Here is a 62,526-nt window from a genome sequence, read left to right on the forward strand (position 1 = left end):
CCTACATATTTTGCCATATGCAGGGCAAGCATAACCATTGTCCGCAGGCGGTCGATTTAGATTTTCTTTTCGCCGTCTGCGTTTGTCCTCGGCAGAAGATTTTCTTTCGGTCTCAAATGTGTATCTCACGGCCTTCGTGAGTGACCTCCAGCTGCCTCGTTCTGAGGCCGCATGCAACCAGCTGCCCTCTTCTATGTCAGCCAAGGGAAGTTGACGCCTAAGCTGGTCTTTGAAGCGTTTTCGTGGGTCGCCTCTGTTACGTCGACCAGCTTTTAGCTCACCAAAAAAGACTGCCTTTGGCATACGTTCGTCTCCCATACGGGATACGTGCCCTACCCAGCGCAAATGTCGGAATATAAATCAATCTTTTTTTCTTTCGTCATTTCCCGTTGTTCCCTCTCACTATCAGAATAAAGTTGGTTAATGACATTAATGACGAACTATTGCAAAGAAAACTGACCTATATAAATATATTAAATTTACAATGTTTTTTTAGCTCCAGAGTATACAAATTCACACATGCGCAAAATACAAAATAAGAATTTTTTTGTCTCATTTTAACTTAATATACATAAAAAAAAAAAAAGATTAATACTTTCTTTCTTTTCGGCTAGTTTGTTAAAGATTGTATGTTGTACATTTCTTTAATTTCTTCAAGGACAAAACCAGAAATGTGGATAATCAGCAAGATGTCAGTGTTTAAAGTTCACAGACTAGATGGTCCTCATTGCATTGTTTTGTCTAAACAGGTTACCATGCAGCACAATGACCTGCTCAGGTGTCTCTTGTCTGTCTTTAATCTTCCCACATAGAATTAATTCATGGACCTGTAGGTTTCGTTCATTCATTGTGTTGGAGTGCAGGCGGCGACTTTTGGTTTTAGCAGCTAGTCCTGCTTCCTGTTTGATATGGTCCGAGCTGTTAGCGGTTACCCAAGTCAATGCCACTATGAAGTCGATCTAGATCTAGATTAGATTAGATGTAGAAATATATATCTCATTTGTCGTCTCTGACAAACTCATTTGTATACCAGGTACACAGCAGCTTCCTGTGGCATTTACTCTGAATGGCTTCGGCAAATAGTAAAAAGATCAGACTGTTAAATGTATATCTAATCTGTGTGTCTGTCTCTCTGTGTCTGTCTCTCTGTGTCTGTCCCTCTGTGTCTGTCTCTCTGTGTCTGTCTCTCTGTGTCTGTCTCTCTGTGTCTGTCTCTGTGTTTTTGTATTTGTTTATGTGTACGTCTTCATCTTTGTGTGTCTGTCTTTGTCCATGTGTGTCTGTCTGTTTCTGTTGTTTTTTTTCAGTCTTTTTCTCTGTGTCTGTCTTTGTCTTTCTATGTCTGTCTTTCGTTCTATGTGTCTGGCTTGTCCTCTTTGTGTTTGTCTGCCTTTGTGTCTGTGTTCCTGTCTTTGTCTCTGTGTGTCTGTTTTTGTTTATGTTTGTGTGTCTTTATCTCTGTGTTTGTGTCTGTCTTTATATCTTTGTGTGTCTGTCTTTTTTTTTCTCTTGGTGATTGTCTGCCTTTGTCGCTTTATTTTGTCTGTGTGTGTGTATTTATTTATGCATTTATGTCTTAATCTTTGTGTGTCTGTCTTTTTAAAGTGTGTCTTTGCCTCTTGTGTCTGTCTTTTATCTTATTGTCTCCGTCTTTATCTCTGTGTATAGGTCTTTGACTTTATGTATTTCTGTCTGTCTCCTTGTGTCTGTCTGTGTTTCTGTTTGTAAGTCTTTCTCTCTGTGTCTGTCTTTGCATTAGTATGTCTGTCTTTATTTCTGTGTATCTGCCTTTGTCTGTGTGTGACTTTGCCTCTTTGAGTCTGTGTGTTCTGTTCAGTGTAAGACTTTGCAGGAGAAAGACATGCGTGTGTGTGTGTGTGTGAGAGAGAGAGAAAGAGAGAGAGAGATGAAGAGTATGAGCTAGAGAGAGTGAGGAAGAAAGAGAGAAGTGGCGGTTAGAAAGAAAGAAATGGAAGACATTAGAAGAAGAAAAAAAAGTGAAAAAGGTCATCTCCCAGAATGAAGAACGGTAAGATTACCTTTCAGTTGGAGATTGCCTGGCGTTAGAAATGTACATATGTCAGTGACAAGGAAACATGCGCTGCCTTTGGAAATGTATTGTCAAGTTCTGAACGAGATCAAACTGCTACCCATTCGATAAAGTAACAAGAAAAAAGATTTCTTTTGACAATCTAAATATTGCTAACTTTAATCTGAATAATCTAATAATCTAAAAATCAATGAATTGACAAGAAACAAAAGCTTTAGACTACATTCCTTATCTCCTGAAAGACTGAACACCTTCTTATCTTCTGAAATACTGAATTCTTTATCTCCTCAAGGTTTAAATTCTATATCTCTTGAAAGAATATATTATTTATCCCCTGAAAGATTTAATTCTTTATCTCCTGAAAGACTACATATTTATATGTACTGAAAGACTACATTCTTTATCTACTGAAAGACTACATTCTTAATGTACTGAAAGACTAAATTCTTTATCTCCTGAAAGACTACATATTTATATGTACTGAAAGACTACATTCTTTATCTCCTGAAAGACTACATATTTTATTTATATGTACTGAAAGACTACATTCTTTATCTACTGAAAGACTAAATTCTTTATCTACTGAAAGACTAAATTCTTTATCTCCTGAAAGACTACATATTTATATGTACTGAAAGACTAAATTCTTTATCTCCTGAAAGACTACATATTTATATGTACTGAAAGACTACATTCTTTATCTACTGAAAGATTACATTCTTAATGTACTGAAAGACTAAATTCTTTATCTCCTGAAAGACTACATATTTATATGTACTGAAAGACTACATTCTTTATCTACTGAAAGACTACATTCTTAATGTACTGAAAGACTAAATTCTTTATCTCCTGAAAGACTACATATTTATATGTACTGAAAGACTACATTCTTTATCTCCTGAAAGACTACATATTTTATTTATATGTACTGAAAGACTACATTCTTTATCTACTGAAAGACTAAATTCTTTATCTACTGAAAGACTAAATTATGTATCTCCTGAAAGACTAAATTCTTTATCTACTCAAAGATTATATTCTTTATCTACTCAAAGACTAAATTCTTTTTCTCCTGAAAGACTAAATTCTTTTTCTCCTGAAAAACTAAATTCTTTTTCTCCTGAAAGATTACATTTTTTTTTTATCTCCTGAAAGGTACTGCAGAAGAAAAGTGCGAACTGCAGTGTAGCCACAGAGAATATCTTATTATTGAAGCCTCGGACTATCTTAATATATGTGAATTCTCGGAGAGTACTGAGTATCCCATATGTCTAGTCTCATGAGAGCAATCTCAGATAGTATCTGTTAGAGAGAGTATCCGTTAGAGAGGGAGTATCTGAGAGATAGAGTTATTCAAAATGCGCTCACAGAAATTATTTCATAAGAATAGTCTTAGAGAATATGTTACAGAGAGTATCTGTTAGAGAGAATATCTGTTAGAGAGAGTATTTGAGAGATACATTTATCTCACAATGCGGTCACAGAGATTATTATACAAGTCTCTCTTAAACGTATTTTTTCCTGTGAAAATATCACATACAACTTTTTAAATTATTTATGAGTCAATTAAAATTATTATTATTTTCTTTTTGATCTGGACTTTTTGTTTACAAGTTTGGACGAACCAAAAAAAAAAAAAAAACTCAAACCCCCAAAAAAAAGATGTCTCTGCAACCGATTTCTATTCAATCCTCTCCAAATGTATTAGTTACAGTTACACTTGAGATGCAGTGACACTTTTCTATTTTTAAAACAATCAACAATTTGTTTTGAAAGCACACACAGGGATTACGATGTTGTTAAGCCGGCCTCGTGACGTGATCTGTTAGTCAACCAACGTGTCTGCAATAGAGATGATCCCCCACGTGATTCCGTAATCACATGATTGGCAGCTGATGTCTCAAGGTGTCATGTGATAGAGAACGCAGAAACGAAATTATGCATTTAGGCTATTTGTTGTTGTTGTTTATTGACATTATTATATCATATTATTATCTATGGATGTAGTCAGTAGGGGGAATGCGGGTTTATTTTTTTTCAAACCCCAATCCCTGAAATAAAATATTCCCCCTCCCCCCCACAATATATTACACACTGCTCTGTTCTCCGACCAATCCCAGGGGTTCACTAACAAAATAAAACTATTGAGAATTCAAGCAAAAGCAGGAGAACAACTAAAGCCAACTATAGAGACACATTAGCCTGGGGTCGTAGCGGGGAGGTTCATATAGTGACCTGGTTCCGTACCAGCTGCTGGGTGTCGTTAATCAACTGAACAAACAAAATACAAAAAAAAAATATTTTTTTTAAAGTTTATATTAAGTGTAGTTGTATCAATTAGTTTGGATCAGAAATGTCATTAAATTTGTAATAGATCTAGAATCGAGACTAACAAAAATACATCTGTGCGATTAGAAATATTTGTTACCAATTGCTTTTGTTTAGCGCCAATGTATGCTTTGAGCTTTCTCACTACGTCATGATCCAATGACCAGAAAGAAACTGTTCCAGGATACAGGAGACTTCTGAATCACAACCAATGAAACGTGTCTTGCTGTAATGAACATTTATTGTGGCAAGGTTGAAGTGGCGCCTGAGTTGATAATTATAGCGGGCCACCTCTGTTACCTAGGCCATATACATATATATATATATATATATATATATATATATATATATATATATATATATATATATATATATATATATATCATGGGCGTTGACATGGGTTTCTAGGGTTCAAATCCACCCCGGAATTAAATTCCCCCCCCCATTTCCTAAAAGGGGTGTGGTGTGGAATTTCGTGACTTATTTTTTGTTTTCATTTTGTTTTATTTTAGGTGAGATTTTAATGTTAAACTATCACAAACTCTATGAGCGAAGCCAAGAGGGGTTACACATTTCTACTAGTCGCTGAGCTCCATTAATAAAATGCAGGGAATAGCAGATTTAGTTTTTGAACTCAATTTGTTTAAAACCATGATAATGCACTGTAGATACCACAGAAGAGGCATTTTTTTGTGTTTTAAATACCGGGTATAGTGCTGGCGGCGGTGAGCTCAGAGCGCTGCCCCAGAAACCCTGGCTGACAAGGATGGGGTGTCTACAGTCTTTCCACTAACTTCAGGAGGAACCTATTCTAGGCTACAATAAACGTCTTCCAATAGGATGGGGTGTGGGGGGGGGGGTAATCCCCTCTTTCCCGAAAAAAAATATATATGTATGTATGCATTTGTGTGACTGTGTTTGCGTATGTAAAGGGTTACATTGAAGTATTTACTTGTCCTTTACCCCTAATTTTGTTTTTACTAAAAAGTTTTGCTTTTTAAAATGCATATGTCAACTAACGAAGAAAAATAGATAAATTGTTTGAACACCTGTTTTGTATTCCATGATAAAAACAGTTATAAAAATAATTATAGCCTATTTTATTTATGTATAATATAAGACACTCAATAGTAGGAGAATACTTATACAGGTGAATCTCTTTTATCTCCTCTTTTCCACCACGTGCAACAGCCCACGTGATCACCCATTTGGTAACTACTAATGTTCTGTGATAAACTTTCCGAAAAAAAACCTTGTGGACTCTCTGGTTGGTAGTATAGAAATTAAATTAGCACTTTTATAAGAAAGTAAACGTCATAGTAACCTTCGTCTGTCACAAAGGCTGGCAAATCGTCACGTGTCACGTGTTCCATGTTGACCAGTCACTATCCTTCCAAAAGATGGACTGATTGTAGACCACAGTGAACTCCATCCTTAGTCCTAATAGTTCTAAACTCTCTGACCCAAACGTCTGTTCGACCTGGTCTCTGTGTTACTTCAATTACTGGTGAATCTTGTAGACACCTGAGGGTGCACAGGTAGAGAACAAATAAATACTTCGGGAGTGGAGAGTGATACCAGGAGGAGGGCAATGAATACCTGAGTAAGGGGGGGGGGGGTGATTTCTTTTAAGACCGCGATTATAGAGATGATGGCATAGCGAAGATATTTACTCACAGAAACCTGTTTCGAGTTTCGATTTATTAGTATAGGCCTGTACATGTTGTCAACTATAGGATTTATGATACCATGGGATTTATAAAAAGAAAACGTGGGATTTATTATGACATGGTTATGACATGGTTATGACATGGTTATGACATGGTTATGACATGTTATGACATGGTTATGACATGGTTATGACATGGTTATGACATGGTTATTACATGGTTATTTGGGTCTCGACTAGAACATGTTTGTGTTTCGACCAGGGGCGGGCTGGATGTCCAACATCGTGTCATATAATATTGACGGGCATCCGTTGGTATCTGTCCTCAGCATATGTCCAGTTTGATAATGAGAAATATTATAGTAGGGTTAGAATGTTTCTGTCTCAGAATATAGAGACAAGAAAGATCTGTTTTTCTCTCGGAGTGCAAACAAAAAATCATTGTCAATGTTTTCCACCTGAAATGTTTTGAGTTTCAACATTTCTGCCTGGTTTGGTCATTGGAACACTACAAATAAAAATGAAATAATCCACAAGCTAAAGGCTGTGAAACAAAACATGGTACCCCTCTTCCCCCTCGTACTTGTCGTGGAAGAAAACATGCTAGAAAAAAACTTTGTTAACATCTACAAAAATAGAAAACTCATAAAGCCTTTTTTTACTATTACAAAGAGAGAAGAAAACAACAATGACAAAAACAGACTGTCATTCGGACTCTCGATGGTCCCGGGTTCATGCCGGAGGTTTGAATTTGGAAGTAAATTATCTTCAACTCTGAAGGAACATCCCAAACGTGTCAAACATTTTACAAACAAACAAACGTCTAAACTTAGACAAACGTATTCTAGTCTAGATGTAAATGTCTATACACGTTGAATTCTATAATGACTAGACCTATATGACCACGAGGGTTCCCGGTCATTTCATCCCCGTTCACTTCATCCCCGGTCATTTCATCCCCGGTCACTTCATCCCCGGTCACTTCATCCCCGGTCATTTCATCCCCTGGTCACTTCATCCCCTGGTCACTTCATCCCCCGGTCACTTCATCCCCGGTCATTTCATCCCCTGGTCACTTCATCCCCGGTCATTTCATCCCCTGATATTTTCATCATCTGATCATTTTTATCTAACAAATTGTAATTTTAAAAATCATGAAATGAGCAATATTTAATGTATTCATTTTTTATTTAAATGACAAAATTGTAACATGTTAATGTTTAAAATGAATTAAAGCAAAACTTATACAGGCGACAAGATATCACGAGGATGGGTGAACTCAGCCTTTATGACCGGGAACCCTCGTGGTCATATAGGTCTAGTCATTATAGAATTCAACGTGTATAGACATTTACATCTAGACTAGAATACGTTTGTCTAAGTTTAGACGTTTGTTTGTTTGTAAAATGTTTGACACGTTTGGGATGTTCCTTCAGAGTTGAAGATAATTTACTTCCAAATTCAAACCTCCCTCAGGACGAAGGGGGTGGCAGCCGGAAGGGCATGAACCCGGGACCATCGAGAGTCCGAATGACAGTCTGTTTTTGTCATTGTTGTTTTCTTCTCTCTTTGTGATAGTAAAAAAAGGCTCGGTTCCCGGACATTTCATCCCCAGTCACTTCATCCCCGGTCATTTCATCCCTGGTCACTTCATCCCCGGTCACTTCATCCCCGGTCATTTCATCCCCTGGTCACTTCATCCCCTGGTCACTTCATCCCCCGGTCACTTCATCCCCGGTCATTTCATCCCCTGGTCACTTCATCCCCGGTCATTTCATCCCCTGATATTTTCATCATCTGATCATTTTTATCTAACAAATTGTAATTTTAAAAATCATGAAATGAGCAATATTTAATGTATTCATTTTTTATTTAAATGACAAAATTGTAACATGTTAATGTTTAAAAGGAATTAAAGCAAAACTTATACAGGCGACATGATATCACGAGGATGGGTGAGCTCAGCCTTTATTAGAAAAAAATAAAACTTTATTTCAAGGCTAAAAATGACTAGCCCATTTTCAAGAAAGAGCGATTGAAAAATAAAATAAAGTGAAACATGGTCGTTCTTTCACCACACCTTGGCCTTTGATGATAAGTTATCAGCGGCACGGTCATAATTATTCTAATCGCACTCAAATGATTTTTTACTACTTCCACCAAACCTTGGCCTTCGATCCGGATACTATTATGATATTACAACCCCCATATCCAATAGAAGCGCTATAGCTAAGTACACACCCAGATTTACAATATAATATAAGATTTCTCTTTAAGAAAACAAAGTGGAAGAGGAAACACTATAAACGCATTAGTAACAAGTCATAAAATGTCAAAAAGCATTCTACATAATCATGTTTATATACAAAATATTTAATTGGGGATGAAATGACCGGGGATGAAGTGACCGGGGATGAAGTGACCAAGGGGTTGAAGTGACCAGGGGTTGAAATGACCGGGGATGAAGTGACCGGGGATGAAGTGACCGGGGATGAAATGACCGGAGATGAAGTGACCGGGGATGAAATGACCGGTCACCGACCACGAGTATTAGAGCTAGTCAAATCTAGTGAATAGAGGTAATAGTGTATATTATGCTGTTCAAGTCCGATCCGCTTCTTAAAGGGATCCTAGATCTAGTCTAGATTTGTAAAGTAGATGTAAATCTAGAATTCTAGTCTCTAGATGTAGTGCAAGTCTAAAAGATCCAGATCTAACAGTAGAAGATGGATTGATGAATACTGATAGTAAGAGTATCCTATTCTAAATGAATAATAGTGTTGCCTCTAAGTCTAGATCTAGGCCTAAACTTAATTATAGTCATAGGGCATAGAATCTAGATGTCCTGAATTATTTTCAAAAATTTTTTTGATCTAAATCTTCTCCTGTCTGAATTTAAGCTCGAGCCCCCACGATGGAGGCCGACGTGTTCGCCACTGAGCTATTCAAGTACTTATAAAAATAGAAATGTATTGTTACTTTACAATTTTTAGCTAAGACATGTTTCTCCTTAGCTTAGTCATTTTTTTATATAAAATAAACTGAATTACAACAAATGGATGGTTAATTTTGTTATCGATTCATGCGTTGTGATCAAAACTTAAGTATTGTGCAAAATTGCAGCTTGATTCGAGAATGGGAAGTGGGAGAAATAACATAAACTATTCCTTCCTGACAGACAGACGGAGTAAAAACTCTCTAAAGCTACTGTTCTAAAGACATTGTTGCCAACTATTAATTGTAGAAGTGCATGAACGTTAAAAATGTATAAAATAGACTGTATGTGTATTGTATTTACCTTTGATTGAATGTTTTTATTCTAGAAAAGGAGAACATAAAATATAAAGCAAAGTAAATAAAATTCTTTTATTAAAAAAAAAAAACAAATAAAGTTTTTATCCAAAGGGGAAAAACAAAGTCCTTACAATTATAACTATAATCTACAAGATATTTCCATGATTCTATATCAAATAAAATAATTAATTACTAATAATTAATTGACTAATTGAGCATTTTTAGTTTATAGATTTGTGTTTTGTTAGGTACAATAAATAATTGTTTAAAGTATCAACTTGATCGAAGAAAGCGTTACGGAGAAATAGCGTTAACAATTATTTAAGGGAACTAAACCCAACAAATTTAGCCGTATCTGTGAATACTGAAGTATTAGTTTCTCTTGTATCTATTAAACAAAATAATGAATTACCAGTAATTAATTGATTCATGTCTTGTCAATGTCAATGAATAATTGCGCGAAGTTTCAGCTTGATCCGAGAACAGGTGTGGGAGAAATAACGTGTACATACTTTTTACCAGACGGACAGACGCTTTGTCATAAAAAAGAGGTGGGGGTAACTGACTTGTGGCTTTAATAATTCTGATCTGCTATAACCCTAAATGTAGCTAAGTTTAAACTCTGTATTGTATTCTTTCTGAGAAAATATTTTTGGGGGAGATCATTTAAAAATAGATTTTATGTTTTCCCGCACTTCCTGACACCACCAAGCGTACCACCAGGTGGAGCTCAGAGTCAACAATCGTCATTGAGTAAAGAACGCTGAGAAATTGATGCAATGCGAATTCGTGACCTAACGACAGAACATTAGTTAGTAGTTTCTAAGACTAGCGACCTAACGACAGAACATTAGTTAGTAGTTTCAAAGACTAGTGACCTAACGACAGAACATTAGTTAGTAGTTTCAAAGACTAGTGACATAACGACAGAACATTAGTTAGTAGTTTCAAAGACTAGTGACCTAACGACAGAACATTAGTTAGTAGTTTCAAAGACTAGTGACCTAACGACAGAACATTAGTTAGTAGTTTCAAAGACTAGTGACCTAACGACAGAACATTAGTTAGTAGTTTCAAAGACTAGTGACTTAACGACAGAAAATTAGTTAGTAGTTTCAAAGACGTGACATCATTTCTTTCGGGTTATGAGTTTTTGAAACAGGTTGGAAAAAAAAATCACCCAGACGTTAAAATGTGACAGAAATGCATCTCTGGATTATTCCAACAGTAGAGGGGAAGTCAATAGTGCGCGAAATAAAACAAAGTTAATGATCCATGACGTTTCTATGTTTATCGGTTCAGATTTATGATGCGCACTTTTACGAAGATGATGTGGGTTTGGTTCAGTTACGCTACTCACTTCACACAGGTGTTGGCTTAATGAGATGCAAACATGTAACTCACACAGCTAGAGAGAAATAATCATCAATCAAATCTCAGATTCTGAGATAATGTTCCTGCCTGTGTTTTGTTTTAATCAATGATTACGGTAAATATGGTGGTTGATATCATCAGCACATTCTCATTTTGACATGGTGCATTTAAATGTTTTTCTTTTCTTTTTCTTTTTAGCCGCCCTCAAAAGGGGAAAAGACGTTATTAGTTTTGTGTGGCCTGTCTGTCCGTCCGTCCGTTAGATCTCAGAAACAAGAAGAGAAAATGAAAATCGGACATCATGATATTTTAGATCATTTAAAGTTCTGATGCAACGGCTACTTTTTTCTTTTCCGAAAGTGAGCCATCTAATTTTTTAAATTACATATGCAAGCAGATTTTTCAATTTGGTTGTATGTGTGTGTGTGTGTTATATAGATTAAAAACCTATCTATCTATCTATCTATCTATCTATCTATCTATCTATCTATCTATCTATCTATCTATCTATCTATCTATCTATCTATCTATCTATCTGGGAAGAGAGGCCAAGTGCGCTTGAACTTGGCTTGGCTTGGCTACCTAGAAGGGGGCTCGAGGTTCGACACCCGATTCGGGCAGAGTTGTGTTTACTGAGCGCCTAAAGGCAGCACGGAAAACAAACTCCTAGATACCCCCTCCCCCCACTGATCCACAAATGAGATTGGACCAAAAGCGCTCTGAGCATGCTGAAGTAGCGCTATATAAAAGCTATAATAATAATAATCTATCTATCTATCTAATCTATCTATCAAACTGTGCTATTGATGATAATAAACTACGGATATACGAAATACATAGACCTCTATCCTGAGTAGTGCAATTTTCTAGGCACTCAATAAGCAGCCAAAATAGGTCAATTGTCAGACAATTAAAAATTTCCTATAGCCACTAAAAATAAAGATCAACTCATCTACGAAGACTGAAAAAAAAAAACACTATTTGATTAATTGAATGTTTAAATACATTATTTCATTCCACTCAATGTTCAATATTCATACTTTAGTTCTAGTTTGACTTCAAGAGAACTGCAATGAATAACTCTTGTGTGAAGCGTCAGTTTCTTACTTGTTTCATTACGTAGTAATTACGTACGTCGATTGACATCAATTACAAAACGAGATTCTTCACACACACACACTCACACACAGCTGATAAAGTCTCTACCACACACACACACACACTCACACACAGCTGATAAAGTCTCTACCACACACACACACACTCACACAGCTGATAAAGTCTCTACCACACACACACACACTCACACACAGCTGATAAAGTCTATACCACACACATACACACTCACACAGCTGATAAAGTCTCTACCACACACACACACACTCACACACAGCTGATAAAGTCTCTACCACACACATACACACTTACACAGCTGATAAAGCCTCTACCACACACATACACTCACACAGCTGATAAAGTCTCTACCACACACACACACACACTCACACACAGCTGATAAAGTCTCTACCACACACATACACACTCACACAGCTTATAAAGTCTCTACCACACACATACACACTCACACAGCTGATAAAGTCTCTACCACACACATACACACTCACACAGCTGATAAAGTCTCTACCACACACACACACACACACAAACTCACACACAGCTGATAAAGTCTCTACCACACACACACACACACACACACTCACACACAGCTGATAAAGTCTCTACCACACACACACACACTCACACACAGCTGATAAAGTCTCTACCACACACACACTCACACAGCTGATAAAGTCTCTACCACACACACACACACTCACACACAGCTGATAAAGTCTCTACCACACACATACACACTCACACAGCTGATAAAGTCTCTACCACACACACACACACACTCACACACAGCTGATAAAGTCTCTACCACACACACACACACACTCACACACAGCTGATAAAGTCTCTACCACACACATACACACTCACACAGCTGATAAAGTCTCTACCACACACACACACTCACACAGCTGATAAAGTCTCTACCACACACACACACACACTCACACACAGCTGATAAAGTCTCTACCACACACACACATACACACTCACACAGCTGATAAAGTCTCTACCACACACACACACACTCACACAGCTGATAAAGTCTCTACCACACACACACACACACACACTCACACACAGCTGATAAAGTCACTACCAACAAGCAAAGAAACAAAAAGTTTGTTTTTTAAACTGCCTTCACCTTTGTAGTCCTCACATTTTCTCTGAGCGTGTTTGATAGACACCTAGAATACTTCCAGCAGGTGTCTGTTCCGTTTGAACTTCAGGGGAAATAATGCAAAAAACAAAATGTTATTACCCACTCTTTTAAGTCGAATAACTTTATTTTCTTTGGAACTTTATATTAACTTTTTTTCTTCAAAATCTTTAACCGACTTTCTTGGCTATGACAATGCAAAACTCCATGAATTCTATTTTTATAAGTAAACAAATATTGTAGAATGTCACTGGGTCCTGGAAATTACTGAACGATGACATCATTGGTCATTGTGTACATTTGACTCTCGGATTTGTCCAACTGGGCGACCCATGTTTATACAGTAATGTTTGTAAAGTCAAAAGATAAATAAAGATGTCAAGCTTTATCGGCCCGGAAGCTAAAGAAATTTTTCACGTCTGTCTCTGGTCATATCACTACATAGCCAATAGAACCGAGGCTGTGGTCTGATTGTGGGCAGCTGTTTCAAGGTTTTGTGGTCTAATTGTGGGCAGTTGTTGCGAGATTCTGTGCTCTAAGTGTTGGCAGATGTTGCGAGGTTCTGTGCTCTAATTGAGGGCAGATGTTGCGAGGTTCTGTGCTCTAATTGTGGGCAGATGTTTCAAGGCTCTGTGCTCTATTTGTGGGCAGTTGTTGCGAGGTTCTGTGCTCTAATTGTGGGCAGATGTTTCAAGGCTCTGTGCTCTAATTGTGGGCAGTTGTTGCGAGGTTCTGTGCTCTAATTGTGGACAAATGTTTCAAGGCTCTGTGCTCTAATTGTGGGCAGTTGTTGCGAGGTTCTGTGCTCTAATTTTGGGCAGATGTTGCGAGGTTCTGTAGGTGCGGGGTAATGGACCGGATGTGTCCCCGTTAAAGTTGGTTGGGCATTCGTGGGTTAGGACAAACAAGATATCTTTAAAGGTTAATGAAAATACTACATGATATGACGTGATTAGCCAGTAGGGAAAGGGGGTAGGAAGGGATTGAATTATCAATCAGTTATATCGATGTCTACTGTTCTATTTGATTTGTTGTTAGTGTAAGACATTGGAGAAGGCGATATAAAATGTCAGACATAATTTTAGCGGTCAACGAAAGTACAAAGCTATTCGTTTTGTCTGTTCGTCTCAAAAAAAAAAAATATATTGACAATTCGATTTCATGATATTTTAAAGCTTTGCAAGTTCTGGTGCACGGTTGGCCAAACAATGCAATTATGCAGGGAATATTTTCACCCCGCACACGTCTATTTTGTTTAAAGGATGTGGTTATTGATAGCTAGTACTAGGTAGTTTCTAATATTCCTGCTGTTGAAACCTGCCTGTGTACATGCATTGTTTACCAAACAAATGATTCCTCGAGTGGACTCTTCAGGGAAGGACCGCCTCTGAGTTGGTGTGAAAGCATAAACTCCCTTTGTAATCCTGCTTTTTTTAAATTTAATATTTTTCTTAAAAGTGCTAACTTGCAAAGACGTTAAGAGCTAATCTATATACATTTACTATCGAAACAAAAAGTATATATATCTATCTATATATTAGTATGTAAAATGATCTATATCGAAGACACACTGAGGCTTGTTGCTTAACTTCAGCCTCAGGGACTCGGTTCTATTGGACTCAACGACAAAGTTGGTGGTCCGTGACTTGAGTGACTGAAACTGATTTGGCTACAGACTGAAAAACAATGATTTATAGCTCTAGTAGTGACCAGAGTATACCCTTGTAAACAAAGTATATCACTATCAACAGATTATATCCTTATAAACAGATTTTATCCTTACCAATAGATTATATCCTATCAACAGCTTCTATCCCTATTAATAGATTCCATCCCTATCAATAGATTCCATCCCTATCAATAGATTCCATCCTATCAATAGATTCTATCCCTATCAATAGATTCTATCCCTATCAATATATTCTATCCCAATCAACAGATTCTATCCCTATCAATAGATTCTATCACTATCAATAGATTCCATCCTATCAATAGATTCTATCCCTATCAACAGATTCTATCCTAATCAACAGATCCCTATCAATAGATTCCATCCTATCAATAGATTCTATCCCTATCAATAGATTCTATCCCTATCAATATATTCTATCCCAATCAACAGATTCTATCCCTAACAATAGATTCTATCCCTATCAATAGATTCCATCCTATCAATAGATTCTATCCCTATCAACAGATTCTATCCTAATCAACAGATCCCTATCAACAGATTCTATCCCTATCAACAGATTCTATCCCTATCAACAGATTCTATCCCTATCAACAGATTCTATCCCTATCAGCGGGGTGTATTGAGAACTCTGGATGTAGGGTTTATACAATGAGGGGTGAGCGCAAAGCTCAAGTGTAACAAACCCTGGCAATAAGATATTGTAATTAGATCAATGTGAACTGATCATATCAACCATTTGGGGATTTTTTTTCTACTTATGCTCTGATCAAGAACATTTGAGAAATGGAAGAATTGAGGTGGGGGGAGGGGGAGATTCCAAGGGGAAAGAACAGGGTAGCTCTCAACACCGCAAGTTATCTTCCCTTTGTTTGTTTGCCCTTTTCTTTCGCTCGCGTGCACGCACGTGCAATGTTCTTTGAGCTTTAAGTTAGAGGACAGAAGGAAGAGATGGTTTAGTTAGAGGAGGAAGGTGCAAGGAAATGAGAGGGTTGGCTAGTGAAGGGAGTGCAGGCTACTTTTTGCATGTGTTTAAGTTAGACACAGCTAGCCAGGACCCTCCCCACTCCTCCTATTCTTTGTTTCACGCTCACAAAGCCTTTAGTGTGATTGTTGAGGATTTGAGAGGCAGTTTGTGGAAGTGATGGCCATCAAGAGATCTTCACCAGAGAACCAAAGAGTAGATCTTCTAGGCCAAACATCAGCAACTCTATGTAAACAAAGTGGAGATTGTAGCCTTCAATACCGAGTTGATAAGTTGATAAGTATGTGACGATAAGCTTATTTGTTTAAAGGGAAACTCCGATGGTTTTGACAATTTTTTATATAATATGTGTTTTGATTTACAGATAATGAATATATTATTCTTTTTTTTTTATTTGCAATAATAACTTAGTAATTGATGTTTTTCCGACGTAATTTTCCTGCGCATCCAAAACAGTCAGACTTTCACCGGGTTTCTATGTGACGTCACAAAGGTGTTTTAATCTACTGACATTGTATAACAGGAGACCACACAGCAAAGTTTACATTCTCGTAAAAGAAATATATCTTTGTCTATGCAGTTAGATCTAGGATCTTGTAAGCAAAGAAAAATTGCGTATTAAAAGTAGATTTACATGCTTGACTAATCACGGCAGTGTGTATTTTCTCGCCAGACCACTCAACACACAACAAACACTATCGCTTGGTTGTCTTGTCATGACCGACTACATGTAGTCTCGACTAGCCTTACACTGACCAGTTTGTTCGAATCATTCAGACACACGATCTATTTACTTCTTGGGATAGGGAGAGGCTTAGATGAAAATGTTACTTTTTTTTCTCGAGTTGGTTATCCTAATGCTTTTGGATCTATCTATACATGTTTATATATATATAACTGTATCATAGCTCTGGACTAGGCCGTCACTAAGCCTAACAGCCTAACGGCTACTGTAAGAATGAAGCGATACGATCGGTTAAATCAAGTTTCTCTTTCAGTATTGTTTAGGGAAGTGACGCATGAAATAACTTAAAACAAAATCTCGCAGAACCCCGTTTTTGGGGGGGCGTGAAGAATTTTCTGTCTAATTTATTAAATATAAAATTTTCTGAGCATTTAAATAAAAAATGATATAATGTTTACTATTACAACTTTTTACGCAGAATTTAAATAAGTCAATAACTCAAATTTGAAAAACTATCGGAGTTTCCCTTTAAGGATCTCAAAGAAAGTGTCTGGAAGGTTAGAGCTAATTGTGGAGCTAATTGTGAAGCGTTTGGTTCAACAAATTTTCTTGAGCTACCACTGAACTCATAAATACCTCAACTTTTGCTCTATCTATCTATCTATCTATCTATCTATCTATCTATCTATCTATCTATCTATCTATCTATCTATCTATCTATCTATCTATCTATCTATCTATCTATTTATCTATCCATCTATCTATCTATCTATTTATCTCATGCTCTTCTTTCTTTCTCTCATTATTGTTTTTCTTTCTCTCCCTGACCTCCCTTGTGTAAAACTTTCCATTTTCTCTCTTTGGTTTTTTCTTCTTTAATTTTTTCCCTTTTTCTTTCTCTCCCAATTCTTTCTCCTTCCTTCTCTTGCTCTTATTCTCTTATCCTCTCCTAGAACTTCTTTCTCTTTCTCCCCATTTTGTTTTACTTTACCATTCGTTCCCCCAGTTCCTCAATAGCTCTAAAAGTTATTTGTTATTAAATTCCTTCGACTGTTGTGTTGACCTTTCTTCTTCCTGACAATGATCGTATGGGGCAATAAATATCTGAGTGCCAGGGGGGGGGGAGGATACTTACCTTGCGGCCTTTTTAGGGGAGGTAGAAATTCCAAGTAACAACATTTTAACTTACAACATTGTATGACTATTACTAGCTTGTTGTTTTTGAACTCCTCAAATCTGTATGTCTAGTAAAGGGGAGGGGAGGGACACATAGTTAAATACTTACATGTGTATTGATGTTGTAATAACACAAATCAATGTGTCTATAACAAAACGCAGTACCTTTGACGTCAATAGACCTACGTCATAATACCATTGGTAATGACGTCCTCACCAGTGACGTAATGGGAGTCTGATCGAGGCAATGCTGCTTGACATATTTGACCAACAGGAAGACTTTCTCCAAACTGTCAGACACAACTAATGGACTCTTCCCTCGGTATCTGAAGATCTTCATATACAACTAAATGTGAATTAATTACAAAGGTTTTTGGAAGACTGGCTTCTAGACTTCTTGTGCACTGAGCCATTCAGGCACCATCTTCATGAACGACCCGCTAGTTAGAATGCTCCGACAAGAAGAGCGGTGTGGTAGGTAAAGAGATTTTAATAGCGAGTCTTCCGATTCGTTCTCGAGTTTCTGTTGGCTCTTTGCTTGGATCTCTGTTGGTTCTTTCTTGGATCTCTGCTGGCTCTTTGCTTGGATCTCTGTTGGTTCTTTGCTTGGATCTCTGTTGGTTCTTTGCTTGGATCTCTGTTGGTTCTTTGCTTGGATCTCTGTTGGTTCTTTGCTTGGATCTCTGTTGGTTCTTTGCTTGGATCTCTGTTGGTTCTTTGCTTGGATCTCTGTTGGTTCTTTCTTGGATCTCTGTTGGTTCTTTGCTTGGATCTCTGTTGGTTCTTTGCTTGGATCTCTGTTGGTTCTTTCTTGGATCTCTGTTGGTTCTTTGCTTGGATCTCTGTTGGTTCTTTGCTTGGATCTCTGTTGGTTCTTTGCTTGGATCTCTGTTGGTTCTTTGCTTGGATCTCTGTTGGCTCTTTGCTTGGATCTCTGTTGGTTCTTTGCTTGGATCTCTGCTGTTTTTTTTTCAAATAATATTCATTTCATTCATTTAAATTCTCAGTGTTGATTTAGGAATGGTTTATAATGTGGTTTCATTCTTTTTATTCTTCTTCTAGAATCATCATTATTTTTTTAAAAATTTAATCTTATTTTAAAATATTGAATGAATTAATTCATGCTGCATGCATGTCAGAATATGTCGAGGGCCTAGGCAATCTGACTTGCACAGCCACACAGGATCAACCTCATAATGAAGAAAACTACACGCACGCAATCCCACACATACACACACATAGATACACACTCCTACATACACTAATGATTTATTGATTTCACACTGAAACCCGACCCTTCGTGTCACTAGGTCAGTGTGACACTTGAATGCTGATGAAGGAGGAATTTAGTTCATGTCGTAAATAATAAATATTTATACCACCGATGATAAATTAATAAATATTTATATCGCAGATGATAAATTTATAAATATTTATATCACGGATGATAAATTTATAAATATTTATATCACGGATGATAAATTAATAAATATTTTACCACGGATGATAAATTTATAAATAGTTATACCACATATGATAAATTAAAATATATATATACCATAGATGATAAATTAATAAATATGTATATCACATATGATAAATTTATTAATATTATATGACAGATTATAAATTTATAAATATTTATACCAAAGATGCTAAATCAATAACTATTTATACCACAGATGATAAATCAATAAATATTAATACAACAGATGATAAATATATAAATATTTTGACCACAGGTGATAAATTTATATATATTTATACCATAGATGATACATTTATAAATATTTAGACCACAGATGATAAATTTATAAATATTTATACCACGTGTGATAAATTTATAAATATTTACACCACAGATGACTAATTTATAAATATTTAAACCAAAGATGATAAATTTATAAAATATTTATACCAAAGATGATAAAGTTATAACTATTTACATTTACACAGATAATAAATTTATAAATATGTATACCAAAAGATGATAAATCAATAACTATTTATACCACAGATGATAAATCAATAAATATTAGTACCACAGATAATTAATTTATAAATATTTAGACCTCAGATGATAAATTTATAAATATTTAGACCACAGATGATAAATTTATAAATATTTAGACCACAGAGGATAGATATACCACAGATGATACATTTATAAATATTTTTACCACATAAATTAAATTAAATTAAAAAATAATTATACCACAGATTATAAATTTATAAATATTTATAGCACATTAACTAGAAAATCTAAAAAGTACTTCAATTATAGATTTGTATTGTTCATCATTTTTATAAAACCAGAACATTGGGCTATAATAAGATCTATATTTACTTTTCATTTACTTATTAAAACTCTTCCGGATCGTACTGAGGGATTCCCAGCAGGCTAAAGGAGCTGGGAACTAACCTTTTTCATGGTGGGGGGGGGGGTGCCATCGGTAAAATTTTGAGAAACATTGCGCTATGACATAAGGAGGTAATGCTGGAAAAGGGTAGATAATTTTGAATCTATACAAAGCTCCTGTAAACTTTACTATATGGTTTGCAATTCCTAAATTGCTGTTTAATAAATAATGACCCTGGCCATTAACAAGATAGATTTGAAATTATTTATTTAGTGAAACATTATTTTTGAAATCTTCACTTACTGAATGTTGGAAGATTGAATTCTATCAACAAAACTTTAAGAGACCAAACAGCCCAAGAGTGTACTCTCCGCTCCAGCTTCGCCAGGCATAGGTCTACAACAGTGCTTCCCAAAGTGGTCCGTACAAACCCCCCACGGGTCCATGAAAAATAAAATTTGATATAGGGGTCCCTGAATAATGTTATGGGGTCTCCGCAAAGTTTAATATAAAATAATCTCATTTCGATCTATGACGCTGGTGTTGGGTGGTTATATTTCCAAATACAATGTTTAGTGTTTTAACCAGAGGACGATGAACTGCGTGCGTCTTAAAACATTTCATTATTTTATTCATTTCAAAGTCTGGAAAGTCGCACACTAGTGGGGAAGAACTTATTTGACCAGCTAGAAGTAAAGTAATACGCATCGTTTTGGACACAAACTAACTTTCGGCATTATACATTTAACAAACTGAGCAATGATAGAAGAATTGACTAAGTGGCTCAGTGCATTGACAGATCTTTTTTATGAGTGGTACTTAAAAGTATGTCCAGCATTATGGGTTATTGCACAGAAGTTGTAGACTGCGATGTCGTCTTTTCTGGTAGAGCATGGATTCAGATCCATTATAAACCTCACAAACATTGAGCCAGACATAAATACACATTGAGCCAGACATAAATACACATTGAGCCAGACATAAATACACATTGAGCCAGACATAAATACACATTGCATTGAACCAGACATAAATACACATTGAGCCAGACATAAATACACATTGAGCCAGACATAAATACACATTGCATTGAACCAGACATAAATACACATTGAGCCAGACATAAATACACATTGAGCCAGACATAAATACACATTGAGCCAGACATAAATACACATTGCATTGAACCAGACATAAATACACATTGAGCCAGACATAAATACACATTGCATTGAACCAGACATCAATACACATTGAGCCAGACATAAATACACATTGAGCCACACATAAATACACATTGAGCCAGACATAAATACACATTGAGCCAGACATAAATACAAATTGCATTGAACCAGACATAAATACACATTGAGCCAGACATAAATACACATTGAGCCAGACATAAATACACATTGAGCCAGACATAAATACACATTGCATTGAGCCAGACATAAATACACATTGAGCCAGACATAAATACACATTGCATTGAACCAGACATAAATATACATTGAGCCAGATATAAATACACATTGAGCCAGAAATAAATACACATTGAGTCAGACATAAATACACATTGCCTTGAACCAGACATAAATACACATTGAGCCAAACATAAATACACATTGAGCCAGACATAAATACACATTGCATTGAACCAGACATAAATACACATTGAGCCAGACATAAATACACATTGAGTCAGATATAAATACACATTGAGCCAGACATAAATACACATTGCATTGAACCAGACATAAATACACATTGAACCAGACATAAAATACACATTCCTAAATACACTTATCAAAATCTTATCAAAGTTATTAATTTTCTTTAAAATGTTATTTAAAACATAAATTATAATTTCAATAATTACTTCTTCAACACATTTTGTTTGTAATTTTTGATCCATTCGTGTAGCTTTTTTCAGCTTGGGGTTTCCTGGGGAAAGTTTCAACTATAAAAGGGATCCATGGGTCCAAAAAAGTCTGGAAACCACTAGTCTACACGACTGACATTGTTAGTTATTAATCTATGATAATATTTCACAATTAAGTCCCTCAGCCACTACAACCAAATCTGTAACAAAGAGTTGGTTGACGTTGCAAAGACTTCTCTTGATGCACTAAAATAAAAAAAAATAAAAAATTTAAAATGTGAAAAGGGGGGGGGGGATAGAGGTGATTAGAGAACGATGGAATAGAACCTGGAAGAAAAAAAAATGGTAAGAATGATGCTGTGATTAAAGATCATTGTTGTCAGAGTACAGATAGTACAATGACTTTCAAGCAATGTTTCAGCTAAAACAGTCGTACGAGAATTCTGTTTACTGTGCTAAAAGTTTAGAAATAGATGAACTGTATTCTGACTTTGCTACTTAGATGGCCAGAGAAAGTTTAGAAATAGATGAACTGAATTCTGACTTTGCTACTTAGATGGCCAGAGAAAGTTTAGAAATAGATGAACTGAATTCTGACGTTGCTACTTAGATGGCCAGAGAGAAAGTTTAGTCAATAAATGTCACACCTAGAAGTTGTTTTCTGAATGTTAATTCCTATAATGGGAAATAGATCTCATAAAATATTTGTCTGTCCATTTAAACCACTTTTAAGTCGTTTAATTCTGTTAAAGAGTTCTCTACCAACATTGACTTGGAAGACACTATTTACTTGTTGGAGTCCTTACAGAATCAAACGTCATGAGGTGTTACTTATAAAACAAGGGAGACTACTTGCATTGGTAAATATCACGATGACTTCATTGTTTTATCACTCACTAAATTTGTCTTACTGGTGGAGTGTGGCCCACCAAGACATTCTTGAACCCGGGCCCATGGGTACCTTGCTACGCCACTGATGCGACCCTCTGTACCACTAAGACTCCAGGCATTAAGTACTAGTAGATATAAAATGAAAAAAATAACTAATCTGAGACCTTGGATAAGAAAAGGAAGTTTTGAGTTTTAAAGTGATCACTTTCAGAGTTACTTTCACTTTGTTGAGATTGAAACATTTATTGCATTTTAAAATCGTGCACCTATTCACTGACTGATCTAATCCAATACGAGACTTTAGAGGTGGGTTCTTGTTAGTACTTCCGGGTCAGACGATCTCCGTTGTTTCTTGAATTTGGACTCTGTGACACGAAGAAGTGATTCTCAAATTTGTTGTAAACTAAGTATCTTATAGTCTAAGCTACCAATGGTCAACTATTTTAGCAAATTGTGAAATTCAAATAAAACTTTTTGTTCAAAGACATAGCCGAAGACCCCATTACAGATTGAGAACCAACATTTTGTAAAGTTGAGATTTTCCAGATTATTGTTATCTGGAAAAAAATCCAAGCGTTGATCATAAGGGAAGTTTTGGACGAGCAGTCAATGTTTGGCCTTGAAGTGTTGATACGTTGTACGTGACTAAAACATTTGGCAATCACGAGTGTCACATTTAGATCCAAACTATTGGTCCTTTTGTAGGGCTATTCAAGGACTTATGATACACACACACACACGGAAAAGACTTTAATACTCTAGGGCTGCAAGGCAAAAAGAAAGTAACTTTTTTTTTCGTCTTGGAATAATAATAATACTAAGACTTGTCTTCGAGTTCGAAGATTAATGAGGAATGCAATATTTCCCGTGGCTACGCAGCCTTAGCTGTGACCTACATATTTTGCCACATGCAGGCCAAGCATAACCGTTGTCCTGCGGTGGTCGATTAAGATTTTCTTTCCGCCTCAGCGTCTGTCCTCGGTTTCAATGTGTATCTCGCGACCTTTTCGAATGACCTCCAGCTGTCTCGTTCTGAGACCGCATGCAACCAGGTGCTCTCTTTTATGTCAGCTAAGTCAAGTTGGCGCCTTGGGAATAGATGTAAGATTTACTACTTAAACATGACAATCTAACCCCGACCAACAAATCCAATTTGAAAATAAATCATTTTTGGTTATACCACTTTATACGGAGTCGATATTCTATTCCGATCTAAGACAGAGTTCATTTTTGAATCTACGAGATGTAAAACATGAAAAGAACTTCCTGCACACAATGAAAGAGGTTGTTCTTGAAGCTTTCCTTCAGGTACTTCTGCACTTTACTTCTAGTTTATTACATAGGGTCGTGTGCAAACTGGAGTCACGTGACTTGTCCAGAGGACACACCCAGACATTGGAATGATGTACTCTTTCTTAATGGAGGTTCCATTACTCCAAATGAGAGGCTTACGTCAGGGTCCAGAGGTCCACGACAAAGTCCAGAGGTCCACGTCATGGTCCAGCCCACACAACTAGGCTGCAAGCGTTCTCCTGGGCTTTAGAAATGTTTTGTTTAGGCAGAACAATTGCGCCAAGCAGAGGTGAAGGTAATCTCGCCAGATTCGAGACTACTTTACGTTCGAGGCAATTTCACTTCGAGGCCGTTTCAGTTTCGAGGCCACTTCCGACTCGAGGCTTTGTGATGTTACATATTTTACCCATTCTTTGTTATTATTATATTTTTTTGGGTAATAAATTCTAAACACACACACAATCTGCCACAAGACTAAATTTAGGTTAAATAGTATGTTCTTTATAAATTTAGGTTAAATAGTATGTTCTTGCTAAATTTAGGTTAAATAGTATGTTCTTGCTAAATTTAGGTTAAATAGTATGTTCTTGCTAAATTTAGGTTAAATAGTATGTTCTTGCTAAATTTAGGTTAAATAGTATGTCCTTGCTAAATTTAGGTTAAATAGTATGTCCTTGCTAAATTTAGGTTAAATAGTATGTTCTTGCTAAATTTAGGTTAAATAGTATGTCCTTGCTAAATTTAGGTTAAATAGTATGTTCTTCTAAATTTAACTTTTGCTCACGCGGAATTACAAAATGTTAAAATGTTTTTTTAACCTACAAACTGACTTCTTTTTGTGAATTAATTCATTTTACTTTTTCACTTCAATATAATGTCAGGATTTATGAATCGATCCGGTGGCCAGCATGTAGCCTGCAAATATATATGTATATTGTAAGTCAATTGAGTATATAAATCTATCTAGGAAGTAGGGCCTATATATATCTGTCTATAAAGTGTATACATCTTTTTATGAAGTAGGTCTATATAAATCTATGAAGCATTTAAGTCTGTCTATAAAGTATATAGGTCTCTATGAAGTATATGCCTATGTAGTATATAAATATATAAGCCTGTCTTAGAAGTATATACATCAATCAATGAAGTATATACATTTATCTATGAAGTAATTAAGTCTGGCTATGACGTATATGAGTCGATCAATAGAGTATATGTCAACAGAGTATATAAGTGATTTGAGTTTAAAAGTCTTTAAATAGAGTTAATAAATCTGTTTGTTTTTTTTAGTACTTCTATACATGTTTGTCTGTCATTTGATAAGATATGACGTCTCTCAGAATTAAGATTTCTAACGTCTGTAAATATCATGTGTATATGTTTTTAAACTCAGGACGAATGTGTATATGTTTTTAAACTCAGGACGGATGTGTATATGTTTTTAAACTCAGGACGAATGTGTATATGTTTTTAAACTCAGGACGAATGTGTATATGTTTTTAAACTCAGGACGAATGTGTATATGTTTTTAAACTCAGGACGCATGTATATATGTTTTTAAACACTGGACGGATGTATATATGTTTTTAAACACTGGACGGATGTATATATGTTTTTAAACACTGGAAGGATGTATATATGTTTTTAAACACTGGACGGATGTATATATGTTTTTAAACACTGGACGGATGTATATATGTTTTTAAACACTGGACGGATGTGTATATGTTTTTAAACACTGGACGGATGTATATATGTTTTTAAACACTGGACGGATGTGTATATGTTTTTAAACTCTGGACGAATGTGAATATGAATGAAAGAGATTACGTAAGAATGTGGGATTTGGGGGGGGGGGGCAGGAGTTATGTCTGCTCCATTAACATAATCTTTTTTACCAAAAGTACAGACGCCTACATTGTAAATTTGCTAATGTGCTGAATTAAAACAACAGCCCTGACCAGATCTTCACCCACATGACATTTCCTGTTGCAGAACAAGGGCCAGGTCTGTGGGACACAAGGATATGCACCTTTCTTGATGACCTGGTGGTCTTTTATTTTAAATTACTTCCTGACCACTTATGCGTCACTTCCGGTCAAATAAACATTGTTTCTATATTAAACTGAAGTAAATGTCACTATTTCTGGTCTTTTTTTAAAATTAATTTCAGACTAAGACAGGACTACACTAAGACCAGTACTAGGACTACACTAAGACCAGTACTAGAACTAAGACAGGATTACACTAAGACCAGTACTAGGACTAAGACAGGATTACACTAAGACCAGTACTAGGACTAAGACAGGATTACACTAAGACCAGTACTAGAACTAAGACAGGATTACACTAAGACCAGTACTAGGACTACACTAAGACCAGTACTAGAACTAAGACAGGATTACACTAAGACCAGTACTAGGACTAAGACAGGATTACACTAAGACCAGTACTAGGACTACACTAAGACCAGTACTAGAACTAAGACAGGATTACACTAAGACCAGTACTAGGACTAAGACAGGATTACACTAAGACCAGTACTAGAACTAAGACAGGATTACACTAAGACCAGTACTAGGACTACACTAAGACCAGTACTAGAACTAAGACAGGATTACACTAAGACCAGTACTAGGACTAAGACAGGATTACACTAAGACCAGTACTAGAACTAAGACAGGATTACACTAAGACCAGTACTAGGACTACACTAAGACCTTAGACCAGTACTAGGACTACACTAAGACCAGTACTCGGACTAAGACAGGATTACACTAAGACCAGTACTAGGACTACACTAAGACCAGTACTAGAACTAAGACAGGATTACACTAAGACCAGTACTAGGACTAAGACAGGACTACACTAAGACCAGTACTAGGACTAAGACAGGATTACACAAAGACCAGTACTAGGACTACACTAAGACCAGTACTAGAAATAAGACAGGACTACACTAAGACCAGTACTAGGACTAAGACAGGATTACACTAAGACCAGTACTAGGACTACACTAAGACCAGTACTAGAACTAAGACAGGATTACACTAAGACCAGTACTAGGACTAAGACAGGACTACACTAAGACCAGTACTAGGACTAAGACAGGATTACACAAAGACCAGTACTAGGACTACACTAAGACCAGTACTAGAAATACGACAGGACTACACTAAGACCAGTACTAGGACTAAGACAGGATTACACTAAGACCAGTACTAGGACTACGCTAAGACCAGTACTAGAACTAAGACAGGATTACACTAAGACCAGTACTAGGACTAAGACAGGACTACACTAAGACCAGTACTAGGACTAAGACAGGATTACACTAAGACCAGTACTAGGACTACACTAAGACCAGTACTAGGACTACACTAAGACCAGTACTAGAACTAAGACAGGACTACACTAAGACCAGTACTAGGACTACACTAAGACCAGTACTAGGACTACACTAAGACCAGTACTAGGACTAAGACAGGATTACACTAAGACCAGTACTAGGACTACACTAAGACCAGTACTAGGACTACACTAAGACCAGTACTAGAACTAAGACAGGACTACACTAAGACCAGTACTAGGACTACACTAAGACCAGTACTAGGACTAAGACAGGATTACACTAAGACCAGTACTAGGACTACACTAAGACCAGTACTAGGACTAAGACAGGATTACACTAAGACCAGTACTAGGACTACACTAAGACCAGTACTAGGACTACACTAAGACCAGTACTAGAACTAAGACAGGACTACACTAAGACCAGTACTAGGACTACACTAAGACCAGTACTAGGACTAAGACAGGACTACACTAAGACCAGTACTAGGACTACACTAAGACCAGTACTAGGACTAAGACAGGACTACACTAAGACCAGTACTAGGACTACACTAAGACCAGTACTAGAACTAAGACAGGACTACACTAAGACCAGTACTAGGACTACACTAAGACCAGTACTAGGACTAAGACAGGACTACACTAAGACCAGTACTAGGACTACACTAAGACCAGTACTAGGACTAAGACAGGACTACACTAAGACCAGTACTAGGACTACACTAAGACCAGTACTAGGACTACACTAAGACCAGTACTAGGACTACACTAAGACCAGTACTAGGACTAAGACAGGATTACACTAAGACCAGTACTAGGACTACACTAAGACCAGTACTAGGACTAAGACAGGACTACACTAAGACCAGTACTAGGACTACACTAAGACCAGTACTAGAACTAAGACAGGACTACACTAAGACCAGTACTAGGACTAAGACAGGATTACACTAAGACCAGTACTAGGACTAAGACAGGACTACACTAAGACCAGTACTAGGACTAAGACAGGATTACACTAAGACCAGTACTAGGACTACACTAAGACCAGTACTAGGACTACACTAAGACCAGTACTAGGGCTAAGACTGGACTACACTAAGACCAGTACTAGGACTAAGACAGGACTACACTAAGACCAGTACTAGGACTAAGACAGGACTACACTAAGACCAGTACTAGGACTACACTAAGACCAGTACTAGGACTAAGACAGGACTACACTAAGACCAGTACTAGGACTAAGACAGGACTACACTAAGACCAGTACTAGGACTACACTAAGACCAGTACTAGGACTAAGACAAGACTACACTAAGACCAGTACTAGGACTAAGACAGGACTACACTAAGACCAGTACTAGGACTACACTAAGACCAGTACTAGGACTACACTAAGATCAGTACTAGAACTAAGACAGGACTACAGTAAGACCAGTACTAGCAGTAAGTCTAAGACTAGACTAGGACATTTAGTGCATGGGCATAGTCGCAGGGATGTGGGTCGGAGTTTAATGACTGATTTTTTGTTTCTTTTAGGTGAGATTTTATTACTAAACTATCACTTGCCCCAGCGCAGCCAAGAGGGTTTTTGAGTTTAAAACCCCCTCCGAAATGAACGATAAGACCCCCTCTTCAATATATCACTATCCATTCATCAGTCATCAGATTCTATGAGCGTTTAAAACCCCTCTCCACCGATGTTTGCTGCTAAAAACCACCTTTTCAATATATAAAAAAAGCAAATTTTGCACTCAAAATGCTGTGAGCGTAGCCAAAGGGGTTTTGAGTTTAAACCCCCCTTCAGCGCACTGGAGGATGAGGGGGGGGGGGGTAGGGGCGATCGCCCCCCCCCCCCCCCACACACTCGGCAGATCCCCAACCATAAGGGGAAGAAGGACGGACGAATTTAAGTAAAGAAATCACACAATTAGTTTATGAATTTATTAGCGGCCCCCGAAAGGGGAAAAGTCGCTATTAGTTTTGTGGGAAATGTCTGTCCGTCTGTCCGTCCGTCCCGTTTAAATCTCGTAAACTAGAAAAGATATTGAAAATCCGACATCACACTATTTTAGACCATTCAAAGTTCTGATGCAACGGCTACTTTTTTTTTTCCTGAAAGCGAAAAATCTAATTTTTAAAATCAGTTATGCAAGCAGTTTTTTAAAGAGAAAAAGCTAATTAGTATGCATTATAAGTTAAACCTAATTTAAAAGGAATAGTAATGTTATAAACATCATTTTGTTGAATACTATTGAAATTGCTAGGACACAGAATTCAAATAAAATATTAAGCCTTTTCAAAACAATTACATTATGTAAAGACCAGGAGAGGCTCGGTAAAGCGCTTAGCTTCCGAACCGAGGGTCCCGGGTTCGAATCCTGGTGAAGACTTGGAGATCTCGTAAACTAGAAAGGATATTGAAAATCCGACATCACAATATTTTAGACCATTCAAAGTTCTGATGCAACGGCTACTTTTTTTTTTTCTGAAAGCGAAAAATCTAATTTTTAAAATCAGTTATGCAAGCAGAAAAAAAAATTCGAACAATAATATTTTTTTCTTTAAAGAGAAAAAGCTTATTAGTATGCATTATAAGTTAGACCTAATTTAAAACGAATAGTAATCTTATTAACCTCATTTTCTTAAACACTTTTTATTACTACACAGCGTATAACAATTCAGATTAAAGATAAATCCTTTTCAAAACAATTACATTATGTAAAGACCTGGAGAAGCTCGGTAAAGCTTAGCTTCCGAACCGAGGGTCCCGGGTTCGAATCCTGGTAAAGACAGGGATTTTCAACTTCGGAATCCTTGGGCGCCTCTGAATCTACCCAGCTCTAATGGGTACCTGACATTAGTTGGGGAAAAGTAAAGGCGGTTGGTCGTTAACCGTAGGCCACAATAACAGATGAAATTTATATCATCTGCCCTGTAGACCACAAGGTCTAAAAGGGGAACTAGTTAGGCCAGGCTCACATCTAACTTTGCATTCACTTGCACCTATCCTTTGATCTGCAGCACCATTGGGGCACTACACAAGATCTGTCAACCTTCTTTCTCCATTCTTATCTCTCATTTGTCTTTGATATAATTTCATTTGGATTTTCTTTCTGAAAATATTGAAGCCTGCCTGGGTGGACCACTTCGGGGGCCGATTTTAAGTTTGTGTTTCCACACAAACTGTCTTTGTAACCTTGTTAGTTATGTTAATATTATATACTAATTATTTATATTTCAACCTATTTTTAGATTATTTCGCCGCCCTCCTCTAGTATATTGGCCGATTGGTGGGATGAGGAGGTAGAGATGGCATAATCCCGCCCTCCCCCCCCCCCCACTATCAACTTTCGAGTGGGGAGGTGCGTTCCAATTTATTTGTAGAAATCACAGCTTGTTAACAGAATCAATTAAATATCTATATTATTAACACGTGTTATTGATATTTTAACCGATCTTTATATTACGTCGTTCCCCTGTTAGCCGATTGGGTGGAGTAGGGGGCGAATACATCTACTGCTCTTCCCACCTAAACCCTTTGAGTGGGGGGGCGGTCCTACTTTTAATTAGACATCATAGTTTGTGAACAAAATGAGTTGAATTACTATATAATTTTTATATTATGTCGCTACACTTCTGGTATCTTAGCCGATTCGGTTAGGTGAGGGGGGGGGGGCGATTGCTTCTACTGCCCTCCCCACTCTTGCCCTCTGAGGGGGGCGGTCCTATTTTTATGAAGAAAAAATAGATTGTGAACAAAGAAAAAGGGTTCTACCAGGTGGTAGGGGCGATACATGCAATCACCTTCCGACCATCGGACAAACCAAACAAATTAAGAAATTTAAAAATTTAAACAAAGTTGTCACTAATTTATATATGCTATAAATTAAATTCTTATATCGAGTCGCCCCACCCCTATTCTTTAATGCCAAATGCAATCATTAGGAGAAATGAAAAAGGAGCGAGGATTAATCGTTTTCACTCTACCACCCTCTCCCCTTTCCAGACGAAAACATGACGTTTTAAAACAGAATAGTCAAATACGGCGACATAGTTTATGTAATTTATCTTAGTTATTTTACGAAAGACTTTGTTTTGGAAAATTTAGAATTCATACAAAATTTGTCATTATAATAGTAACAATTGAGATGAGTTCTGAACCCAAATATTGTTTTCCTAGTCATCTTTTTCCAATTTTTGCTCATACTGATATTTTTCTGTTGTATAAAAAAAAAATTAGAGTAGAATCTAATTGGCACACGTACTTTCTCCTCCCACTTCCGAATTTTTTTGTTTAAAGCTTTGAATTATAGTTCTGTAAGAAAACAAAGTTACAAACATGCTTATTGAACAAAATGTATTACTTACAAATGAACTTTTTAAAAATATTACTTTTCGATGTAGATGTCAGGAGAAGCAGTGAAGAATGCAAGAAAACGCTTTTGGCGTCGGGGCTTTGCCCCGGACCCCACTGGGAGGGCCTACAGCGCTCCCAGTGAGCACCTATCTATAAAGAGAAAGGCCTGAACAATTATTAGTATTTCTCGAATATTTTTTTTTCCTCTAAATATGTGGGGTATCTTATCTTTTCAAGAAACAAATCTGTTGTATTTGCAATGTACTAAGGGCCTGTAAATTCATATTAGAATATTTTTCAAGTAAAACATTATTACAGCGCTCCCCCAGACCCCCTAGCTGTCAAGAGAAATGTCTCAACATGGCTGTTTTTTCTTTAGTTGTCTTTTTTCCGCCGAAGGTTGAGAAGTATATATATCATGGGCGTAGCCGGGGGGGGGGGGTTGGGGTTCAAATAATTCCCCCCAACCCCCCCCCCCCCCCCCGAAAAAAATCCTGGCTACGCCCATGATATATATATATATATCGAAGTGGTCCACCCAGGCAGGTAAAAAAGCAGGTTTCAATATTTTCAGAAAGAATATCATAATGAAATTCTATCAAAGTCAAACGACAGAGAAAAATGGAGAAAGAACGTTGACAGATCCTTTTTTGTACCCCAACGGTACAGCAGACCAAGGGATAGGTGAAAGTGAAGGTGAAGCTAGATGTGAACCAGGCGTAACTGATGTCATATAATGATTATCTAATTGTTCTAATTGTTTTGTAAAGGGTCAATCCCTTATTCAAAGTCTCAAGAAAACAACATTTCCGTAAAAATAAATGTCCTTTAGTTGGGTTTCGTACATGATAACTGCTTGCATAGTTGATTTTCAAATATTGAATTTTCAGAAAAGAAAAAAGTAACCGTTGCATCAGAACTTTGAATAGTCTAAAATATCATGATGTCGGATTTTCCCTATCTTTTCTAGTTTACGATATCTAAACGGGAAGACGGACGGACAGACAGACAGACCACACAAAACTTATAGCATCTTTTCCCCTTTCGGGGAAATTTCTTTAAATATTTATGCGCAATAACATAGAATCTGTCGCCATATTAGACTATTCTGTTTTAACAGCCATGTTTTCGTCAGAAAAGGAAGGGGGAGGCAAAAGAAAACAATCATGCTAGAGACCTTTCTCTATTTTATAATTATTGCTAATGATTGAATTTGACATTAGAGAATGGGGGGGGGGGCGATTCGATATAAGAATTTAATATAAAGCCTATATAGCCTTATGTTAGTGTCATTTAAACAAAAAATAGTGTGTTGCGCTACTAGCGAACTTTTGAGTGGTGGCGCACTACAAAAGGTATCACTTAACAAAAGATAAAATTACGATAAATAAAGATATACTTACGCTATTTGTACCTTGAATTTCACTCACACTTCAGTATCGGCTCTTTCCCCCCACATTACTTTATTTGACTTAATTTGAACTGCCCTTTTTGATATGATGAATAATGAGTTGTAGATGTCAGAACAGTGGCGTAGCATCCATGGTGAAAAGGGGTTCAAACCCGGGCCCACTACCATAAAGGACCCTCAGCCTGTGGCGTAGCAACAAATTCGTAAATGGTGTCATTGCGCTTAAGCCTATGACTCTTGACTATTTGGGCCTACATGAGAACATGGGGATGACACCAAAGTGAAAAAATAAATGCCCTTTTGTAAATCGCCGTATCTATTAACTTCAAAAACCAGAGTTTTAAGCTTTAATGTAAGAATTTTGCTTTCCATTAGGTTTTGTAAATTGTAATGCTGGCTAGCCCTAATCGTGCGTTTAGGGTGACAATCGTTTCCATATCGTCCCATTCTTTTTTTCCTTGTCTGTTCATAAAACCATTGGTAGTAGTACATGAAAGGGGGGGGGGAATAGGAAGAGTTTGATTAAGAAATAGGGATAGTCCTGATTGTCACGAAATAAAATTTCGATACAGCTGATAAATATTCAATTTTCTCAAAGCTTAATTTATTTTTATTTTGTTTTATATTTAAAATATGTAAAATCATATCTTTGGTTTCCATGGGTGTCTTCTACGGCTGTTTTAAAAACTATTTCATCCGATGAAATTGATATTGTTATGAAACATTCAATTAGGACGACGATTCGTTAGTCTTCATCAACATTGTTTGTGTGTGTGTCTTCTGTAGGCCTATTGTAAAAAATGCTAATGTGGTCAATAGGCTTATATCAGAATAAAAAGGAGATGAAATCTAAACAAAAAAAACAAATAAAATAAAAATAACATTGAATATTTAGCAAGCCAAAGAAACATCAGAGTGTTAACATAGGAATCGTTTAAGTTGAATATGTTTGTGCTATTGCAATGAATGAGGAAACCGAGTTGGCGAGCAGGTTTAGAATACAAATTTACATTCTAGAATATAGAAAGAGGACTAAATTGATCATGGAATAGCGTCAGGGCGGCCCTAACAATTTTAATAATTTTAGGAGATTTCGAGGAGGCCCTGGAAAAATCAGGAGGCCTATTATTATATATAGGTTGTATTGGTGTAATTTGATAATTTACACCTAGAATTAGCGTGGGGCCTATGAAAGTGCTAGGCCCATTGCGACCGCATAGGTTGCAGTGACTAAAGGCCGGCCCTGAATAGCGTCTTTCACTGACCAATGCTTAGTATTTAGTTGAAACTTGGTTCATAGCTCTTAAAGAAATTTAACACCATATATTAATACAAAAACCTCAGATAATTGCTATGAATTTGACAGGAAATCAAAGCCACACAGATTCAAAACGAGATAAGCCTAATAATAGACCTGTTTAGCAATGCAACGATGGCAAAACTACCGGTACTTTAGAACATCCATTTTAAACCAATTTTCTCTTTCATTGGTGGCAGCACTCAAGACATAAAAAGTTGATCAAATTAGCATTATTTTTGTATACTGTTTAGTAATCTCCAATGACGGAACATCCAAAGAAATAACAATTAGATAGTCATTTCTAGGTTTTCATATTTGTGAACACCAGACGTCAGCTGAAATAGTTGAACAAATGGTGCCTCCAATATCACTGTATACTAGAATGGCCTTTGGGCATTGCTTCATCCGAATAAGCCGATCGCGCATCTATATATATATATATATATTTCTCTTCTTCCCTCAACAGTTTAAACGAGAGGAAAAAGTAAAGGAAAGATCACTCTCTTATTTCTGCGGATAGTCCACGAGGAAACACAAGAACTGTGTTCACACTACGGATGACTGCATGCGCGCTGCACTGTCGTTAAAATTTATCAAACCCTGCCCGCATCCATTGCCCCCTTGTCCTGCGTAAGGTTTGGACTAGGGAGTAAACTATCTTCAACTCTTAATAGCCGGACATAACCATTGTGACCAAGAAGTCATGGAAAGAGATTAAGTAATCTACTACATATATATATATATATATATATATATATATATATATATATATATATATATATATATATATATATATATATATATATATATGTAAATAGCAGGGCCGGACTTAACCACCTTGGGGCCCTATGAGGAACGGATATCGAGGGGCCATGTTTGGGTAGGGAAGCAGATAATGAAAATTGAAAAAAAAAAGTGAAATTTAAGAGTTTGTATTAGAAAATAAATTCGTCTATGTATTTTATTCATTCTTTAGTACGTACAGAATTACTTTACGAGCCTTGCGTTTAGCAAAGTCATACAGTATATCATAATAATTCTGTTTCCTACATAGATCACGCTCAATAGCAAGAATTACCAAATGTTTCAATCTATCTTTGAATATTGTTGACCTCAAGTAATTCTTCATTAGTTTGAAGCGCGAGAAGCTTCTATCACCAGATTACACAATTACAGCTGATGCCAAATGGCGCGCGTAGGATTGGCGTTTTCCATTTTGAATGACACCCCAAAATAAAAATTTTTGTCTATCTGTTTCCGTATATTTTTAGGACTTTTTCGTGTATTTTGCCAGTTCGGGAGATCTTCAGGAGCTCCTGGTAAATCGACAGGAGGGCGCGGGAAATCTGTTTTAAGTTATAAAATGGTTTAATTTAATAATTTACACACCTTGAATTAGCGCGGGTCCTATGAAAGTGCGGGCCCACTGCGGTCGCATAGGTTGCAGTGGCCTATGGCCGGCCCTGCAAAATAGCGGCGTATGCTACGCCGCCGGTTGACTAGTTTAGAAATAGAAGCACTGTTTTTTTTTTACTTTGCTACTTAGATGGCCAGAGAAATGTTCAGTAAATAAATATTCGATCTATTTACTTTTAAATAATGGACGTAGAACTAGATACTAGTCTGTATCAATGTTTCAAAGTTTGACACTTAGAAGTGTTTTAGGAATGTAAATGTGTACAATGGGAACCAGAACTCAAAAAACATTTCTTTATATTTTTCAAACTCCATTAACTCGTTTTATTCTGTTCCAATATTGTACAAACTTTGACTTTGAATTTGTTTTGGAGTTTTACACTAAACTTAATAAGATGATTTAAAAAATTCTCTACTTGCATTGAAATGTCTTTTGTTCAATGTACCGAAACATTCAGGTTGCTCAATTGTTTTGTCATACATTATATTCGTCTTATTGGGTGACGGTGGGACCCACTAATATATTTTTGAACCCGGGCCCACGGGTACCTTGCTACCCCACTGTGTCAGGAGTATGCGTTTCTGCATTCCCCTATTCCCACTGGGGAAGCTTACACCGCTCCCCCAGACCTCCATTGCTGTCTAGAGAAGGGCCACCAAAGTAATTTATTAATGAAGGTTAAGAAACGCTGCTGTAATTGAAATATAGGTCACCTTTTGTGTGTGTGTGTTTATACATGGGGTTAGAGTTTACTGGGAGTTAAGGCTAGGGTTTGGAAATAAATAGCCCCCCTCTGGATCCGCTACTGAAAGCAGTGATGATTTGGATGGCTACTGGCTATCCTTTCTCGGACAATATTAAGTCCCCTATATTTCCGTACTGGTCCTTGTCCTCTCCAAGGTGTAAAGAGGACATTTTTCTTTTCACTAAAGTTTAACTGAAATGTTGGTTTGTCGAATGATCAGTGTGCTGGTCACATTACCAAAAGTGGAACAAAATATTTACCATCGTCTTCTTCACTGAGCCTCGAAGACATATTTTGCTACACTTCTGGTTGTATTCATTGAAAGCATGGGCCGCCCCTGTAACGTCTAACAGAAACCAATGGATTGGTATGGTCGTTTAGCTAGCTACACAATATCCTTGCTTACCCAATGGTCATAGAAACAACATGGTTTTACTTTCACCTTTCCGAATCTCAAAACTTCTTGCGAATGTTTCACACTTTCTTGTGAGTTGCCGTTTTGAGTCGGTCGGGTCGCCATTTTTTTTTAAATTCTTTACTTTCCATGGAAATGTTTTTAAGTGCAGGCAGTAGCTACATTCATTATCTCCACATGTTTGACCTTGATGATACTCACACATGTTTGACCTTGATGACATCAGCTTGTTATCAAAGAAACAACGGCTGAGATTGTGTATTTGTTTCTGGCGGCTTGGCTTTCATTAAATCCACATTATCTGAATGAAATCTCCGCTCGTCTAACTTGTCTGGACCCAACACTTGAATGTAACTAGCGAGTCGCATGTACTGAGCCTCGAAATATCTTAGTTCCAGATGTACAGATTATAGTATTAAATAAGAAGTCTTGTGTGGGACCACAGTAACTAAGTCAGATTATGTCAGAGCTGATAGCAAGTAAATGTTGACATGACTTTTATGAGTTTTGTGTGTTGATTTTTAGCGGCCCCCGAAAGGGGAAAAGACGCTATTAGTTTTGTGCGAAATGTCTGTCCGTCTGTCCGTTTGTCCGTCTGACCGTCTGTCCGTCCGTCCCTTTTAGATCTCGTAAACTAGAAAAGATATTGAAAATCCGACATCACAATATTTTAGACCATTCAAAGTTCTGATGCAACGGCTACTTTTTTTTTTCTGAAAGCGAAAAATCTAATTTTTAAAATCAGTTATGCAAGCAGTTTTTTTAAAGAGAAAAAGCTAATTAGTATGCATTATAAGTTAGACCTAATTTAAAATGAATAGTAATCTTATAAATGTCATTTTTGTGAACATTTTTTATTTGCGGAAGTTTTTTTTTTTTTTTTTTTGAGGATTCGAATGAGAGATTGAGCCTTTTCAAAACAATTGGATCAATTATAAGACATCAGTTAGGCCAAGGGAGGCGCGGTGGCTGAGCGGTAAAGCGCTTGGCTTCCGAACTGGGGGTCCGGGTTCAAATCCTGGTGAAGACTGGGATTTTCAACTTTGGGCGCCTCTGAGTCCACTCAGCTCTAATGGGTACCTAACATTAGTTGGGGAAAAGTATAGGCGGTTGGTCTTTGTGCTTGCTACATGACACCCTCACTAATCGTAGGCCACAAAAACGGATGAACTTTACATCATCTGCCCTATAGACCACAAGGTCTAAAAGGGGAACTAGTTAGGCCAGGTTCACATCTAACTTTACATTCACTTTCACCTATCCTTTGATCTGCGGGACCGTTGGGGCAATACACAAGATCTGTTAACCTTCTTTCTCCATTCTTATCTCTCATTTGTCTTTGATATAATTTCATTTGCATGTTCTTTCTGAAAATATTGAAGCCTGCCTGGATGTACCTTTTCGGGGGCCGATTTTAAGTTTGTGTTTCCACACAAACTGTGTTTTGTAACCTTGTTTAGTTTGTGTTCGTGACTAGGGTATTGTTATATTGCTTTGTTAAATTGTCTTGTATATATTGTTTTGTTATGTATAGATTTACTTATCCGGTAGCTCTATAGATTTCTTTGTCACGCTGAATGCTGGGAAGCAAGACTTTGTCAACTCACTGAATGGAAGACATTCAAGGACTGTCATCTTAGAAAACTTGCACAACAAATGCAATCAAAAAGACTTATGTGGAGGCGCGGTGGCTGAGTGGTAAAGGGCTTAGCTTCTGAACTGAGGAAGACAGAAATTTTGATTTTTTTTGGAATCTGTAGAGCGCCTCTGAGTCCACCTAGCTCTATTTGGTACCTGACATTAGTTGGGGAAAAGTAAAAGCGGTTGGTCGTTGTGCTGGCCATATGACACTCTAGTTAATCGTCTGCCACAGACATCGATGATCTTTACATCACCTGCCCCATAGATCGCAAGGTCAGAAGGTTGTACTTTACTATTTTTTAATTTTTCTGCATTATGTGTAGCAAAGAAATTATATGGGGCTTTGTTTTTAAACCCTAACTCTATGTATTTCTTTAAACGCATCCACCAGCTTGATCTGCCAGTGAAAGGGTAAGTGTGTGTGTGGGTTTATTTTAAAACTCCGTGACTTCAACTTTTGAAAATCCTAAACATAAATTGAACTTTAATAGAGAGGAGGAGAGAGAGAGAGAGAGTACAATTGAGAGTGATAGAGAGAAAAAGAGAGCGAAAGAGGGAGAGAGAAAGAGAGAGAAGGAAAGTGAAAGTGTTAGAAAGAGCGATAAAGAGAAAGAAGAAAGAAAGAGACAATGAGAGGGAGAGAGAGAGAGAGAATTCTAAGATTGTTTGAGACAAATATTACCGTCACCTTACTCTCCCGAGGTTCGATGGAAAGTTTGCTACAAGTATGTTTGTGACCAAGTGGATTATTTTCACCCACGCCCCTCCGCCCCGAGTTGCGCCGATTGATTGTACATCTGTTTAGGTTCAATGGTGCAGTGCCGTGCGAATACGTTCATTAACGAGGAGAAGTCACGTGATAATGACGTCAGAGTTTTAGAAGACAATACGAAGGCCGTTCGCCATTTTTTTTAAACAAAGCTTTTAACTACTCACTCTGTCTGCCTGTCTGTCTGGTACACAGTGTGTACACGTCATTTCACTCACTTCCCATTCTAAGATCAACTTGAAACTTTGCACAATTAGTCATTGTCCCTAACATAACATGAATCAATAAAAAAAAATATTACTTTATTAATTGGTGGTAATCAATTTATCTATATTATAAAGTAGAATGTGAGGGGTATGTATGTATGTATGTTACTTATAGACATCAAAACCGCTTGACCAATCTTGATAAAACTAGGCAGGAATGTTCCTTGGGTACCAACTTAGACCTTAGTGAATGTATTGTAGCCCTAAAACAAATGTAAGACCCTCAAAAAAAAATAAAGTTGTCCGACTCTATTACAGCTATAGTATTTTATGGATCTAGGCCATGTCTACAATGTTGACATGAGAAAAGATAGAAAGGATTTAGACCTAGATCTAATTTTAAGAAATACACTTTGCGCAGATAGTTTTTTACTTTGACACATGAAAAGACAAAAGAAGATCCATTGATTTCATTATATAATAAAATTAACCTTCAATTTTGTGTTTCAAAAGCATTTTTTACATTAATTAGTTCCTTATATCTGTGATTACAGATTTCCTGACGAACATTCTTTCATTAGACAATTCCGTAATGAATCGCGTACTAAATATTAATTCGTTTGTTTACTTTATAATCCCATCCCTAGATCTAAAACTCTAATTCAACTCTAAGATGATAAAACTTCTCTTCGCACATATAGTTTTATACTTTAACACATAAACATATTAATTAAAGTCCATTCATTTCATATTTTGATCAAATAAACATTCAAATTTGGTTTTCTAAAGCTACATTCGCCTACTAAAAGGTGCGAAACCGAGTTGAGATAGGCCTAGATCTATATTCATTCATGAATCGCGTACTAAATATAATTTCGTTTAATTGTTCACTTTATAATCCCATTCATTTAACAAAGCTATCGCTCTTTTCGTTTTTAATAGATAAGAATGTATCGACTTCGGGTAAACCCATTTTCGCAAACCTAATTTTATTTTCGTAGCGAAAGAGAAATAACGTGAAAGGATCATTAGCTAAGTTTAACATACATATAAATCCAATCCACTAGATTATTCAAAAGCATTTTTTACATAAATTAGTTCCTGATATCTACAGATTTCCTGGCGAACATTCTTTCATTAGACATTACCAAATGGTTACACATTAACACATCTCTCTTCTTCAAAACTTCTTGAGGTCTGAGTCTATTTCTAGGCCTAGGTCTAAAACTCTTACTGAACTCTAAGATGATAAAACTTCTTTTCGCAAAGATAGTTTTATGCTTTAACACATAAACATACTAATTATTGTCCATTCATTTGATATTTTAATCAAATTAACATTCAAATTTGTTTTTCTAAAGCATTTTTAATACATTCGTTCGCTGTTCGCTAAAGCTGCGTAGCCGTGTTGAGATAGGCCTATATTCATTCATGAAAAAAAGCTCACGCATGCGCAGCACAGAACTCTAGATTAGTGTAGATTTAGATCTACGTCTACCTCAAGATCTACTTTATACTTTATACACATGAACATACAAAATTTAGTCTATTCATCTCAAATTTTAATCAAATATATGTAGGCCTACAAGCAAATGTTTTAATTTGAAAAAAAAAATGGATTTAAGCCTATTAGCTATTTTGATTTCATAGTTTCATTCACACTATTTTTACATTGACACTTTCGCTTTACTTATTACATTATTATTTCGTTTAATTGTTTACAAAACACTCTCAGTGACTATATCGACAGTAATGCGCAAATAAAGACCCGCGGGTGGCGGGTAAACATATGTCTAGTATATATATATAAAGGATATAAATTTAACAGTATTTATTTTTTCCTTTCTCTAAATCTATTGTATTCAATGGACTAATACAAACTTAAGTATTTAACTAACTGAATATAATAGATGCATAAATACAAATGTCAGTGAGCCCGTTTGCAGTGTAGGTTCTAGGCCTAACAAATGAATGGTTATACGTTTTAAATTCATTTAGTGTAGAGGTGTATGCTGATTGATGTTTTCATCACCTCCAGTAGACCACAAACATTCAATACATGTAAAACACGTGTGGCTTACCAGCTAAATAGAAAAATATTTTTTCAAAATAAAATAAAGCTTAGCAAAAAAAAGCGGGGGGGGGGGGAATTCTACATTTACTCAATCTCTCATTAATGTAGAAGTTATTTTTATTTAAAAAGAAATAATAATTAAACAATAATTAATTGACTAATTGGTTAATTTTTTATTCATTCATGTTTTGTTAGATACAATACATATTTGTGTAAGGTTTCAGCTTGATCTGAGAATGGGTGAAGGAGAAATCACGTGTTCAAACGTTTTACTAGAAAGACAAAGTCAGTTGCTAGAAGCTTTGGAAACAATTAGAAGTGCATGGATTTCATCCAGGACATCGAGATTCCACTTTTCGTTTGGATTTGGTCTACTTTTCGATTCAATTATACTAGTTTGACTAGACTTACTACTGGGAATGTTTCAATGTTACTAGTTTGACTAGACTTACTACTGGGAATGTTTCAATGTTACTAGTTTGACTAGACTTACTACTGGGAATGTTTCAATGTTACTAGTTTGACTAGACCTACTACTGGGAATGTTTCAATGTTACTAGTTTGACTAGACTTACTACTGGGAATGTTTCAATGTTACTAGTTTGACTAGACTTACTACTGGGAATGTTTCAATGTTACTAGTTTGACTAGACTTACTACTGGGAATGTTTCAATGTTACAAGTTTGACTAGACTTACTACTGGGAATGTTTCAATGTTACAAGTTTGACTAGACTTACTACTGGGAATGTTTTAATGTTACTAGTTTGACTAGACTTACTACTGGGAATGTTTCAATGTTACTAGTTTGACTAGACTTACTACTGGGAATGTTTCAATGTTACAAGTTTGACTAGACTTACTACTGGGAATGTTTCAATGTTACTAGTTTGACTAGACCAACTACTGGGAATGTTTCAATGTTACTAATTTGACTAGACTTACTACTGGGAATGTTTCAATGTTACTAGTTTGACTAGACTTACTACTGGGAATATTTCAATGTTACTAGTTTGACTAGACTTATTACTGGGAATGTTTCAATGTTACTAATTTGACTAGACTTATTACTGGGAATGTTTCAATGTTACTAGTTTGACTAGACTTATTACTGGGAATATTTCAATGTTACTAGTTTGACTAGACCAACTACTGTGAATATTTCAATGTTACTAGTTTGACTAGACCAACTACTGTGAATATTTCAATGTTACAAGTTTGACTAGACTTATTACTGGGAATGTTTCAATGTTACTAGTTTGACTAGACCTACTACTGGGAATGTTTCAATGTTACTAGTTTGACTAGACCAACTACTGTGAATATTTCAATGTTACTAGTTTGACTAGACCTACTACTGGGAATGTTTCAATGTTACTAGTTTGACTAGACCAACTACTGTGAATATTTCAATGTTACTAGTTTGACTAGACCTACTACTGGGAATGTTTCAATGTTACTAGTTTGACTAGACCAACTACTGTGAATATTTCAATGTTACTATTTTGACTAGACCAACTACTGTGAATATTTCAATGTTACTAGTTTGACTAGACCTACTACTGTGAATATTTCAATGTTACAAGTTTGACTAGACCTACTACTGTGAATATTTCAATGTTACAAGTTTGACTAGACCAACTACTGTGAATATTTCAATGTTACTAGTTTGACTAGACCTACTACTGTGAATATTTCAATGTTACTAGTTTGACTAGACCTACTACTGGGAATGTTTCAATGTTACAAGTTTGACTAGACTTACTACTGGGAATGTTTCAATGTTACTAGTTTGACTAGACCAACTACTGTGAATATTTCAATGTTACTAGTTTGACTAGACCTACTACTGTGAATATTTCAATGTTACTAGTTTGACTAGACCAACTACTGTGAATATTTCAATGTTACTAGTTTGACTAGACCAACTACTGTGAATATTTCAATGTTACTAGTTTGACTAGACCTACTACTGTGAATATTTCAATGTTACTAGTTTGACTAGACCAACTACTGTGAATATTTCAATGTTACTAGTTTGACTAGACCTACTACTGTGAATATTTCAATGTTACTAGTTTGACTAGACCTACTACTGTGAATATTTCAATGTTACTAGTTTGACTAGACCTACTACTGTGAATATTTCAATGTTACTAGTTTGACTAGACCTACTACTGGGAATATTTCAATGTTACTAGTTTGACTAGACCTACTACTGGGAATGTTTCAATGTTACAAGTTTGACTAGACTTACTACTGGGAATGTTTCAATGTTACTAGTTTGACTAGACCTACTACTGGGAATGTTTCAATGTTACTAGTTTGACTAGACCTACTACTGTGAAAATTTCAATGTTACTAGTTTGACTAACCAACTTCTGAGAATGTTTCAATGTTACAAGTTTGACTAGACTTATTACTGGGAATGTTTCAATGTTACTAGTTTGACTAGACCTACTACTGGGAATGTTTCAATGTTACAAGTTTGGCTAGACTTATTACTGGGAATGTTTCAATGTTACTAGTTTGACTAGACCTACTACTGGGAATGTTTCAATGTTACTAGTTTGACTAGACCAACTACTGTGAATATTTCAATGTTACTAGTTTGACTAGACCAACTACTGGGAATGTTTCAATGTTACTAGTTTGACTAGACCTACTACTGGGAATGTTTCAATGTTACTAGTTTGACCATACCTACTGCTGTGAATGTTTATCTTATCTTATATAATACAGACGTTACTTCAAAAAAGAAGATGATTACGTTACGTTACCTACTACTGTGAATGTTTCAATATTACAAGTTTGACTAGACCTACTGCTGTGAATATTTCAATTTTACAAGTTTGACTAGACCTACTGCTGTGAATATTTCAATGTTACAAGTTTGACTAGACCTACTGCTGTGAATATTTCAATGTTACAAGTTTGACTAGACCTACTGCTGTGAATATTTCAATGTTACAAGTTTGACTAGGTCTACTGCTGTGAATATTTCAATGTTACTAGTTTGACTAGACCTACTTCTGTGAATATTTCAATGTTACAAGTTTGACTAGACCTACTTCTGTGAATATTTCAATGTTACAAGTTTGACTAGACCTACTTCTGTGAATATTTCAATGTTACAAGTTTGACTAGACCTACTTCTGTGAATATTTCAATGTTACAAGTTTGACTAGACCTACTGCTGTGAATATTTCAATGTTAGGAAAGGGGGGTAAAACGTACCACTGTTTAATTCGTACCACCGAAAATTTTCATATTTAGAAATGGTCTTTAAAAATAAAAAACCTGGCATATTGACCTTCAACTATAGCGTCATCATTCATGTTAATTTTATGGAGCTTAATCAAAAGACACCAAAACGGTAAGGTTTTATTCATTTTTACCTTTTTTGATGTAATTTTTGCACATGTTAGAAATCGTATAATTATCTAATGAGGCAACCTATCATGTTCCAAAAGCTATTGCATTGTTAACCAACCTTTACTCTTGAAAATAATGCCTCAGTACATCAGTTATTTTTAGACATGTTAATATGATAAACCGTTATGTGGGCTGACCCCTTGAGGGAAATCGTACCGGCGCCAGGAGGGTAAAAAGTACCGGAAGTACTAATTATCCGACATTCGGTACTATTTAGCCCCACAGTTGATCTCGACATAATATCTAGATGTAGATCGAATAACTTTCTTATTTTATGTTTTAAAGCTAGAATCTAGATCTAGTAATTGCTCAAGATCTTTCTACTATCTAGATCTAGATTTATAATATAATCTAGTTCTAGAATCATATTCTATCATCCTCTATACTCTACTCTATGTCTATGTAACAATAACTTTCTTTATAACTATAGACTATAGAGTCTAGACTAAAAAAAGATAATTAAGGTACTAAATCTAGTAGATTTAGATTTAATAAAATTAAGGCTATATCTAAATTTTAGACTAAACATAATCTAGCCCTTAACTATAAGTAGATCTACATTTTAAAAAAATAAATAAAATACCATATAGACTATAGCAATCTATTTAATAATCATTTACATTCATTATTTTTTTTACCCAGGGGCAGAGCTTCAACCTGGTCCCCGGAGGATCTTCAGAAAGCCTTAGAGGCATTGAGGAATAAATATGGTCTCAATGAAGTGTCTAGACTTTACGGTATACCTAAACCAACTAAAAAGACACTTAGATGGAAAAAACAAGTTTGCGAATGGGAATGTAGTACAAAGAGGTAGAATGACAGTTCTCCCAGCAGAGCTTGAGAATGAACTTGTCAGTCACATCAATCAACTGGAAGGAATGCTGTTCGGCCTGACCAGAAACGATATAAGATGTCTTGCATACCAAATAGCAGAAAAAAAAGGCTTGTCTCACAGATTTAATAAAACAGAAGGAATGGCAGGAAAAGACTGGTTTAGAGATTTTAAGAAACGTCACAATCTGAGCTTGCGACAACCTGAAGCAACATCTCTTGCGCGTAGTACCGGTTTTAACAAGATAGCAGTTAACAGATTTTTTGACAAACTTGAAAGCATCATTACAGAAAATAAATTAGATGCTCTTAGGATCTTCAATACCGATGAAACAGCGCTCTCAACTGTCCAGAAAAAAACAGCAAAAAGTGGTGAGCTTGACAGGAAGGCATCAGGTGGGGAAGTTGACCAGTGCAGAAAGAGGTCTTACCACCACAGCAATATTTTGCGCTAATGCAGCAGGAAATGCTATTCCACCTATGCTTGTCTACAAGCGAAAACGGATGAAGGGCGAACTTTTAGATGATGCTCCTCCAGGAACAATCGCTGTATGCAATGAAAGTGGCTGGATGACTGCAGATAGCTTTTCAGAATGGATGGATCATTTTATAAACAGTGTAAAACCATCAAAAGAAAAGCCTGTTCTTCTTATCTTGGATGGACATACCTCTCACAGCAAAAATTTGCAAGCCATCACTGCTACAAGTAACTCTTGTGTTATTATGCTCAGCTTGCCCCCTCATACTACACATAAGCTTCAACCTTTGGATGTCTCGTTCTTTAAGCCCCTGCAAAGCTGTTATGTACAAGAGTCAGATAAGTGGCTTTTTAATCATCCAGGTAGAGGAATTACTGTATTTCAGGTGGCTACCATCTTAGGTAGAGCATACCCAAGAGCAGCTTCGGTCGCAAATTTTGCTAATGGTTTTTTGAAATGTGGCATATGGCCTTGCAATCGACATATATTCACTGAAAGTGATTTTGAAACCTCCATTTGCTCAGTTATAAATATTCCTGTAGAACCCATCCCTTCAACCTCAAATTCCCAACATGATCAGTTGTTAGTGCAGTCATCATCAGACTCCTCAACAATAGTTGCAACATCCCCACTCACTTCATCAAATGAACCACGATTTGGTGCAACTGCTCAAAGCTCCATAAATTCAAATTATTCTCACCTAGAACTTTCTATATCTGCGTACAATGCAATTCCAACAGAGCCTGACGGCAGATGCTTTTTTAGAAGTATTTGCATTTCATTACATGAACATCTCCAGCTAACTGACAGAGATTCAAGTGGAGTTGTATGTAGCCTGCAAGTTAAAATACAAGAAAAGGCATTGGCAGACTCTCTTAGAGCACAAGTTGTTGACTATATTTGTAAAAACATTGAGCATTATACTGACCTTGGTGCAGCAACATTGTGTGCTGACATGCCACATGCAAAATTTGACAATATTTTTGAAAGGCTAGATAGTATTTCTAGACCAAATACTATGGTTGGCGAGCTAGTGATAATAGCAACTACGAAGCTGCTCAGAAAGCCAATTGTCATTATGAATGCAACTAGTAATGTTGTTTTAAAATATGGCATGAATGATTTTCCTTCCTCCCCTGCAGTAGTTATTCGATTTACAAATATTGGAGATGATGTAGGCCATTATGATTGCTTAATTCCTTCTCGGCAATCAAAGTCTAAATACATCCCTGTAACTGCAATCTCTCCTATCCCAGTAAAAGAAAAACCCCATGTTAAACAGAAAAAAAAATCTTTTCAATCTGAAATTTTAACTTCCAGTCCCTATAAAAAAATTCTTGTGGATGCTGCAATTGCAAAAAAAAGTAAAAAACAACAAACTCAAATTATTCCTGCAACACAAAAGAAAAAAAAAAGTAAAATTTCTATTCAGTTTGGTCAGAATGAGAGTGAGAAAAGTCAAAATTGGTATTGTTTTATATGCGAAGAAAACCTTAAAGAAGATATGATACAATGTTTAATATGTGCTTCTTGGGTGCATATTGCATGTGCAGGTTGTGAAAATGCTGATACTTATACTTCTGAGTTATGTTTGTGAATCTTTCTGCATTGTTATGTATATATATAGTTGGTATTTATTACCCTCCATGCTGGTACTATTTAGACTCTTGGGAGGGTAAATAGTACTCTTTTTTTTGTTTGTTTTGTATTTTTCTATTTTAATATCAATAACTCAGTCTTTAAACCTTGTACATTTGTAGTATGTGTTGGTGTAAAGCTATGACATAAAAAATAAACATTCTTTTTGCCAAACTTTTTTTTTAATGAATTTTCTACCTTAGGGGGTACGTTTTACCCCCCTTTCCCCTACAAGTTTGACTAGACCTACTACTGTGAATATTTCAATGTTACAAGTTTGACCAGACCTACTACTGGGAATATTTCAATGTTACAAGTTTGACCAGACCTACTACTGGGAATATTTCAATGTTACAAGTTTGACCAGACCTACTACTGTGAATATTTCAATGTTACAAGTTTGACCAGACCTACTACTGGGAATATTTCAATGTTACAAGTTTGACCAGACCTACTACTGGGAATATTTCAATGTTACAAGTTTGACCAGACCTACTACTGGGAATATTTCAATGTTACAAGTTTGACTAGACCAACTACTGGGAATATTTCAATGTTACAAGTTTGACTAGGTCTACTACTGTAAATGTTTCAATCTTACAAGTTTGACCAGACCTACTGCTGTGAATATTTCAATGTTACAAGTTTGACCAGACCTACTACTGGGAATATTTCAATGTTACAAGTTTGACTAGACCTACTACTGGGAATATTTCAATGTTACAAGTTTGACTAGGTCTACTACTGTAAATGTTTCAATCTTACAAGTTTGACCAGACCTACTGCTGTGAATATTTCAATGTTACAAGTTTGACTAGGTCTACTCCTCTGAATTAATGCGTTGCAGCTACAGATGAAGGATGAAAAGGATTCATTCGTTATCAATAAATAGCATCGAATAATTTAGATGTACTTCTGTTTCAGTTTGTTGTTAATGTTCAAAGCGACAAGCCATTAACTGACTGCGGTACTTGATGTACAAATAGTTGTACAAGTCTATGCAACCAACAAAGTTAGGATCAGTGGTGCGTAACCTTCTTGTGTTTTTGTTTGTTTCATTGATGATTCGAATCCATGTTTTAAATGTGTCTAACCTTAAACTAAGCTACTTTAAGATAAGATAAGATAAGGCGACTGCAATGATCCAAAATAAATGGAAAGTTTGATTTCAATGTGTTTTCCTAGAAACAATTATTTTTACGATGGACAAAAAAATGAAAACAATTTTCACACTCTCAAACCAGCTATCATTACACACACACAGACACACACATTCACAGACACACACATATACACAAACACAGACACACACACATATACACAGACACACACATATACACAGACATACACAGATACAGACACACATATACACACGCAGAGGCACACAGGTAGACACACACATACACATCACATACATACTTGTGCAGTACATCGGGTATTCCAACACTTGCTTTGAGATGTCATGACCAACAGCTATATAAATTCCTAGGTCTAGCTCTGACAAAAGGAAATGACCTTTCCTCCAGATCTGATGAGACTGTAATGTGAAGCCCATTCTAAAGAACTCTAAACTTTGCTGGAAGAAATCCCTTCCTTTTTTTAAGGATACATTCAAATAAAGTTTTTCATGAAATTTTTTTTTTCAAAGGAGCATCCAAAACGACGTCTTTCGATAAGTAGTTTTCATTAACAACAAAAAAAAGTAAACAAAAATGTAAAGGTATCTAAAGCCTAATAAACATGCTCAGCTGATGTAAAGTCGTTTATTATTTTGATAATCTTACATTTTAATATTTGTTTGGATTAATAAAATTATATTATCTTATCTTTATAAGTATTTATATAATGTTATTGAAAACGAAATGTTATACAGATCTCTGTATTATGGTTTAACAAAAAGAACTAGCTAACCGAACCGGGTGACACCAACCCTAGTGTCGCCACTGGTGCTAAGGATACAGTACAAGAGAGTGCTAAGCTAGAAGAATAAAAGACTAGCTTTCTCAGGTTCTATGAATACAGTAGATGTCATTTGTTTTACGTGTTGGGTGTCCCTTCAGGGTAGAGGATAATCTACTTCCAAGTCCAAACCTCCACCAGCCAGGAGAGCGTTAAGCGAGAACAATAAAACATTAACTAACTCCAGTGCTAAGTAAGCAGTGTGTTGCAGTGGCGTAGCATCCGTGGCGCGAAGGGGTCCAATGAACCCGGGCCCACGACCATTAGGGGCTAACAGTCCGTGGGGTAGCAACAATGGCGCGTTGGGGTTTTATTGCACTTGGGCCCATGAATCATGACCAATTAGGGCCCACATGAGCCCTTGGGAGTAACACCGAAGTGAGAAAAATGCACTTGTGTAAAAGCCAACTAGCATATGTTCACGTTATGTTTTCGTGACCTCCCATAATTGTAAGACATTATAAGATGTACAGAGTGATAGCTGGATCCAACGTAATGACAATGTTACTTACTTGCATTGGAATGACTTTTGGTAAATGTACCGATACATACAGGCTTTTTGGATTTTTGTAACACACTAAATTTGTTTTATGGGGGAAGGGGCGCACCAAAATATTCGTGAACCCGGGCCCACGCTTACCTTACTACGCCCCAGCGGGCCCACGCTTACCTTGCTACGCCCCAGCGGGCCCACGCTTACCTTGCTACGCCCCAGCGGGCCCACGCTTACCTTGCTACGCCCCAAGTTGTGTTGCACATTTAATGCAATGCAGAATCTATGATTAGTGTGCTAATGGTGATCTAAAAGTAATTAAACGTTGAGGAAATCCAATTATATTCCAATTATATATATTTAATTGTTGAGTAAATAATAATTAATAGAGGCTTACCATGTGCGGGTGGAGCGGGCCGGACGGGGGGCATCAAGTTGTGAGAGGCATCAAACTTTCCTACGTATTTTTAGTCATTACTACACAATGTAAATACATAAACGAAGACAAACTTCTGTAGTTTAAATGTAAATTATTATTTTTTCACTTTGTTCATCTCCTATATTCGTTCTTCAATTAAATGTAAGCTGTAGACTAGCTTGAATCGAATTTAATAGATTTTTTAAAATCTGAAGTCAAAGCAATCTCTTCTCGGGCCCATGGTACTTGCTGTTACTTCATTGTTCAAGGCACTGACTTTACATAAGGGACACAATTATAATTGTAACACTGGCTTTGGAAGTGCGGTGGCTGAGTGGTCGCTTGGCTACCGAACCGGGGGTCCTGGATTTGAATCCTGGTGAAAACTGGGATTTTTACTTTCGGGAACTTTAGGCCGCCTCTGAGTTCACCACAGCTCTAATGGGTACCTGACATGAGTTGGGGAAAAGTATAGGCGATTGGTCGTTGTGCTGGCTACATGACACCCTCGTTGGCCTTTACAGCCAATATAGATCTCAAGGTCTGAACGGGGAACTTGACTTTGCTTAACACTGGCGTTATCTAGATCTAGATTTTAGAAATAGATCTCTGGATTCTAGATCTAGATAATTGTCGTAGTTAAGTTTCATTTCATTTGATTTTTTGTTTACTTAGTGTCATTTTGTAAAGCTTGCACTGCTGCTAGACTTAACACGCTCGGTCAAAACTCGATGGAGCTTCAAAGGAGATGACGCCTGCAACGTTGGAAAATTATGACTAATTATATTTATACTGGAAACATTGACTAGTACAGATGAAACATTTTCAACTAGATCTGGTGCAGACGGATTGTTACTTCCTATACAGAGACTATTAAATACAATTTTAACTACTAGTAAGGAGAACAGCGTTGAAGCCAGTATTACCTTTGCCGAGTGCCCGTGTTCAGATCTGGGGACTAATGCAGAGCCTCAAAGACGTAATGACCCCAAGAAAAAGATGTCAAGCAAAAAAAAAAAAGGTAAAGATTCTGTTTGACCACACAAGAAAGAGTAACAAGGGGGGGGGGGGAGTATATTCCTCCTTGGACCTGATTGTTCAACAAATATCAGCCACTACATCATGTAGTTGATAATAAGATTTTTTCTCGCCAGCCCAACTATTGACTCCTCAGATCCTAATCATTTCCATAATGCTCCTAACGACATTGTCAAAAATCAATGTCGTCTGGAAAGAAATAGGCTCAGACAGTTTGTCGCAGTTACTTCAGAAGCCTCTAAACTACCGAAACAAGGCGTTGTTGAGCTGTCCACTTCTGTATAAATATATTTAAATATCGGCTAGATTGCCGCTAAATAATTCAGCCTTGAATGTCATCACTTTTATTCGCATATTTCTGAAATTGCAGTAAGTTTAGTGACATGCGAGCATACTTCCAAATTTGTCAAACTATTTGCGATCAACGACGACAACTTTACAACTCTTTTATTTTTGACCATTTTGTCTATTAAAGGAGAGCTGGTGTTTTAACAAAAATTGGATATAATTATTGATAGTTCTGCCAGGAAGAAATGCACCGGGCATCGAGAACCCTAGCCACGCCACTTGATGAGTCTCTAGTCTAACTTGAACACAACGCTTCAATATTTAGTTCACATGTTCTTCTTACTTTACGAAAGTGGAAGTTAAAAGAATCTTTTATTTCAAACTAAAATTTCGTACATAGTACTTTGTTGGCTCGTTGGCTCATTTGACAGAGCGTCGCGGTAAAAACGCTAAGTCGTAGGTTCGATTATACTGGGCATTTTTTTTCCATAACTTCTCAATGAGAAATTTAATATGAATGTTTAGTTCATTCTTTTATTTGATACAATTGTTGTTGTTTTTAAGTACAGAGTTTGTCAACGCCAAGACTCCTATTATGTGCAATGAGTTCTAGACAATAGGTCTAAGACCGTCTAATCTGGTTCAAATCATTCAATAAAGACAACAAGAACCCAAAAACCAAAAGACAAGGTAACCATGTAGCGCTAGGTCTAAATCTATCCATCACCTTGATGTAACCGATCTTTCAAAGCGAAAATCCAACTCCAAGGCCATCATAAAAGGAGGCGCTTAGATTTCATGAACGTATCATTATTATTATTATTATTATTATTATTATTATGTTAGAGAAGAAGTGGCTGTGAGGAACGCATTTAGTCCTAGATATACAGTGTGTGTCTCCTTTACTGAAACAAATGTTCGCAGGATGTTGCGGCTCTGCTTTGGTATTATTAGTAGTATTATGGTAATTCGTTCACATCCGCTCTCAGACTGTGAGTATTATGATTCACACAAGTGACCCACTTTAAAAAAAAATGTGTTTGCGTAAATGTACAGACGTCAGCGTTTACGGTCGAGTGCACACGAACAAAAGATGTTACCTTTAAGGGTCTTGCATGAACGATTGTCGCCATGTTGCTGACGCGTGAAGCTATTTTACTCGACTGAAGCTGACCTTGAACTTGCAAGGTCCCCTAGCAAAACGAAAATTCAGAAGCGTCCTCCATCTTTTTTTCTTGTTAAGGCCTTAATTAGAAAGTGAAGGATTGACTTCTTGGTGATGACTATGTTCTAGTGTACTACAATAGCCAGCAACCTCTTTGTCCAACTCTTTTTGTTTGTTTTTGAGACAGCGCTACTGATGTACTAGTTTTAATTAAGGCTTACCTAGACCTAAGACTATGTAAACAAAAATATAGGTAGGCACTAGTCTATATACAAAACTCTATGTGTGAGAGTGTGTGAACATTTTGTTCGTGTTGGCATCTATATTGTTATAGTTATATATATTGTTATAGTTATATATATTGTTATAGTTATATATATTGTTATAGTTATATATATATATTGTTATAGTTATATATATATATATATATTGTTATAGTTATATATATTGTTATAGTTATATATATGGTTATAGTTATATATATATATATTGTTATAGTTATATATATTGTTATAGTTATATATATTGTTATAGTTATATATATTGTTATAGTTATATATATTGTTATAGTTATATATATTGTTATAGTTATATATATTGTTATAGTTATATATATATATATTGTTATAGTTATATATATTGTTATAGTTATATATATATATATTGTTATAGTTATATATATTGTTATAGTGGGAAGCGTGGTCGAGAGGTTAAGTACGCTTGAACTTGGATTGTCTTGGCTACCTAGGAAGGGTTGTATTTACTGAGCGCCTAAAGGCAGCACGGAAAACCTTCTCCCAAATACCCCCTCCCCCACTGAGATTGGTCCATAGCGCTCTGAGCATGCTATAAGCATGAAAGTTGCGCTATATAAAACCTATAACTATTGTTATTATATTGTTATAGAATTTATGCTGAGGTAGTCAAAATGTCCATTTCTTTGGACAGATACAATGATCTAACCTTTTCTTATCTTATATCCATACGACAAAAAGAACTTCCACTAAAATCAAGTGTTTGTTTATTTGTACTTGACAAGACCCTAACCCTAACCCTTTCTGTGGATGTACAAGAAAGCAACATTCATCTTATAATAGCTAGTTTATACAAACGGAGTTCATTCATGTTCTGTGTATCAGTCCATGCCTGCCCAAACACTGTCTTTGGGGACTTAACAACAACAAATCATTCTGTTCAAGACAAATAAAAATACGATATCTAGTTCCTCATCAACTAACTGCTCAAGAGAGAGGTCAGACTTCTCCTTAGTAAATCCAGTACATCATCAACTAACTGCTCAAGAGAGAGGTCAGACTTCTCCTTAGTAAATCCAGTACATCATCAACTAACTGCTCAAGTGAGAGGTCAAACTTCTCCTTAGTAAATCCAGTACATCATCAACTAACTGCTCAAGTGAGAGGTCAAACTTCTCCTTAGTAAATCCAGTACATCATCAACTAACTGCTCAAGAGAGAGGTCAGACTTCTCCTTAGTAAATCCAGTACATCATCAACTAACTGCTCAAGAGAGAGGTCAGACTTCTCCTTAGTAAATCCAGTACATCATCAACTAACTGCTCAAGAGAGAGGTCAGACTTCTCCTTAGTAAATCCAGTACATCATCAACTAACTGCTCAAGAGAGAGGTCAGACTTCTCCTTAGTAAATCCAGTACATCAACAACTAACTGTTAAAGAGAGAGGTCAGACTTCTCCTTAGTAAATCCAGTACATCAACAACTAACTGCTAAAGAGAGAGGTCAGACTTCTCCTCAGTAAATCCAGTACATCATCAACTAACTGCTCAAGTGAGGTCAGACTTCTCCTTAGTAAATCCAGTACATCAACAACTAACTGCTAAAGAGAGAGGTCAGACTTCTCCTCAGTAAATCCAGTACATCATCAACTAACTGCTCAAGAGAGGTCAGACTTCTCCTTAGTAAATCCAGTACATCATCAACTAACTGCTCAAGAGAGAGGTCAGACTTCTCCTTAGTAATTCCAGTACATCATCAACTAACTGCTCAAGTGAGAGGTCAAACTTCTCCTTAGTAATTCCAACACCTCACCAACTAACTGATCGGAGAGATCATGCAAAGGTTGTTTCATTTGAAGATTGTGTCATTTGAAGATTGTATCATTTGATGATTGTGTTATTTTTAGATTTTAATATTTTGTCATTTTAATATTGTGTATTTTAAGATTTTATCATTTGATGGTTTGTGTCATTTTAATATTGTGTCATTTTAAGATTGTGTCATTATAAGGTGACATTTGCCGATTGTGTCATTTGATGATTGTGTAGTTAAAAGATTGTGCTATTTTATGATTATGTTGTTAGATAATTGCGTCATTTGATGATTGTGTTATTTGGTAATTGAGCCATTTGATGATTGTGTTATTTGGTAATTGAGCCATTTGATGATTGTGTTATTTGGTAATTGAGCCATTTGATGATTGTGTTATTTGGTAATTGAGTCATTTCATGATTGTGTTATTTGGTAATTGAGCCATTTGATGATTGTGTTATTTGGTAATTGAGCCATTTGATGATTGTGTTATTTGGTAATTGAGTCATTTGATGATTGTGTTATTTGGTAATTGAGCCATTTGATGATTGTGTCATTTGAAGTTTGAAAAAAAAGTGTCATCTTTAAATTACTGTAAAGGTTACTTGCTCCTTTTGTAATTAAATGTTTAAAACTGGTTTTCAATATATTATTATTATCTCATTCAGAATAGGCTAACAGTGTATTGTTTTTACATGTACATACATTAAAATACAATCTCATAGACTTTATAAGAAAAGAACAAATAGCGTTATTTAATGTTCATTTTGTATTGACAATAAAACTGCTTCCAATGTCTATCATGTTAAATACATCCCCTGAATGTGACCACCAGTTTGCTGGCATCCCTTCTCTGACAGTAATGGTAGGCTACAAGGCAACTGACAAATACTTCAGTTCATGTTTGTGTAAATACATACTTGACTCCCCCATTGCTCCTCCATAATAACCTAGCTAGGAATATTACAGCATCTCTGCCTGAGGTCCCGTCAAGGGCGTAATTCACTAACCTTTATATAGGAGGCGCGGTGTCTGAGCGGTAAAGTGCTTGGATTTTTAATTTCGGGATCTTTGGGCGCCTCTGTCAGCTCTAATGGGTGCCTGACTCCAGTTGGGGCAAAGTCAATGCGTTTGGTCGTTGTGCTGGCCACGTGACACTGTGGGCTACAGAAACAGAAGACCTTTACATCATAGTTCGCAAGATCTGAAAGGGGACTTAACTTTTCTTATACAAACCTACCGTGTAATTAATATCCTCAAACCCCTTCCCCCCCCCCCCCCCCCCAATTTTCTGTCAATGAGCTAACTCACTCATTCAACATGCAAACAACATAGATAAATTGATTTGACATGTTTGGGTGTTCTTTCAGATTTGAACATTTTACACCCTAGTCCAGAACCTCCAGTAGAACGGCGGGGGAGGGCGATGGGCAAGATTCGAAACTAAGACTAAGACTAAGACTAAGACTAAGACTATTTCAAGTTCAAGTTCTATTTGAAGTTCTATTTGAAGTTTTATTTGAAGTTCTATTTGAAGTTCTATTTGAAGAAGTTCTATTTCAAGTTCTATTTCAAGTTCTATTTCAAGTTCTATTTCAAGTTCAAGTTCTATTTGAAGTTTTATTTGAAGTTCTATTTGAAGTTCTATTTGAAGAAGTTCTATTTCAAGTTCTATTTCAAGTTCTATTTCAAGTTCTATTTGAAGTTCTATTTGAAGTTCTATTTGAAGTTCTATTCGAAGTTCTATTCGTTAAAATATATGACGCCAACAAGGGTTGAGTTGTCTACCAGCAATTTGGTGCTACAAGTCAACGACCTGCTACAACATAGAAACGCACCAACACACACACACACACACACTCCATAACATTGATATGCTCACAAGCAGAAGAATACCTCAGTGGCAAACATCTGTATCTCTCTGTGTATCTATGTATCTCTGTGTATCTATGTATCTCTTTGTATCTATGTATCTCTGTGTCTTTTTACTTTATAGCCTACGCAATGACCGGAAACAATAAATGTGTGAATAGGACGTCATCGAAACTTCAGAATTTTTGTTTTAATAGAACTTTCACTTTTTATGTCTAAATAAAACCTTTTTGACTTTGCGACCTACATGTTTATGTTAAGTGGTGGATTAGTAAGTGTGTTTGTTGCGTGTTTGTGTGTGTGTGTGTGTTTAGGCGTAAAAGATGCTTGACACTGGTGCTGGTGTGGGCTCTTTGATCTTTTGAAACAGAAACCACTTCAATGGATAGAACAACGGAAACAAAAGAATGACGAAATAGAGAGAGAGGCAGAGGCGTAGTGAGGAGAGGGAGAAGGGGCACGATGCTCCGGGCGCTGACCTCTGAGGGGCGCCACACCCACAGAGGAGCCTATATTTCTATGTGATGTTCATGCTAAATGGGGTAGGGGGGGGGGCGCCAATAACGTATCTTGCCCCCGGCGCACGTTTTCCTCACAACGCCTCTGGAGAGAGAGGTAGAGAAAGGGATGTAGAGAGAGAGATGTAGAGAGAGAGAGAGAGTGTATATATATTGCAGGTAGGTTGCAAGAGAGAGAAAGAGAGGGAGAGAGTGAGAGAGAAAGAAAGAGAGCGGTAAAGAGAGAGAGATACAGAGAGAGGGGGGGATGGTGGAATAAAAGAAATCTGAGGGAATGGAATGTATTCATATTGAGGACCATCATGCAACACTGAAGACTTATTGACGTCACTGACTATTCTTTTGTCTACATTCCCACGTGTTTCATTGTAATAGGGGGGCGGGGGGGGGAGATGTGTACGTTGTGACAGGAGGTTGCGTCATTGTTTTTATCTGGTGCTGTTGCATTATGTAACACTCAACAGTAGTGTCCGAGACTTTCTGTTCTACAACACCGGTCTCTCATCTCTGCAGCCACCTTCTATGACGTCCAACAACATGGCTCAACATGGACTTCCATTTCATAAACAAACATTAATTATTTTAATTTTAATATATTGAAAATATTAATTGATAACTCTTGAGACTGCAGGATGAAGTAACTTTGTCTAGGCTCAATGAGTTACTCGATGATTTCCTGAAATATGTCATTCACATACAAAAAAAAGGATCCGAAAATAAAAACAAGCAAAATAATATTTAAAAAAATACTTTAAAAAAAGCTTATATTAAGTGTACTTGTATCATTAATTTGGATTAGTCGTGTAATTAAATTTGTAATAGATCTAGACTAACTATAATAAATCTGTAGGATTAGAAATATTTGTACTAATTGTTTTCGTTTAGCGCAATTTCAAGCTTTTAGCTTTCTCAATGCGCTATAAACGCTACACTCACTTGTCTGGAACAGTTGGAAAGGGGTGGGGGAGAAATAACGGGGTATCTGGGTGATCGCTTTTTAATGTATTTATTTTAAAAAAGTGCACGACCTGAATTCGAACGCATGGGCTAAAACATTCTCAGCCTTCTCAAGCCAACACGGTAACCACTCTGCTAGCGAAGAGCATTTGAACATGTAAGATTGTAGAGTTAGTTATCTATTGCTTTTATTACATGTTTGTGTTCACTAAGCCTCAGACGACGATCTATAAAAGGGATTAATTCAGCGTATACCACCACTTCAGTCAAGTACGATTTCTTTCACTTGTTCGAGATAACAAACAAAATAATTAATTACCAATAGTTAATTAACTTATTGGTTAATTATATTTTTTGTTATTGATTCTTGTGTTGTCAGGTAAAAGAAATAATTGTGCAAAATTTCAGCTTGATCCGACATTGAGTGTGAGAGAAATAACGTGTACAAACTTTCTACCACAGACAAAGTGCGTTGATACAAGCTTTGTAAAAGTGTCCAGATTTTGGACGATAAATTCAAATTTTTTTAGCGGCTCCCATAGTGGAATAGCCGCTATTAGTTTTGTGCTGTCTGTCTGTCTGTCCGTCCGTCCCCGTTTAGATCTTAAAGACTAGAAAAGATTTTGAACATCCGATATCATGATATTTTAGATCTTTCAAAGTTCTGATCCAACGGCTACTTTTTCTTTTCCAAAAGTGAATCATTTAATTTTTAATTAACTATGCAAGCAGTTGTTGTTTTACATAAAAATATATAAATTTTTACAATTATTCACTATTAATAGTAAAACACTCGGGAAACAATTTAGAAAGGGAGGCGTAATTGATGAATATTTGTAAGACGGTTTAGGATTTTTTTCATTAAAAAAATGTTTTTAAAATTTTTTATTATTAAATAAGCATTTTTTGTCATATTAACTACTTACTTTAAGAAAAAAATTTTGCTTTTGTTAAAAAGAAAAGATTTTTTTTCTATACAAATAAGTAGAATATAATTTATTACAATAATAAATGATCAGCGTTCCATATTATACGCATGAAAGTACAGTATATAGTACCTGAAACACACAATGAGACATTGGCCCTTTTCTAAACAATTAAATCAATTAGATAATCATTCAATAACATCACTAAGGCCAGGTTCATATTGAACTATATTTTCACAACTATCCGTTCATTAAATGCATATGAATAAAAGCAATGGAACAATCATAACATTGATAAATATCCGTATCCTGTGGCATGAAGTCGTGAGTCGAAGTAACAATACAATGTCCTTGACATTGGCGACTTGGCGCCATGTTCTATCATTATGTTCCGTCTTCGTGGTGGCAGGGTCCATGTGGAAGTTTCTCAGGGAGGCTTTGAGGCTTTGTCTTGAGGCTTTTTTAACACTTTGAGCTCGCTTTTCATTCGTTTGCTGGCCGTAAGGAGTTGCGGGAGTTGTCCTTTCTGCAGACGTAGCCCATACATCAAACTTGAGACTGATTCAGGGTTGTGTGGTTGCTAAGCAGGTCCTTTTTTTTTTTAGGTCAACTGTGTCAAGTACCTTGCCACTTAACATTCAGAATTCTTCTGAGGCAGTGCCTGTGGAAATGCTTCAGGTTCTTTGCATGCCTTCTGTGTACTGTCCACGTTTCAGAAATATGTCTGAAGGATGATTGATATTGACGATCAAGGTTTAATCTGTAATCAACCTTATTAGTTAGCGAGACCTTTTTTAATGAACTCCCCCAGTGTTGTTCCTATATTGTTGCAGCTTGTTCATGGGAGTACCGTAAAGAATATTATTACACTGTCAGCATCTTTTGGCCTCGAAGAAGGCAATGTTAGTGTGACAATGTTATTAACACTGCCTCGGTTCTCTCGGGCCAGGTCAAAGCCCCAGTAACTCTAAGGTAACCACTGCCAATATATACACTTCTCACTCACGCCATCACATTCTGTTCTAGACCAACCGTGACGAAACGCCCCCCTCTATATGTACTGACCATCCCCACCCTTACCTTCATGTGTATTAAACACTCGGCTTCAGATGCTCAGTTGTCAGGTCACGAGAATCTCACGCATGATAGGCGCCAGCAGTGACACATTATGCCCCACTTGTTTGGTTGCACGGCGACTGCTTCCATCTCTCTCTCTCTCTCTCTCTCTCTCTCTCTCTCTCTCTCTCTCTTGCAACCTACCTGTGAGTGACATGTCTCGGGTCGCTGAGTTCACACACACTCAGGGTCAAATGTACTTCTCACTTTTCAAACTTTGGCCCTGAAAAATAGTGACGTTGGTGGCAGTAACAAAAATGACCATCAAGCTGAATGTATATTGATGAGGGGGGGGGGCGTGATGGGGGAGTAATAATGTGACAGACTTCTGAGTCCTCGCGTCGACTATTTGATTACAATAAATTCTTGTTAAAAAATTCTGAACTAAACAACAAAGAATCAGGCTGTGTTGACATAAAACAAGAAAATACTTTTGTTGAAAAAGACAATACTTCGTTTAGACAACTTTATTGAGCGATTTTTTTTTTATCTTAATCACTAAGGAATGTTAGATTTATTTTTTTTTATTTCGAGATCCGTTTCCAGGTTTCACCCAGAAGGTTCCAAGTTCCATGAAGGTGTGAATTGAATAGATGTATTGTGATGGATAGGGCAGATGGCGTGGCCAGCACAACGATCAACTTTCCCTAACTTATGTCAGGCACCCATTACAGTTGGTTGGACTCAAAGTCCTAAAATTAAAAATCCCAGTCTTCATGGAGATTCGAACCCACAACCCTCTAGTTCGGAAGCCAAACGCTTTACTTTCTACACCGGGACTCAAACTCTACTCACCTCTTTTCAGAAGTCAATCGTTTAACCACTCAGCCATCACATTGACATTATTGATAACAAAAGTAGTGTGATTTAGATCTAGAACATTTTTTAAATGTCACTACGTCTTCTCTCAACCCGTGCGTTGGTTCAACCCTATGGCACTTACGTAATTGACACATAAACCTTGTCTAGTCTCTCTAGCACATCACATATTTTGACACCATCTTAACCTTTCCCACCTCCAATGATATAAAAAAAAGTTTAGTGTTTTGTTGTTTGTTTTTTTACCAAAAGAATTATTTTTTGTATTGCTCATTAATACATCTTCCATTTACACATAATTTTGATGGCTCAACTGTATTTTCAATAACGTTTTAGTTTTAAGGATCTAAATGTGATGGATTCTCTGACTAACAAACGAACAGACAGACAGCAAAAAATAATAGCGGAACACTAAAAATTGTTTTTAGTTAATGGTACGGAATAAAAAAAAATTTTATGCACATTTCATTTTATCTAAATTTGGATAACATTAGGTCTTTTGCCTGTCACCGTATCGTTCAATCAGGCATCATTAATTTATTTAATGGGCTAAGTATTGCAAGAAGACACATGCCAACTTACGTATAATTTAAAATGAAGAAGGTTAGTTAAAAGTAAGATACATACCAGTAAAATAAAGGTTGTTTTTTTTTTCAATCTATTCTTAACTACCTTACGTAATGCATAATTTAAATTATTACTAACCCCCCCCCTCCCTTTTCTTTCTAGCAGATTTTGTTTCGTGGTTTCCCGGATTCCTATAAGTTCCATACATTAGCTTACTTTCCATGTCCATAATGCAATCAATTGAGGCCACAGCTTGCTGCCAATTAGTGTGTTTTCTATC

The 62,526-nt window shown here is 36.4% G+C and overlaps 2 protein-coding genes across 2 annotated transcripts; one reads left to right on the plus strand and one right to left on the minus strand.

The window, feature by feature from the left end:
- Positions 1-17,984: 17,984 nt before the first annotated feature.
- On the minus strand, positions 17,985-44,999 carry LOC106072272 (splicing regulatory glutamine/lysine-rich protein 1-like). Its single transcript, XM_056023428.1, has 2 exons — positions 44,962-44,999; positions 17,985-18,504 (listed from the first exon to the last, which is right to left on the minus strand). Exons 1-2 carry the CDS (start codon positions 44,997-44,999, stop codon positions 17,985-17,987), a joined length of 558 nt encoding a protein of 185 aa, XP_055879403.1.
- Positions 44,978-48,003, plus strand: LOC129925078 (uncharacterized). Its single transcript, XM_056023429.1, has 2 exons — positions 44,978-45,037; positions 45,739-48,003. The coding sequence occupies exon 2, from the start codon at positions 46,231-46,233 to the stop codon at positions 48,001-48,003; it is 1,773 nt and encodes a 590-aa protein (XP_055879404.1). The 5' UTR covers positions 44,978-45,037; positions 45,739-46,230.
- The last annotated feature ends 14,523 nt before the right edge of the window (positions 48,004-62,526 follow it).

This window comes from Biomphalaria glabrata, chromosome 3 (genome assembly GCF_947242115.1).
Source record: "Biomphalaria glabrata chromosome 3, xgBioGlab47.1, whole genome shotgun sequence".
NCBI lineage: Eukaryota > Metazoa > Mollusca > Gastropoda > Planorbidae > Biomphalaria > Biomphalaria glabrata.

Coding starts and splice junctions, on each gene's coding strand:
- LOC106072272 (XM_056023428.1), bottom strand. CDS start 44,999: ATGAATGATGACGCTATAGTTGAAGGTCAATATGCCAG. Junction 18,505..44,961: donor GTTGAAGGTCAATATGCCAG/GTTTTTTATTTT, acceptor AAAAAAAAACAG/CAGAGATCCAAGCAAAGAAC.
- LOC129925078 (XM_056023429.1), top strand. CDS start 46,231: ATGCTCTTAGGATCTTCAATACCGATGAAACAGCGCTCTCAACTGTCC.